This window comes from Aptenodytes patagonicus, chromosome 3 (genome assembly GCF_965638725.1).
Source record: "Aptenodytes patagonicus chromosome 3, bAptPat1.pri.cur, whole genome shotgun sequence".
Taxonomy (NCBI): Eukaryota; Metazoa; Chordata; class Aves; order Sphenisciformes; family Spheniscidae; genus Aptenodytes; species Aptenodytes patagonicus.
In genome coordinates, this window is record NC_134951.1 from 108,906,506 (window position 1) to 108,978,594 (window position 72,089).

Below are 72,089 nucleotides of genomic sequence, written 5' to 3' on the forward strand. Positions count from 1 at the left end.
TTACATTACAGGAGTGAAAAAAAATGGCATAGGTGCTTTCAAAACACAGGAAAAGAGAGTGCTGCAGAGAATATATTGTCCAAGAAACGAACAGAACCGTGAGAGGAAAGGGTGTAACATGGAAACAGAGTGGCAAGAGTAAGCACATGCCTTATAAGTTAGAATATTGTTTGTTGTTAATTAAAGAGATGTCACTAAGCTCCTTTCCTGTTACAGAACAAGCTTTAAGGTTCTGGTGACTATGTATGGAAAAGAGATTGGAAAGGTGGTCTTGCAATAATTTACTCAGCACTACTGTCACCAAAAGAGCAGAAGTCAGAAAGCAGAAATCAGAAAGCCAAACAAAAGAGCCAGACAATTTCATTTAAGCCATTAGCTAGTTAGATTTTTATTTAGGAAAAAAAAGGAAAAAATAAATTATGAAAAAATGTTTTAAAACAGAATTTTGAATAACAGCACCTAACTATATTGGGCAATTAGATGTCAGAAACTTGAATGTCATGGTGGAAGACAGTTTCTGTCACAAAATTTAACAATTAAACTAATAAGCAAACAAAAAGGACAGTTGCACCGCAGGTGTAGGGCTTGCTCAGAAAAATATAGCAGGTCTTACCAGACCGGGAACCGACACACCTGCCGTTTGTGGACCTGCCTACCAAATTTTAATATGGGTGATGGAGAACTCCAATCACTACATCAATGCAGAGTTAAAATCAGGATGAACTCTCCTGACTTTTGACCCATTGCCCTTTCTGCATTTGCTTTGATGACTCTTGAGTGCTAGCTCCCTTTCTTGATTTTCATACTACAGCAAATGTACCTCAACTTTCGGACAAGTTTTTACCAGCAGTACAGAAAGCTATTCTCCTAAGAAAGTACTGGAAAACTGTCTCACAGAAGAAAATTTCTAATATACATTCAGTGTACAGAATTAATCTTTTGTCATTCATTGTTAGCACTGTATTATATTAAGCTTTTAAGAAAGTGCTAAACTCTACTCATAATGTGCTTAATTAGGGTGCTATCTAATGTGTCCTTATTTTTAGACATATTCAGATACAGAAAGCTTCAAGAAAGTTTAATGTGTATACATGTCTCCAAATACTCTCTGCAACCGTACATGATGCCTTCATAAACTTCACTTCAAAGTAAAATGTACTTTGAGTATAAGTGATTCTCTCCTTCTGTTTTTTCATTAGTCAACACAAAGTTCCCCAGAAAGTTAATAGATGGTGATATTTGTGAAATCAGTGTTAAAATTTTATCATGCCAATATTTACTCCTGTCAACTTGAAGAGTTAATGCAATCTCTTGAAAATCATTTAAGAAAAACGTGATAAAACTTGGGAATGTCTGACAGTAGAAATGTGAGATTTGCTCATATACAAATCAAAATGTATCAGAAAACAGCCACTGAAACATTTTTCCAATTGTCTGTAAGAGGAGAACTCTAAAGACCTACAGCAGGAATATAGATGCATGCTCTGGGGACATTTCTGGCTTTCAGATTCTTGCTTTTCTGCTGCCAAAGACCAAAGCCAAACATACTGCTAAGGCTCTAAGATGCATTTTCATCAGTAAAATATCTTATAAAATAGAACCCAAAAACATTGAATGACTGCCAAAATGTCAATTTATTTTTTTATGTCCTCATTGAACAATGAAATATTTATGTTAATAAAGGCTTGTTATCATAAATTAGTATTATGGAAATCACCATTCACAGTTTTTAATTAGCAGTAAGCATTGCAATTAAAAATGAGGGTATTCCATGCTCTTCCTTTAAGTTCTCTTGTCACATAACAATGCTCTGCACAACAAAACTTTTGCAGAGATATATTGTAGCAGGAATGTATGACACTCATTCTGATTTTGTTTTTTCCAAAGTTATTTATGAGTAATCGATGTTATCCTGTTGCGTGATCAGAGTCCAATCTGGTGCCATAACACTGTAATTGCAACTAATCCCAGTTTAGGAAAGATGCTGGTCCTCTGTAGAATTTTCACTTCCAGACTTTGGAAGTATATGTTATTGCATTAACTTAAGCAGTTCTTTCACACCCAAAAGCATTGTTGGTTCATAGAAATGGTTTAACGTCTAAATGCTAGTGTTGTTAAATTTCCTTGCATGCAAAAGCTGCAAGTTATTGCTCTAACATTAACAAATGCTCATTTCCAGCATCGGTAGGTTAAACAGTAAAAGTTTAACACATGGAGAAGCTTTTATTCTGTAGCACGGAGACCTAAATGATATTGCGTTACCACTCCTGACCTGGCAATTGGAGTTGAGGCAAGGCCTGGCACTGAAGCTTGCTTTGAGAGCAAGAAGTGTTCCAGATTACTATTTCCTATTTTGCACTTAAATTTGAGCCACTTGCAGCTGATGTTGAATGTGGCAGATAATATCCTGGATATCTAATTTATATTTGATTATTTAAGGTGAAATTTTCCAAATGGGCTCAGTGCTGGAATAACCCCTCTCCCACTGAAGTCGCTGCCAAAACTAGAAGGGGTTGAAAAAATCCCACCCTTACTAGCCATTGAAATATCTGGTGAAGAAACAGGGAGCCAGATGTAATGTTTACGCTGCTACCTGGAAAATGCACTGACTTTTAAAATTTTCTTTATGAGCTTGGACTCCTCACCTGGCTCCCTGTCGAAACCAGCATGCAATAGCAGGTGCAAAATACACATTTTCAACTGAAGACTCCTGAGACGGTTGTTATTTCCCTCTTCCTCCTCTAGATACCGAGTATCTGGAACTGTGTCAGGCATCCTATAAACAAGGAAGGCCTCTACTGCAAAAAGAAATAGAGTCTGAATTTGACGTAAGTTGACGGGCAAGTAGAAGGGACGGTGACAGAAGAAAGAAGCAGGGAAAGAGCGAAGAGGAAGATCGTGCAGTAATTTGCCTAAGCACACCTCTGAACTGCTACATACTTTTCCTGAAAGTTATTTTATTTTAGTCTAGCCTCCCTTTCATCCATTTTTCTCTCATGAGGTATCAGTAGCAAAACTTTTTGGATCTTTAAATGCTGTGATTTCAGTAAGGCTATTCCAAAAAATAAGGGCCTCCTTGGAAAAGGACGGAGAGAAATGTGTGCTGTAAAGACAAGAGCCAGATGTCACTTGTTAAGCTTATGGGTTGAGAACAGTGAAATGAAGATCTGGATGCTTAGAGAAGTATCAGGGTATTTACTCCTCCAGCACAACACACTCAGTCTTGTAAATAATTGCTACGTGTCCTCACACTCATGCAGCCCATGGATTCCACAAGGGTGAGAGCATAAGGCAGCCTTGCAGACACACTTTTGAGGTAACTCTGATTTGAACTAGGAAGCTATCCAGTTCTGATGTCAGGAATTTTTAGTAATACCCACAGCACTTGGATAAGTGTTTCCCATGGTGAGTTGGCCTCACCAAGCAAAATAAGTGCCCTATATTGAGTCAAATGAGGCCAGCACAGAACATCGGTATGGGAACGTATTAGCCTTTCTTTGCCAAGCTGAAGACCTTGATACAATCAGGTCTATGGGGCACTGGATCTCTCCTGTCACCTTCCAATAGCAAGAGACAGGTGAAATCAGGATTGGGCATTGGACCCATCTCCTTAGGAACAGATAGTAAAGGGCTTATTTCTCACAATATCAGAGTACATCCAACAGCAGGACTTCATGAACTAGGTGCCCTGCCCCTTCCATGCCCCACTGCTCCGCAGCGGAGAGCCGTGCCAGTGGATGAGTTACCGGAGAGGAGCTCTGCTCGCTGATGCCAGCCCTGGCCCTGGCCTTTCCCCGACTCTGCAGAGGGCTTGGGAAGCAGCTGTGATGTATCTGCCAGTTTTCTGGAAGTGTAGAGCTTTCCTGGCAGGGGACATGTCCTACGAGCCATTTCTGGGCAGATCACATTCGCGTTGTGCTGCGCGAGTGATGCAAGGTAACCTGGCCAGTTAGAGGATCCGTTCCAGTGCATTTTACCAGCAGCACATCAAAAGTCACACTATTACAATAAAAACACGCCAGTCGGCTCCTCAGTGGGTAGAGCTGCAGTGATTCACACTGGGTTGAGAGTCTGGTCCATTGAGTCAACGTATTTAACCGGCATAGCTGTGGGAACAGCAATGTTATGTGTGGACTCATATGCCTATAAATGCTCATGAATTTGCAAGATTCAGGCCTGCTTGTGAACTAAGTGCTGTTCCTTGCAACGTTATATGCATCAGATACTCAAACATGATAATGATGGGAACAGATGTGGAAATATATAGATAGAACTGGAACCTGGTCAGAGGGCTGCCTCTCATAGTGCCATGCCGGAAAAGAGAAAAAAAAATAATCAAAAGAAACAGAAAAGATCCTTCTCATTTAAAAGAAACCACAATTTGTTCTAAATTTATTCTTAATATTCTCATTCTCTACACAGGCCTTAAAAATGAACAAACGCTTTAGGAACACAAAGCTCTCACTGTCTGCTGAAATGGCAAAATTAGTTGCAGCCAAAGTAAAATTTCAAGATTTCCACTTTGAAGAGGAACTTGGAGTTAATGGGCTGGGCATGCCCCGATACATAACACACAGTAACATACCTTCGTTGAATCATAGAAGCTAGAGATGGAAAAGACCTATTAGGTCATCTTTTCCATCTCCCTGCCAATGTAGGATTATTCTCTGCCAATTCAGGATTATTCTCGAATGTTTTCTAGTCTAGCTTTAAATGACTCAGGCTGTGGAGCTTCCACCGCTTCCCTTGGGAGGCTATTCTACAGGCTAATAGACTTTGCTGTTAGGAAAATTTTCCTGATATGCAGCCTGAATTTTACTTTGTTCCATTGCATCCTAGTTCGCCTTGTTATAAGTGTATTACACTACCCTAGGTAATTTGTCTCCCTGCATGGTGTTTATGACCTTCAAATACTTTGAGATGGCTTCAAAATCCACCTTAGGATGGATTTTAAGTAGCATTATACACTACTGCTGTCATACATAATATACATGTAGCATCAATTCTATGATCATACTTAAAACATATTCATATTTTTGCCATCGTGCTGTGAGATCCTCCAACGAGGAACACATATTGCACCGCTTAGTAAACCCAAACTTGCCTCCTGCTGTTTGACAGCAGTTGTTCCCTAAATGATTGAAAAGCACCTACAGCTTGAAAAGTGCCTGAAGCTACTTGATCACATAATGCTGACTTCCACCTGTGAAATCGCAATACATGATGGGTTAAATTAACGCAAGTACTTCCAGTATTGCCTTTTCCATTCATTTTCCACATGGACATTTCAGAGTGAGCAGCTGATGGGGAGGCGGGGGAGCTCGCTGGGGATGGGAAAAGAGGGGGCAAAGGAAAATCACTCTGCCTGTGTGGTCCCTGAAAGGGTGAAGATACCCCAGTTTAGATGAGTTTGGATTAAAAAAACATCATGCATGATTAAAGCTGTCAGGGCACAGTGTGGGCCAGTGGCTCCCTGGGACTGGGGCACGGGGACTGGGGGGGCTTCCCATGGGGCAGGGTCTTGCAGCCAGGTCCATCCCACCACCCCCAGCTGGGGAGCAGGGCAGGACGGGGTTGGAATGGTAAGCTTCATTTACCAGTGCCTACTGGGAAATGTGTCAAGACATTGCTCTTTCATTATACAGCTGAGTATATTTTAAAGACCTCCCTGGCTGTGCTGATACCCACAGAGGGATGTGAATGACCTGCTGATCCTTAAAAACCAGAGCTCTTTAGCACCCGCTGCAGTGTGTACTTTAGTCCTAGAGATTCTCTCTGCACTTCTCTGTGTGCTGGCTGAAGGGTGGCTGCATTACCTAGAGTTGACCTCTTCCACTGATTTTTTTCTATTGTGATGTGACCATGAAGGGAATTATGAGAAAATCTTGATCTTCACTGAAGGAGATACAGAGATTTCTTATCCCAAGCAAAATTTCCAAAGTTTTTTTATGAGAAAATCCTGTCTTTTAATCTTTTTTGCTATGGGGATCACTAGCATTCGTAGGGCCAACATGCTGAGACCCCAGACACCATCCATTTATACTTTAAACATAACCCCATTTTAAATTCACTGCTTGATTCAGAGTCAGATGTTTTGAGCAGAAGAACTTATTTAGTCGCAAATTAATGACAACATTTTAAAATATGCAAAAGTCAACAGAATTAGGAGGCATATTTAATGGGGCACCTTCATAAGACTGACTGTGCTACCGCAGCCTTTCAGCTTTGCTACACACACTCACATTCATGAGCGTGAAGAGTTTTGAAAATTAACAGCTTTTTAGCTCAAAATTTTATTAACAACAAGAAGTGGAAAACCAAAGGAAAGACATTTCTTTAGATGCCGAGCAGAAAAATTTCCATAAGATATTGTTGCAGGAGCAGTAAAAAAACCCCACAAAACTAATCAGAGAATTTGAGAAGTGTCATAGTTCAGCCTACAAACTCACATGCATGGAACATCTGCTTTTGCTGTGTGATTGCTCCTAGCTGCTCCACGGAGGTCAATAACTCACTGACACCATCTCTTTACATTTAGTTGTATGTGTGCTCAGGGTCCATAAAACACATGTACAGACCTTTTACATGCTTCCAGCACTTTTGGACCATCTATCCCAAGACCATCTGTCTCATCAAGAACATTTGATGTACAGCACAGTCACTTTGAAAACCACATTGCCTTTCCCTTAGGTTTATATTGCAGCTTGTTAAGGACCAGGCGAGCAACAAAAAATAGTTCCCTCTGAAGTCACGATGGTCTTGGGTAAAATAATCTTCTGCTGGTTTTTGAGTCCTGCTCCAGCTGTTTCCCCTTACCCCGCCCCCAAATCCTAGTAGAGGGCATTTGCTGTATTGGATTGAAGGGCAGGTAAGGAGAAGAGCCAGATCAACGTCACACAGTTACCCCTGAGCTGCAACTGGCAGCGGTCAAACAGCTGCTATAAGCTTTGACAAGATCAGCTCATGGCAGGCGCCAGGGCGAGGGCACCCTCACCAGCTTCCACATGGAGGAGAAATGGAAAGCCTCCAGTGAAAAAACCCACAAATGTAATTTTCAACTTCCTAAAAAATGTCATCGCTGTTTCTATTCATACCCGTTTTTGCTGAATTCAGCCTGAGCATGCACATCAGACTGGTTAATTAGCAAACGAATTGTCTGGCAGATGCACTGTCTAGAAACTCACTGGTGTGGCAGTCATACGTATGACAGCTGGTGGAGTCCAGTGGGGTGCAAGAACACTGGTCAGCTGCTTTCTCTGTACTCCATCTTCATTTTACTTTATCATTTCTCTTCCACCGTACAATTTCTAGCCTCTTCAGGGGGCTGTAGAGTTGACACAATATCATTCCTGTTATTTTTAACAGCAATAGTAAAAAATACCTCAAGCAGGGCATTGTTGGATTAGACACTCATACTCCTGAAGTCAATACCTTTTGGAAGATGGTATAATCTGAACAGACAATACCTTTGGGAAACATAGCCATTTTAACACTGAAGGATTGACCTAGACAGCAGTTACCTTCACTTTGCAAACACTTTTAGGCGTACACTGAAAAACATATTACTAAGGGATGAATTAATTGGCTAGACACTGATGGTTCATGGGAATGCAAAAGAATCACAGCTGTTTTGTGAGAGTCAAATTAAAAATGGGAGACATTCTTTTCTGGCCTTTTATTAGTATATAAATGCACTTAATTATTTTATTCCTTAAGCCAAACAATATGTACAGCATTGTTTTGAAATACAGAATGAAGGAAGTAGCACAAATTATTTCAAGATATTATGTGTGTGTGATATGGATAACAGCTAAGTTAAAGTTGCTTTGTGGACATAAACCCTTCTGGTTCTTTCTTCATCTCTTTGACAAAACTTTAAAGCACGTCAAGTTTTTATAAAGAGACTAGTACAGCTACAAAGATTTTGGAGGACCCTATTTTTCAATCAGACTAAATGCTTTAAGTATACCAGCCACATAGTCTTAATGTTTAATGCACATATGGCAATGCAGCCAGACCACACAAAGCTGTGGAATTATAAGGGGAAACATCTGGCCCTTCTTTTCCCTGTGCCATCTCCCCCTATGCAGGGGGTGACACAGCTTCTGCAGAGCTGCATCACCCCTTACATGTGGCAGGTGGGCAAAAGGGACAGGGAAGATGGAGTGCCAGGTTGTGCTGTGGCAGCAGTTGTCGCTTGGGGCAAGCGTACACTGAGACGAGGCTAGTCTTAGCCCAGCAAAGCTTTTTCCGAGCACACTGGGTGGACCATGACTGACTCAGGGGTGCTTCTGTCTTTAAGGACGCTCCAGAGGCAGTAGAGAAACTCACTTTCCCTAGCACTGCAAAAGCCACGGCTGAGCCAAATGCTGCAGGTATAGGAAGAGAGCAGCACAAGTCATAGATGAGAAAGTGGCCCAAACAGCATAATGCCAGATACTAATACCCTTACTCATAGTCAGTAGCATTCTGCTTCATAAACTGTCCCTTGTGGCACTTCTAATTCGGTTCTCAGAGGAAGGCTTTATTAAGTCAGAGTATCAGAGGATGATCTTAGTGTTGAAGACTTAAATTAGGCAATCACTGAAAATCCAAGGACCATTAAGGGGGAGAGGGCCAGATCTTGTGTTTCTGTTTTCTTCAATGAAATGTGGTTTAAGGCCTTTAGGGACAGTTCATGCATTTTTACTGATCGGTGTGTGCAGCCAGCTGAACTGAGTCCCTCCCACCCGTGCAGCAGTAGAGTTGAAGAAGGAGAGCTGGGAAGACCTTGCAATTTCTTGTTTATTGAAAAGAACAGATATTAAAAGGTACAATTAAAAGGAAAATACCTAATGTCAAACCAATTAAACTCATAGGCATCCCTAATGACTGCATTAAAGGTGTTACTAGTCAGTGCAAAACCAAATGGTACTAGATCAAGTGCTGGGCACTCACATTTCAAATGATGCTAGTAATCTGGATTTCTCATTATAGAATTTATGCCAGAATAAGACTCCTGCCAAGGATGATTTAACTATTCACAGTGTCAAACTGACCTTGTGGCTCATAGAAAGAGAGCATTAATTGCAATTTCATTGTGTTTCATGATTAAAAACTGGGCAGTGTTTCAAACTATAAGCTCAAACTATAGTGAAAATCTTCTCTATTGGCAGCTGTATTTAAGTACTATGTCCTATCTAACATAAACTAAATCAGCAGTTTTTTCTTCCGTTGAAATCAAAGGTATTTCTCCGATGATAAGGTAGGACTTGCTCAGAGAAAGGATGCCATTATCTTCCCACTGCTTTCTGCGGTTCTGCTTTACCAGCATCCAATTACAATGTAAACATTTGCTTTTATTATCAGTTCTGTGCTGGAGCAAACAAGGTCTTAACAAGACTTTCAAAGTGACAGAAGGGTATAAGGAGAAAAGAACAATGATGGCATAGTTGAAAGAGGAGGATAGTAGAGGAGGATAGGAAGACGTAACTGTTCTATTATTATTATTGTATTTCATTATACCGTACACAAGAATAAAACAAAGCAGTGTTTCACTCATCCAACGAGATAACCGAGTGCAATAGACACAGGTAAATATGTGCCTTAGACCCATAGGTGTTTAGAAATACCAAATACTTAAAAAAATCCTTCTTTACCACAATATTAATTTATGTCAAATCTACATCTTTAAAAACTGGCCTAAAACCATTTATAAAAAATATTCTAGAGACAGTAGTAGAAAAGCCTTGTATAATCTCATGAAGTGATGAAAAAAGTACATAGCAAATGTTACTGCAACTTCTTGTTTGTAGTTTCCCTCCTATAGGCTGCTAGGCTGTGCGCTGTGATTATTCCTAAAAAGTTTGCAAAATGCTATGGAAACAATTTGATATTTATAGCTTATGATTAATGTTTTATTTGCTAGTAAAGTTTATTTGGTGCCAAGTCTCCATCGTTGGATTTAGCTCACATTGCTTACATAGAGTTTAAACAACAAGGTATACCAACAACTGTTTTTAAGCTTAACATCTAGTTGAATATGAATGTAGAGTGAGTCCTGTGATTAATGAAGCACATTGCATGCTGCTATTTTCCTTTGCAGGCATCAGCAGCTCCTATTGCAGGACACGTTAGTGCAATATATCTTTTTGATATGCAAATGTAGTTTCTGCTCCAGATTCTGTACAGATACGATCCTACGCAAACCAATGATTTCAACAGTAGAGAATATAGTTAGAAAATCTGAGGGGTAAAACCTGTGACCCTTGAAAAGCAAGAGAGATTTCTGGCTACTTTCTATGCAGGTAGCTCAAGTGCAAACAGTGAAAGTATTACAGAAGGGTGAAGAAACCATAAAAGTTGTTAACAGAAAACCCTCTCAGGTCACCCACTATATCCATTCAGGATTCTCCTTTACAGGAATAATAACATTACTGTAACAACAAGAAGAACAACTTTATTATTTCTAGAATGCTAAGAATAAAAAAGTGCTTTGCAAGTAAATCATGGCTGAGCCATGAGAGAGTGCAATATGTGTCCTTGACATGTTCTTTCACGATTCTGTGCCAGTCAAGATGACACAAGTTTTTCTCCACAGGGGGTGCCTACCCTTTGCCAAATGTCGCTGTCCTCACTGCAAAGTATAGAGAACAAAGAGTTGGGAGAGAACGGCACAGTGTGTGAACTCCAGCTACTCTCTGTGGTCTAGAGACATACCCTGCTTTCCGTCAGAGGCTCCTACACCCAGAACAGAGGCCTGAGAGAACAACAAAAAGCGCTACAAATTTGTGCTACGGGCACAAATTACTAATGGATACACTTGCTGCCCTTTGTCAGCCCCTGCTCTAGGCAGCTGCCTCTGCAATCTGTATAGTAGCACTGGTCCTGCCCGTAAGTAAAGGAAAGGAGCCACACTGCAATAATGCATGGATTTGCAGTGAACTTATTCCACCACTTACCATTTTTGATTAATTGTTGCTTTCTCCTCTACTCCAAATGTCATTTAGTATGCGACGAAAGCCAAGATTTTGATGGCCAAATGCAGCCCAGTGCATTTTTGGGGAAAGTGTGAATAAAGAGAAGGCAAAGTGTAATACGTGGGGTGTGAAACAGAGAGCGAGAGGTGAAGGACTAGCAGATCCCAGAGTGTTGAGTTATCAGTTACTGGATGGTTGACACTGCCCTATTCTGAATTTGTTTCTGGCTTAAATAGCCTCAGAATATGTCAAGGTGTACATATTAATGATGTTAGATTTTTCTTATTCTCACTGCATAGCACCTTATTTCATAGCTGTTTCCATCAGCGTGCCTTTAAGCACGATGGTGTTCAGAACAGCATCTTCATCCCATGCTGGTGGCAGATTCTGCACCTGTAAAATTTCTATTGTTTCTCTTCTAAACACACCAAAGAGGGTAAGACAGATGTGGAAAAGATAATATCTGACGCAGGAGGACCTGCAGTAAGTAAATTGTATTCCACTGCAAGTGTAAGGAATTGTATTACAGTCCACGCTGGTGTCTCCGCAAGAGATGTGACCCAGAAAAACTCTGAACTGACTGCAAAAACCTGCCTCCAGAAGCCTTTTCCCCATCCTTTGCTGCTCCTCAGATGCACTTTCTGCAGTTCTTGACTCTGTGGGATGCTACTTCCTCTCCCCTTGTTTGCTTAGAGTCAAACTCCGCTGTATTCACCGGTGTGAAGGGGTTTCAGTCTGCCTGGTCACTGGTGGGTCACTGGACTCACCTCCTCATTTGCTGACTTGTACCTCTGGCACTATTATTTCTTTGGCAACACATTCGTGAAACCAGACAGTGTCAGGGATCAGGCAGTGATTTATAGTAGTGTATGTACAGGTGTTGGACAAGGCAAATACAGGGACAGTAGAAGTGTTACTTCTCACTTTATGAGTTCATCTGAGAATAGAGGCTGACCATTCTTCAATCACCCATTCAAGAAGGTCTCCACATGGCACTGCTATCTATTAGTTTTATTCTTTCTTGCCTGGTTTGTTTTAATGGTGGTGAGTAAAGAGGAGGCTAATTTACAGCTGTATTATTTTTAGCAAAGAAATTGGGATGGGAAGAGGGGTGGACAATTGACTCAAGAGGCTTCCAGAGCTGGTACTCTTCAATCAAACCTACTAAATGGTGCAAATTGCCCAATTTGTTTCATTTATATTCTCCACTTTTCAATGACAGTGTGAAATATGTTCTCTGTTGCTATCCCTACCAGAAAGACGGAGGTACTCTAGTAAGTCAAGGGGAGGGCCATCAAGATGACCAGGGGTCTGGAACACATGATATATGAGAAAAGGCTGAGAACTGTGTTCATTCAGTCTTATTAGGAAAAGGGTGACTGAATATGTTACTGTGCTCTTCAACTACAAAATGGGAGGGTACAGATAAGGTAGAGGTCAACTCTTCTCAGAGGAGCACAGCAACAGCTTGAGAGTCAATGGTCACAAGCGGCAACAAGGGAAATTCTGACCAGATAGCTGTAGTGGTCATTGATAGTTACAATAATGCTCGGTGCAATTCATGGATAAATAGATATGACTAGCTATTAAAATTATTTCATATTCTGATAGTTAAACATTGTTGAAAGCCAGTTTGGCCACAAAGAACTTAAAGTTACACTTAAACACTGATTTTCATATTTGTTTTCTTGACACCACTGTAGATGTGGTCTAGGAATCCAGTGGAGAGTAAGAAAAATAACAACTGTTTTTTATTAAGAGCAAGAGATTAAATCAATTCATTGGACCTGAAACTGCATGAGTAGGTGAGGCAACATTCCAGTTCATCTTAGTTCCAAAATACGCCTTCTCACACTGAAGCTCCACAGCAGGATATGAAATCACAAACATCACATCATCAGAACAAATGCTCATTGCAAGATCGTGAAGGCAGGACACCATAAATCAATGGCTCCTGAAAGCTGCTGGGTTTGGACTTTTCTAAAGACAAATGAAATTTTTTATGGTTTGTCATTGTAAAACGAACCCAAAATAAAGAAAACAAAAATATGGCCTTGCAGAAACTGTAATTTAATAAGTAGAGTTGGCTAAAAAGCAAAAAGTCCCCCCCAAAATGCTCCTGCAAATGGGCCTTGATTCAGTAAAATACTGAATCAAGGGCTTAGTTCTAAGTGTAATTCCACCTCAATTCTACAAAGAATTTAAGCACTTGATTAAACTTAAATAACGACGTATGTGTTTTGTTGTGCTGGACATATTCATCTGCATTTTTAATTAATCCACTTCAGCCTCAGTCACATCCCTTTGTGTGCTTGCTTGCAATGCACATGCACATGCACAGAAATGAATCTCTAGCCGTGCAAGTTGACTAAAAAGGCTTCTGAACTTATACAAGTGGATATTTGCATCAACTAGTTTTTTAACATGTTAATGACAGTGGATATGTTTATGCAGCACACTTTGGGAATTGAAAAATGCAATGTCTCCCATTAGCCTAATAGCAACAGAGCTCTAATTTCAATTAAAACTGATTAATATAGAAAGAGTAACAAAAATACATTCAAACAGAAAAACGTGTTTGAGAAACCTGTGATGTGCTGTTGGATATCCCTCTGGCACACAAAAACAAGAGCCCAATGTAAGCAGAAGGTGTTCTGCTGTGAAATGATTCACTCAGCTCTTGCCATCAATTATTTTGGCCAAGATGACTGGTTGCTTGGCATCGTTGCATGTTGTATAGATTCTCAGTGGAAGGTGCCAACCTCTTCTTATTTTAGCATTATTAGTGTTATTACTGCTCTTCTTTTGTTGTGCAGAGCTTTGTTGTTGGTTTCAAAACACTTGATGCTGGGTGTGGTAAGCAGAAGCCCTCACCCTGGGAAAGAGAGCTCTCCGCGTCCCTGCAGTTTCCAGAAGTGGTTGTTATTTTTTTTTCCTCTGGTTGCATGAGGACCGTTCTGCTGCCTGAGTGCTCAAGATCGCTATGCGCAGCATCAGGAGAGTATCCTGGACAACCCAACTCCTGCCTGGCTCCGCTTCATCGGTTGTTGTTGTTTGTGTTGCTTAGGGTACCAAGTCATTTCTGCTGTGGCTTCTCCTTTCCTGTGCTTCTCTAAATTCTGCTACTACCCCCTGCTGTAATCTTGTACATATAAACTAAATGAATTGCTGCTAGATGAGCCAAATGAGCCTGCTGGCGAGCGTACAGGGCACTATTTCCCTAGAAACACCCTCTGTAAACTGAAACCACCTAAACAGCACCAACAAAATCTTTGCACCTATTCTGACACGTAGACTCAATTTTTAGCAGAGATGCAAGCAAAGAAAAAATTTCCAATGGATTTTGGATTAAATAGATCATTCTTCGGGGTGACAGTTTTTCTGAGCTGGTAATGAATCCTCAAATCCCAAAGAGTTTATTTGAAAATGTACAGATGGAAAGGCGAACAGATGAGAACATATGCAAGTTTGCATAGTTGTTTATTTCTAATTTACACAAACATTTTCATACGGGTAGGTGCCCCTGAAACTTAACACTGAATTTCAAATTCCCCGTTTAAACGTAAACATTCTGCAGCAAAAAAATAAATCATAGGCGAAAAATTGGCACTGATTTCAATAGAATCTGTCAATTTATACCAGGTGAAGGTCAGGTTTTAAATTTCTTAGCCTCCACTGTTTCTTATAACCACAACTCTGAGTAGATGGTAGAGCAGCACAGCTCCCCAGGAACCTAGGGATGATGGATGGTGTTTCTGTGGGATATACTCCCTCTCTGAGCTATAAAGCACAGAAAAGGAGTGCTGCACCACTTTTTTAGGAACCTGGAGGGCTTCACTTCTTCCTGCTGTTATGCATACGGAGGAGGCATTAAATCAAATGTCTGTCATTCCTAATGGAAAAATTCTCACTTACTTCAGTATTCAGTAGGTCACCTTTAAGACATCTGTGTAGTTTCACAAGACCACTCCAAAAATCAAGGATGAATTGGTCCTCATTTTTTCCCATTTGAAAAGTGACAGTAAAGCATCTTTTTGCAATAAGTTCACATTAAGCTAGAGTTAAATAAATAAACTACAGCATTACAAAGCAGTCTGTACAAATTATACTCTAACTGACTTTTGGGGATTTGGGCTATTTTAGCTCAAAAGATACCTACAGCAGCACTCTAGGGAAAGTCCTAAGAAAGACATTTTTCTTGGCCATAATCAGAGAGAAAAGCTATCAGCTAGAATGAGAACATTTCAATTACTCTATTCTTCTCCTCATAACACGTTTCATTATTTCTTATTTTAGCTTTTTCAAGTGTGCTCTCCATTGCTGCGAAGAAAGGAGCACTAGAAAATCATTAGCTTCACATGCTTGTAGATAACATGCCTCACTCCAGTTTTACAAGATATTCATGACTGAAAACAGATCGTGATTTCTGAATGCTCCTCTGTTCTCTGCAAGCTCAAAAAACCTACAGTTTTGTTTGCACATTCCTTCTTCTGGGTCCATTTTCTCTCCATCAGAGTATTATATTTTCCTGTAAAGCTCTGCTTTAGGACTTCTCAGGTTGATGTTTCAGATAAAGATTAGGTGATCTTGCCAGAATTTAAAGAAAATGGCTACAAAACCAGCACATGGCTTCATCTTTTTTATGCAATTCCTTTTTTTGCATAAGCCTGTATAAAATGTGTGCACAACTTCTATGTGAATCTATGAGAGGAATCTGAATTGAGCTGGAGCTACCTGGTTTAGGGGAAAAATGTTCATCTAAAATGAAATGTGAGTACATCACACCAAAAGTAAAATATGTTCTTTTCTTGTGTGAGTTTCAACATTTTTTTGGCTTTTACATAAATGAATGCTTAGAAAAAAATTATAAGCGAAATCAGTTTTCAGATGCATGTAACTGTCCAGGAGTTGCTTTCTGAGTAAACAAGAGTAGTGTGTTTTGGTTTTGCCTAGTGTGACATCCTTGAGACTAGCTGCCAAACAGCACGTATGAAACTAAACCTACTGTGCCTTAAAGTCAGTGTAACCTTACCAAGTGGAAGGGGCAGGGAAATCTGTTAGATGAAAATCGTACAGAGCAGCTAGAAGAGGAAGAGAGAGACACTTAAAGGAGACTGACTATTTTTTTTTGCTTTTATAAAGTCATGTGGACATTTGACAACACGCACTGAAGTACAATATGGCATAGTTGTACAATGCCTTTTAGCTGCATGTTTCTATCTATACATTATACCTCGTGCCATCCTGTTGCATAGTCAGTCAACTGGATGAGCTGGAAGAAGAGTACTGCAAGCTTCCAGCTGGCAAGGTAACAGCCCTTGCAAAAAACCCAAAACAACTTCCCCCCATTGTGCCTAAGTGTAGTCCATTCTCAGGCAGTACTATTTCAGCAAAATTAATTTCTTCCTGTGTCACTAATCATTCAAAGAGATTTATATGAAATCGGGTTTACAAAAGCTATTTTCTCAAAGAATAGAAGAAATGGTTCTGAAATATAAAAGGCTCTGTCATACTACCATAGGATCATAGGATAATTCAGGTTGGAGGGACATCAGAAGATCATTTAGTTCGACCATCCGCAGGCAGCAGGGTCATTGATAAGGCCAAATTGAGTTACTCAGGGCTTTATCCAGTAGGATCTTCAAAACCTACAGAGATGGAGACTGCACAACCTTTCTGGGCAGCCTGTTTCACTGCTTGACTGACCTCGTAGTGAAAAAATTTTCTTTACAACCAGGCTGAACTCTCCTGTTTCAACATACGTGTGTCTCATCTTCCCATCCTGGACAACTGTCAAAAGAATCACCCTCTCTTCTTGAGAACCTCCCGATAGGTAATGGGGAACTACTATCAAGTCCATCAAAACAGTCCCTTCTCCAAGCTAAACAAGCCCACCTTCTCAGCCTCTCCTCACAGGGCCTGTGCTCTAGCACCCTGATCATGTTGGCACCCCTCTGTTAAATTCACTTCTGTTTATCAGTGTCTTTCTTGTAACGGGGGCACCCAAACTGGATGCAATGTTCTAGATGGTGTCTAACCATGCTCAGTAGGAGGGGATGATTGCTTCCTTCAAAGTGTCTGGAACTGTGAGGTCACCGGGTTGCTGCATGGGAACCATCTACGTGTCTGAGTATGGCCTCTGGAGGTTAGCTTTTGGGGTCTTGCTTTTGAAAGTCTTGATCAGTTACGACATTTATGAATGCATGCACATTTTTAATGATATGGCACTCCTAATGGGGAACTGAATGTATAGTTTATTTGTAGACTTTATCAGTAAACAGTAAAGCCCAGATTTCTTTTCCCCAAGGCTAGATAGTGAAAATACTTAGTCATGGTACACCACTTTTTCTTATGGTGCATGCTACCCCAGGATGGATGGCCAATTCCCCTACAGAAGTGATGGGCTGACCTTTATATAGCTGAATCTAATGACAGTAACCTGTTAACCTAGCAAAGAAACTTGATATATTCAGGCCTGCCAGACTCTCCTCCATCAAGATGATTGCCCCTTTCACCCACTTTTCTCCCATTTCACAATTTCACCTGAAACTTTACAACTCCATTTTGAAAAATATTTGAATGCAGAGATGTTCGTTTCTACTGCTGCCACTCCATCATAGGGACCAAGACACAGAGGACCCATTACATGGGATAGCAAAAAGTAGCCAAGGCATAACGTTATTTCTGGAATAGCACATCATGTCCTGCCAGTCCTGATCTGGTTTTGGAAAAGACAGACCTTTACTAACTGCCACCCAAAAGAGAACTACACCAAGTAGCACCAAACTCTAGTACTGACTTTGATTTTAGCATTGTGGGGAAGGCTCAGTGCTGGTTTGGGTTTCCTGGCTGGGATGCATCTGAATGAGCCAGAGTGAATGGGCTCTCTTGCAATTAAGGTTTCCAGATGGGTTGAGCAGGGTTCAAACGCACAGCGTAAAAGAGGTACTCTGAAACAGTGGCTGGATGAACTAAACTGGAAGGTCAATCTGTAGCTAGGCAAGAGATGTCCCTGGTGCCTTACATATCTCATTAGAGATGGCTACAGATTTAGACAAGGAGCATATCTAGTCTGAGGAAAAAATGGGTTGGATGAATAGGAAAACCCTGTTCAGGTAACTACATTTGAAAACTGTATGTATTCTTAGTACTTCAAGAGAGAAAGGATGGATCATTCCTTCCACTTCACAAACTGGGATGCTGGTCTCCAATGAGCCAAGAATAAAATACAGTTCTGGAGAACTTGGAGATCTATTGTCTGTCTACTGGAGTAAATGAAAAGATAAGCTGTGCTCTAGATTTTGTACCATTTTAGGAGCTGTTTTATTTTTAAAGATCCATAACTGGGAAGTTTTTTGAGAGGTTATTAGAAAGGCTAACATACTTTTAATGGAAAATCTTAAAAATATTTATGACTCATGACAATTTAACAGATATGACAGAAAATTCTCAAGGAACACATTCAGTACTCAGAGCAAGTGATGTAATTTAGGGGAGGATATGCTGCACTTTAATGCTCCTTGAGAAGATTTAGTTCCTGCTATGACTGCAAATCTCAGTTCAACCTTAACTGTGAAGCCTCTATTCACTGCCATAATAAAGATCAGCCTTGAACTGCTTTCACTCCTTGAAGACTTGAGAACCGGTGAAATTACATTGTCTTTTAATTTATGGAGTGATCACACTGAAATGTTTAAACAAGGAATATCATTACCACAAAAGACAAGACCATTCCTGCTGTAACTATGTTGATTTCTATAGATTCTTTTCTCCTTAGTATTGCTAAACAACAGAAGATTCAAAGAATGTAGAATTTTTCCCTGTGTGTATTGACATTATCCCACTTAATTCCATCAAACTACCTTCAAAACTCAGTTTAGCTCCAAAGAAACATATCTTTTCGTCCACTTTGGATTTTACTGTTTTCAGATGCACATTAGTCTTGCTGTGCAATACAAAACACAGAAACATACAGTGGCCTTTAATTTTGCTCATCATCTATCTCTTTAAATGTCATCATGAGAACACAGTTGTTTAACAGAAGGCAAAATGTTTAAATGTAGATGCCGGAGAGTGCATAACTTCTTTAAGGTGAACCACCAGTGGAAATCAAATGGAAAAATGAATGTGAAGGACAGCAGGAGTTGATAGATGGCAGGGGTATATGACAAAGTGAGTATGAAATTAAAAGCTTTAGAGTCACAGGGAAGAGTTAATTAAAGGTGTGCACTGGATTGCTGTAGTACAAATTGTTACAGATGCAGCGCAGTACTACACAAAATATAGTCTATGTCACTGTGATTTGTCCATTTATATAATTCCATGCCTCACTTCTTTTTTTTCAAAAAGAGGCATGGCCAATGGCCACAAGGAAACGTAACTTCAGCAGGTGACTCTGGCCTGTGATGATAAACTAGACAGGATTTGCCTCTCCCCACTCCTTCACTCTGCTGATAGCCCTCACCTCCTTCCTCTCCCAGTGCAAGCCCAGATTCGCTCTGTTCAGAGCACCCGCAGTACCCCAGGGTCCGCAGAGCCGGGTGGGCTCTGCAGCACGCCCTGCAGACTGGACCTTCAGGCTACTCTGAAAGGACTGAAGAGTCACGGAACATCAGCAGCTGCTTCACAGTTAGCCAGGAGGATAGCACTTCCACTGCTTACCGCTCAGGACCAAAATCATGTGTGCCTTTCCTCAGGAAAAACCCTCGGCAACTGGATTTTAGGAAGGAGTCTTCAAAAAGGCTCGCTGTTTTCCCAGTCTGCCTGTGTCAAGCATCCTTTCACAGGAAAAAGGAGACAGGTACAAATTCTTCTTTTCCACATAGATTTACCATAGATGGAGGTATAGGCATAGACATACATAGATACAGATAGATAGATAGAAGTAGATTAGAAATAGATATAGATACCTAGATACAGAAAGGGGAGGAGAAAAGTTAAGGCAAGGATTTGCATCAGCTACATCCTTTTCAGCCCCCAGGCAGGACTAGCTGTGAATGAGATAGCACTCAGGAGGAATGAGAGCATGATTCAACCCCAAATTGTTATTAGAGTGTTATTATTGCTGCAAATGTTAATACGTAATCTAAAGGGATTTCTTTAATCAGCTAGATCTAAAGAAAAAGATATTTTTGTTCAGAATCTTTCTAGATAACTGAAATGCAGCTTTATACCTTACTGAGCTAACTGTGTTCCTACTCTCCTCATTACAGGATACATCTGGTTTGCTCATTACTGCACAAAGAGGAACTGTGTTATTGTACCAGACAGTAACCTGAGGCTATCTGCAATCATCATTTCCATTTTTCTTTTGCTTTAATGAATGCTTCTCCATTACTTCTTCTACTACAACAAGAACGGTAGCTTTCCTCACCACTGAATTATATCAGTTGCAATTGCATAAGGAACATGGCTTAGAACTTTGAGAAAGCTGGATGAAAATTTTTCAGTAGAAATGATTTCTGATGGAAAATACAAGTCGTTGGGTTTTTTTTAATTTGAAGTTTTTCAAGGAAACACGCAGTATCAGCAATATTTGTTGAGGAATCTGGGAATGTATAATTTTGAACATCATATGGAAATGTTTCATTTACATAAGGAACAATACTTTGATTTTGTTCTCACTTTTAAATTATATTAGGATTGTAATTTTAATATTAAAGCTACACAGTGTGTTCAGTGAATTATATACTATTACTTACAATACCCGAGTTATTAAAATGTAATATACTATAGTGTTTCAACATGGTCAATTTAAAATGTATTAACAAGGGAATTAATGTCACATGAAGTTGATGCTATCAAAATGAAACACTTCAGTGATTTTGAAGCAAACTTTTGTTCATTGGGAAACATGAATATTTTAGGTTTTATTTCTGATTCAAATGAAAACCAGCTTTGAAATACTGAAATTTCCACTGGGGATAGAAATTCTGTTTTCTGACCAGTTCTTGCTGTCAAATAGATTAGCCCTTTGAGAATCACTGTTACAGATGTTCACACCTCTATGAATCTATGGATACAGAAAAGAGATACTATGATTCAATGTATTACTAATAGGTATAGAAATCCTGAATACCACGATTGTAATTCTGCTTTCCTATTGATTTACCATGCAGCTCTCTATAAACTTATTAATTGTTCTGTTTCATTTCCCCCAAATATAGTTGGGATAATATATTTTTACTCGCTGGATATTGTGAAGGTTAAAAAGCTACTTTTTGCAGTGCCCTTTGAAGGAGTGAAGTATTACAGGTTGGAAAGGTTCGCTATGATCATTTAATCTGATCTCCTGTAAAACACTGAGTTAGGTTGAACTGAAATACTTTTTTTATTTTTTTGAAATCTGTGTTAAAGACATAAGGATTCACAGTTCTTATTAAGTTGTGATAAGTATTATACTGAATGTAAACAAGGGCTTATGTCTTACCTCATGTCTGCTAGAGGAAATGACCCCTGTATCAGCACATGCAGTTTCCATATCTTCGTCCACTAATGCAATGCATTTAGAGGAGTGTTACGCAAAGCAATAGAAAATCATACAATTGTTTATTTTAGTCCAATGTCTTCTCTAATACCAGACATGTCACATTAATATGCAATAAAAGAGCAATTATTAAAAGGCATGTAATAACACAATTTTTTTCCTCATGCCATTCACTTAGGATCTGGCTTATACCATGAGACAGATGAGTTTATATCCCTTGCAAATATTTTAATTTAACTGTATCCAAAGTGACAGTGAATATTTTTATTATCCGTATAAATGACCCATCACTTCTTAAATCCTGTTAAGCCTTTGGCCTCAGTGATATCCTGTGGCCATGTGCTACAGAAGTTAAGTATAAGCTATGTGAAAAAATGTTTACTTCTATTCATTTTAATTATGCTATCTTTCAATTCCATCAAATATCTCTGGGGTTGTTTAAATACAAAAAGGGAGATGGCTTGATTCACCCCTTTATGCAGTAGCACATTCAGTTCCTCTTCTGTGTTCTCTCTTCTGTAGAACAGGTTTGGAAAAAAATCTGAAAGCTTCTGAACCCTAAATTTTTCTAGAATGAAACTCAAGCAGCAGATTTCCAAAGTTCGGCGATGTCTCATGTATTTCCACCCCCCCTCCACTTCTGGTTTCCATTTAGAAGAAGAATTGTTGAAATACCACGAGGACGGCTGTTTTCACTGCCATGACAGGAAGCAGGAGTGTTGGAAACGTCACGAGAAAGCCTGTTCTTACAAGATTTCCAGCCCAACAGAGCGGTCTCAAGAAGCTATTTTGCATAGTTCAGATGTGGTTCAGATAAACATCTAAACTTTTGAATACTTACACAAGCCGAGTCTGAACTCTGAAACTTCTCAGGTTTATCTGTCACAGACACTGACATGGTGTAAAATCTAAACAAAACAAACCAATGTGCCAACTGGCATAGAAGCATTGCTCCTTCTGCCCTCTACTCCTGCATTTATTCTTCCTTTATACCATTCTTCATCAGAAATAAGTCCAAAGAGACCACAGGTGTTGTTCTGATATACAGAGGGTGTCTAGTGAGACTCAGGCTCTCCATCTTGCACTATCTAGTCTTGGGGAAGAGTGGCTGGAAAGCTGCCTGGCGGAAAAGGACCTGGGGGTGCTGGTTGACAGCCGGCTGAATATGAGCCGGCAGTGTGCCCAGGCGGCCAAGAAGGCCAATGGCATCCTGGCCTGTATCAGAAATAGTGTGGCCAGCAGGAGTAGGGAAGTGATCGTCCCCCTGTACTGGGCACTGGTGAGGCCGCACCTCGAATACTGTGTTCAGTTTTGGGCCCCTCACTACAAGAAGGACGTTGAGGTGCTGGAGCGTGTCCAGAGAAGGGCAGCGAAGCTGGTGAAGGGTCTAGAGCACGTGTCTTATGAGGAGCGGCTGAGGGAACTGGGGTTGTTTAGCCTGGAGAAAAGGAGGCTCAGGGGAGACCTTACCGCTCTCTACAACTACCTGAAAAGAGGTTGTAGCAAGGTGGAAGTTGGTCTCTTCTCCCAAATAACAAGTGATAGGACAAGAGGAAATGGCCTCAAGTTGCACCAGGGGAGGTTTAGATTGGATATTAGGAAAAAATTCTTCACTGAAAGGGTTGTCAAGCGCTAGAACAGGCTGCCCAGGGAAGTGGCTGAGTCACCATCCCTGGAGGTATTTAATAGACATGTAGATGTGGTGCTTAGGGACATGGTTTAGTGGTGGACTTGGCAGTGTTAGGTTAACGGTTGGACTTGATGATCTGAAAGGTCTTTTCCAACCTAAATGGTTCTATGATTCTATGATTCTATCAGTGCCCTGAGTGGTCTCATGTGGGAAACCAGATTTCCTCAGGAAGCTCTGTTTCCATATCCCCGTCTGCTCCCTCCTTCCTGAGCCCACCAAGTTGTTGTTCCTGGGGAGCATGCAGGAACCATTTGCCAGAGTCCCTCTGGTCCTGACAAATGTGAGAAGGGTGGGGGAGGAAAGAAGTGAGGAATGAGAGTACCCTTGCTGGTCACAACAGCTGGCAAAAGGGGAGAAGCACAATAACTTGGTCTTTCTCAGCAGGAAGACACAGGAGTGGAAGGTGCTAAAATTTTTCATTCTTTGGCAGCTGTGCAGCGACAGGTTGTCCCTTATCTGGGACCCAACAGGAGGTGATAATTTCCAGAGCATTATGCACACCTCCATTACTCCTTTCCCTAGTGCTTCGGTGTCAATGGTGGGCTATCACCACCAGAAGAAAATGTCCATTCAGTATACACCCAACAGAAAGTGATGCATTAGCTCTTAATAAACACTCTTGTTTTTCTGTATACTGACTGGACATTTTCTCCTGGTGGTGGTAGCCCACCGCTGATGCAGAAGCTCCAGGAGAAGGAATAATGGGGGAGTGCATAAAGAAATTCTGGCAGTTACGCATAACTATCAAGAAAAGAACTAAGCCATGAGAATCTCTTCAGCTGGGGACGTTGCCAAGCCAAAATGGAGTGTTAAAACTCCAGAACAGCTGCTGTGCAGGCAAGGAAAGGCACACTGAGCGCTTGCTTTGTTTGTGCAAGAGGGAACCTGGAGGGAGGTCCTCTCCTTTCTCTCCACTCTCAATGCTGCTTTAAGCTAAGGACACTGGGGCAAAGCCTCATTGTCAGGGGCCTGGTCCTTATGCAGTGGCAAATTTCCAGTGGCTTCACTGGGCCCCTGGTATAAACGGTATATCTGCATAGAAGAATCTGTGTTTGAAGGGCTCTGTGGTTTCTCCAGATGTGTCTTGACATTTGTATTTCCCATAGATCTATGGCCAGACATCTGACTTTAAGCATATATATCCTTGGGATTCAAACTCGAATAATGATGGACAAGAAGGTTTATAAAAAAGAAGAATCAGCACAGGCACTAGCATAAAACTTGAACTGAACTGTGTTTGGGGTTAAAAAAAGTTCTCACCGTATTTTCTCTTTTAAGTTGTTTACATGCATGTGTCCTCTGCTGTTCTTCATCCCAGCTTAGACAAAATACGGATATACTGATTTACCATGAGAAAGACTGTTCTTATGCCATTTCTAGCACAGATGGAATTAGGAAGTACTAGAGATCTCAGAAGTGAAGAACTTCTCAGGAGCTCCTAAATTACTTATGATTTACTTAAGAGTTCAGGTTTTCCTGAACTCCACTAAAGTCAGTGGAACTGCAGCAGAGGCAGAATCAATTTGTAAACCTTTTCCAGTTGGTCAGGGCTACCAAGTGTTTATCACTCATAATATATTTCTGACCTCAGAAAAAAAGGCTCTAATTCACTTTGATGAGACTAGGCATGGTGAGTCAGACCTGCACAGAGCTAAAGGTTGAACGCGTGTGTGTTTGTGTGTATACATGTAAAGGTGCCTTAGAGCTTAGCAAGACAATCCCACAGATCCATGTTATGACCCACAGACAGTCACGGAGGGCTAAAAATGTAGCTGAAGACACGGTAGGTTGAGGATATCTTTACTGCTTTTCTTCTGTCTTCCTCTGGCCATCTGGTAGGAGGGAAAGAAAGTGATATAAGCTAATTTTTCAAGCCAGGGTACTTTTTTGATTTTATACAAAGAAGTCGCACTTTTGCAGAGCCTGTACATTTCAATTCTTATGAAAAGCTAGCAGTTAAATGGCTGTTAAAATGGCTTTGTTTCTTGAGAGTTAAAAATAGTCTGAACTGTAAAAACGCATCCTATTCAACTACTAAGCCTGATTTCATTTTTTGTTTTGTTTCATTGCATTAGAAGAATCAAGATGATGCAGTCCACATGGAATGCAAACCATGCCACTGAATGGCAAATTATATGGAAATATGCCTTTCATCTTAATTATAGGCTGGACAGGGGAATGTACTATATTCTCTCATACATATGAGCCGAAGGAAACTTTCCCAGGGTATTTTTCTTTTACATTTCTGAATCTTATTTGGTTGAAAACTTATCAACCCATGTGATCCCGAGCTGTCTGACTTTCCATGATAAGGCTGAAAGTATGTAGGAAATGTTTTCGCAGCACTGCCAGAAAAGGTCTAACGTGGAACTGGGATATTAAAGTCACAGATTGCTATTTCTTCATAACCTTTTAAAACACGGTCACTTGACTGAAACGGTGGCTTTATTTTCAGATAGCTGGGTAATTCTGGCAAAAAACCTTGCCCTTCTAACTGAATGTTTCATATCTCCAGTCTTGATGTTTCTTCCCTCATACTTTAGACATTTTGATAGTCTTATGCTGGGTTGTTTTGTTTTGTTGTGAAGTAAAAACAAAGCAGGGGCTTTTAGCTTTTGAGCAAGGGCCAAATCCCACTCCAAAGGAGCGTACATGTATCCTGAAATCAGCTGCCTCACTTCAAGGTGCCCTAGGGAATAGGGATCACTACTCTTTTATCTGAGAGGACTTCTGGTTTGACCCACTGTCATTCTCTTTACAGACGCAACCTGATAAGATCTGATTTCACTGTAAACTGTTACAAGAAGCAGTAGGCACCTTCAAAATGCATTCCACTGGCATGCAAAAACATTTAAGTGATGCTATAGTTTTCAGAGTACTTAAAGGGACTAATATAATTCCAAAATACATTTGCACATTAGAAGTGAAGTGTACACCAATTGTCTTTATGTATCAACACTTCCAGAATCATTTAGTCCCAATGACTTGGACAAAGTGGATTGCCATTGAGGCCGCTAAGCATCATGCTCTCAGCAGTTCTTCACAGTTGCTCTCACTCATCTTGTCTGGGTTTAAGCCCTTTTGAAAATTGTGCCATCTCCATTTTTAATTTTTCAAAGGGGAGAACCTGTGTATGGCCTGCTCCATGTTCACACTTTTACCTTGTCATGGTTATATACCATTCAGAACAAACGTACAGAGGCCTTCAGTTTGTCCCTGGTGTCAAAAGCTGTTGGAAATGAGGAAATGTTAAGGGAACTAACATGTGTAAACAATTTGGCAGAGGTGTCCTAAAAATAAACCTTTGGAGCGGAATATAATACTAGCATTAGAAGTGGACAGAATACAAGAAACAGTGGAACTGAAGTCAAGAGTCTTTGGATCATTTGAGATGATCTGAGCCAGCAGGTGGTAAATGTAGTTCAATATTAGCACACATCAAGTAATTTGTCTGCAAGCAAGAAACTGATGCAAGTATTGTATGCGCTGAATTAAATAGTCATCCAGCACCGTTCTCTGGAAAAAGACCTGGGAGTTATTGTGGAAAAACAATTGAAGCCAGCAGCCAGCCACACAGCTGTGCTAAAAAAAAGATGACAAAAAAAAAGAAAGGTGAAAAATGCAAACAAAATGCCAGTTTGTAGTAGCCAAAGGATAGGCGGGCAAAGACAGGCAATGCATTTTCTGTGTTAGCCATTTGCAAAAGCCTGTACAGAGTGCCGGCGATTGTACTGCGGGAAAGATACTATTGCCAAGGAACAGGGGGATGATGAGAGCAGCTCAGGAGAATGCACGGAAGAGTTACAGCTAGAAAGTCTTAGTGAAAGGAACTACCAAGTGGCTTAATGAAAGCGATGTGTCTTAAGAAAGAAATTGACTGAATAGTCAGAAACATAAAATGCCTTCTTGTAAGGAGCTCCAAAACTACACATATAAACTTAAAATTACAATGCAAGAGTTAAATAATGAAATCAAGCATAGCCATAACAGAAAAGAAGCTTCACACTTCAAAGATCAGGTCCTCAGCTCAGCTGAAATCAATGAGATGAGACAGAATTACACCAGCTGAAGATAGGGTTTATCCAATCAGTTGCAGAGGAAGAGCATAAATCAGTGATGAAGGGAGCTTATGTTTCACATTAACCACCCAGAAAAGCTCTGAGGGAAAAAACAACTGACTCACCTCCATTAGTGTGGTGGGTGGAAAGTTGTTCCCTGCCTGCCTGTTTGCCCTCAGATAAAGTCTCTGGTGGCCGTTCCTGCTCTGCTTAGGAAGGGGAAGCCTTCTGAGCCTTTTGAGTTGCTTGTGAACCAGCATTATTCCCACAGAACGTAATTTCCCTGAGATATTCTTGTTTCTATATGTCTTACCATCATCCTGTTCACCCTGCCCCTCTAAACTGTGCTTTCCTTGAGGAGACGGCATTGCAGAGAGACAGTACTAATCTGGGATGCTTCTGAGGGATACCTGTATGTTGCATGAAACCATCAGCTGAGTCAATATTTGACGCTCTTCCCTCTGAAGCACAAACTTACTGCAGTGCTTTTAAGTGCAGTTTAAAATTATTTAGAGGCTAGTTGCTCTGTAAGGGAGAACCCATGTAGCAACACTGCACAAACAAGTGACATTTTCAAGCTTTTCTAGATCATCGTATTTTCATATCAAGTCATCAGCTGAGCTGAATATGCAGGACTCTCATGCTCAAAGTTCAAGGAAATGGAGCAGACCTATTACAGAAAATAAATGAGTCTGAAACCAAGCAATAATAATAAAAAATCCATGTTATTAAAAGAAAAGCCATAGGAAATGGGAAGGAAGTAATTAGAAAGTGTTTTAATATTTTACCTTAAGTATTAGGATTATATTAACAGGGTTGGGGTTTTCTGTTTGAAAGCAAGCTCAGCTAGGAGAGTAAAAACTCTCAGCTGTGTGATTGCAAATCATCTGAGAAGACGTTCCTCAGCTCAGCAATGAATAGTGGCTAGTGATGCAATCAGCGAGCGTGGCTGGAATTTCTAGGTGTAATAACGCATGGTGAACCCACAGGGTCAACCCATCTGTGGAAAGGAAGGAAAACATATTGTTGATTCAGGGATGTGGTTAGCACTTAAGGTAAAGACTGACCGACAGTGATTTATAGCTTCAAATTCCTTTTCACACTTGTGTGAGAACCTGAACCAAACAAAATACAGACGTTTAATATTGTACAGGATATAGAGTTTTTCAGGGAGTGCTTGCATATTAGGTATCAGAGTTATATCCTAAGTGTATGACGCTACAACATAAATATTTAACATAAAATAACAGCCTCTGTAGGGAAAGTAGGATAGCAGTGTGGGAACAAAACGTGACTACAAGTTAAAAAGTTCATTCCCAGATCCACCACAAACTTTCTTCACGCAACTGGGAAGTCACTCGCACATTGAATCAGGAAGATATTTGCACACAGGTGTGATCTTAACTTCATGAGTATCCCTAATGCCTTTGGTAGATCGTTCATATAGTTAAAGTCATATAGTTAGATGTCATATAAGAGCAAAAATGCCAAATAAATTCATCAAAATTGGATGAAGTACATGATTCTTGAGCTGAGTCCTGACATATTACATTTGGGTTCAAGTGACTATTGGTAGACAGGTAAAACAGCTATGTCAGGGCTGGTTAAGTTTTCTGTCAACGGATTTCATTAGCTTGAAAGAATGCAAAAATTCTTGAAAACAGATATTTTGAAAATTTTGCTCAGGGTTGCCAAAAACATTAAAGCAGCAACATAAGCAAAACAAAAAAATCTGAAGCAATTTAAAGATCACACATCTGAGCATGACTTTTCTAGAAACAATACTTAAAATCCATAATTAATTTTGAAGATTTTTTTTTTTTTAACTATGGTGTAAACTTAGATAGAAACAAAAGAGAATGTGATGGGCTTAAGACTGAAAATTACTTTTAATGAGTATTAATGAAAACTTTAAGTATTTAAGAATCAGCAGCTCATTTCAGTTGTTTGATTTTAAGTGTTTTCCAGTTATGTCACAGTTCCGTGGCATCCAAATACATAATTTTATTGCTGATGCTCATATATCTAGGCTCCAGGTATCTAAAAGATCTCCTAAACACACAGGCCATTGTCAATTATTTCTTCTGCTGTACTCTCCAGATAAAATTAATTTGTGCATACGCTTTGTATTAGATACCAAATCTATTTCTTTGCCCTTTTCTTCTCTGAAACAAATACAGGGAAGCAGGTATATTAAAAAGAAAGAAATACCTTTTTCCCCTGCCTCCTCCTTAAAGTTCTCAAACTAAACTTCTGCCAAAACTACATTACTCTAAGTATCTCTTCCCTCAAAGAGAAGATTAAAGTAGAAAACAATGACAGGACAAATATTCATCACATTATAGATGCGCTGCTGAAAGCCACACAGATACTTCAATGGCAAGTAACGTAGTAAAATGAATGCGGACAAGAACAGAATATTCTCCATTTAACTCATGCTTGGTTCCATCCTGTGCCATTACACTAGATGAACAGCTTGGGTTTCTTTCACTTCTATCAGGTGTTTGGGCTTCACTGGAGTACTTTAAAGGAATGGCAAGAATTTGGTTCTGCTTTCAGTTTCAGAGAACTTGTCCAACTCAGAACAACCTTGAACAGTGCCTAGCATTTATTTCCCAAGAATAGACATAAAAGAGGATTCCCTTTTCAAGTATAATCCACTCTGTAAATCCCTCAAGAGCCATTTGACTCAGCCAACATTATCCTCTGGCCTTCCGTGGCTCAGAGTGCTGGCAGAGGCTCCACAGCCAGGCTGTGGCTGTGCTTTCAAGAGTGATCAGTGTTGTCATTTATAAATCGTGTGGCAGCTATGCCTTTGAGGCCCGGGCATGGAGGAAAACCCCTCGGTACAAAAATAAAAGAATCTGCTTGCCACAAAGACCTTACGAAGTAGCAGCTGCCTCCTCAGTAAAGCATCCTTGCTGGAGACAGCTTGGATTAGTCCATATATTCCCACACCTCTGTGTCTGGGTCAGTAGCACCATTCACTCTCCATGGAAAGTTTTGCTTTGCTCTGAGCCAAGACTTAGTCCTGCCAAAGGAGGTATGATAAACGTCTGTTGCCTCCAAGCAAAATATGGAAAACAGCTTCTTTTCTCTGACTTCTTGTTTGTTTGTTTGTTTTCTCATGGTGAAAGTCTCTCACTATTCTGCTGGGGATATAAGATATATATCTAGCTTATAAGCTAGCCTGACGCTACAGTTTAAGCTATTTCTAAGCAACCCTCTCAGTCCAGTTTGGGGCTCCACCTTTGATAACCAGAGGAATGTAGACATGTCTAACCTTTCAGAATAAAGCCCTGCAAGTCACCAGAGCCTCTCCATCAGCTTTCTCCTGGCTCTGGCTGAACTGGCTGTTCACATCACCAGGAGGAAGAAGCAGCAGCAAAATGGGGTGGGGGAAGCCCTGTTGCCAGTGGCCCTGTCCCCACTCCCCTGCCGTCCCAGCCCCCAGGGCAGAGTGCTCCTGGGCAGCCACCACCAGCTCCTTGCACCCCTCCTGGGAGCACGGGGCACTGACATGGGTGCTGTTCTCCGTGTCCCTCCTCTGCTTCCATATTCACCCATTTCTGATCCTGTAACTCCCCACAGCCCTTGACTTTTGTATTCATTGTGCTCCACAGTCTGTTGTTTTTCTCTAAAGGTTTGTTTTCCCCCCCGTCTCTTTCCCTTCCTGGGAGGGCCAAAAGGTCTTGCTAGGGTTGAACTAGTGCCTGGTCCTGAAAGAATTACAAAAGGAGTAACTGATTTTTCAGTTTCTGACTTTTCTGTCTGAGCTGGTCACTATCAGTTAAGCAGATGGTATCTGAAAAAGGGGAAATTATTTCCTCCTCATTCCCTCCCTCGCTTTGTGTGAAAGCAGAAAGGGCTTACCCTTGTGCTTTAATACGGGTGGTGAATGGGTGACTGGTGGGATGAGAAGAGACATTTCCACAACTTTGCCTAGATTCTTGTTTTTGTGATGCTAAAGATTTCAGAAACCTTTTTAACCAATAAGCTCATAGCCTAAAATTCATCTGAGGAAGAGCCGTAAATTATTAATGCCACCCTTCCCCCCCTCAAAAAAAACCAACACCCTCACCCCCAAAAAACAATCCCTGAATGAACAACTGCTGCAACAGGAAGAGGAATATAAAATATGATTTAATGAGAACCTTGACCATTTCAAAAAATATATGGCCTGGGCAAAGAGGCATTCTCCTAGAGGTGGACATTTACAGATCACCAGCTAGGAAAGAGTAAAACACAGTTATGGGACTTTTTTAGTCCAGTTACAAATAAACATTTGGTATTCTTCAAACAAACGCGTATTTGTGCCAAAGTGCTGCCATTGAAAGATGCATCAATGTTACTCACATCTGTTGTTTCGGTAATTGTCCCATTCTGCAGAAATGAGATTTCCTCTACTTAGTCTGAATCAGTTCTACTATTCTTTTATAAAATGAGTACTTATGTGGGCTTATCTGAAACTTCAGTATGGGAATGTCCCCAGTATTGCAAGGGAATAATAAAGCAGGACCATAAGCTTATATATATGGAGAATTATGCTGCTGCTAGCCACAATATCGTGACAGTACTTGCCATATGCCACAACAGGTGTTTATCATAAATTTAGCACTAAACCAATGGATTTCTTCACTCAGAAAATTATCATTCTGCTGTTTTGTGAAATGCTTACAAGAAATTCCTTTCTCTTCAAATCTACCTTTCCTCCTGCCTATTCTTAAGTCACTATTTCTCCCACGTGTTCTCCCATATGTTTTATAATGACTCCATTGTACTGTCACTATGTTATTGTGTCCCTCTCCTTTTGCTCACCCCACATTTAAAAAAGGTAGAGACCATTTAAACCTGAAAAATTTGGCCAATTTAAAGAAAGAATAACCTGAACAATGTTCTCAGCAGAGGTTTGCTAGCAGATGGTGTTACAAGGTCTTTTGTCTCTAAGATGTAATGTTTTTTAGAGACTGAACCTACAGTGTTTTTGTTCTTTGTTGTTGATGTTTATTTGCAGAATCACTAATGATCGTTACAAAGAGATCTCAGCCAGGATTAGAGCACCATTGTGCTACACACTGGCTAATACCTGTTGTCAGAAATTAGGACCAACTCCACTGCTATGTGGAAACCTGAAAACACTATCATTCCCCTTGTAAGTATGGAAAACAGTAGCACTGGGAAAGCTAGCCCACCTCAGAGAAAGCTGACCTAGTCTAGGCTTTGAGAAGAGAAGCCTACCCACAGTCATGAAGGCAGTCTGGGGCAGAGACAGGAGTGAATCCAGTTTGCCTGAGCTCCAAGGCCTTTAAGAAACCTACAAAGGATCTTCTATGCACTGGTACCAGTTAATGAGCTTTTGTCATACAACTACCCAGTGTGAAACTGAATTGGAACTGTTAGTATCTAAGGTTAATTACTAAGAAATTAAATGCAGATGTAATAAGAAAATAAGACAATTCTCTACCATTGGGAAATAAAATTAGATTTGCTTAGTTTTAAAATTACTGGCCTAGAAGTGAGAGGATAATGGTCTGCAGGACTTCTTTGAAAATGAAGGGGCTCAACACACTGCAGTCAGAGCCGTCCAGAACAAAGTGATATCTATTGTTTCTGGAGATAATTGACTTTAGTTTTGTTACAGGTAGATGAAAAGGGTGATGATAATCAGTAAACATTTAGAGAACAAACAAAATGGTTAGGAGCATTTCTATATGTATGAAGACGTCAGTTTCACAAAACAAATCATCTCTTTTCAGGATCTGACAAAATGAACACTTTGTAAGAACCCAATTCACCATTTAACAATCATACAAGACATTCTTCTTTCAAATAAGATGGCAGTGTGTACTTTTCCCTGATATATGCTAATTTCATTGATGGGCATCTGAAAATCCCTGCAGGACTCTTCTCTGATGGACACCCTGGGAAAATACACCTCTTCTTTATTGTTCTACTGATGCCAGACATGACAAAGGAATTGTGCGGTTTGCTTCCTTATACTTGTCTAATGTGCTTTTTTTAGACTGATTACCAGAATCTCCTTAAATGCAGTTGAGCTCATTCAAGGAAGGCCTTGAGTTCCTAGGCTTTGATGTCAGTGTGCAAGCACTGAGGACGCTGCGCTGGCCCATGAGTCATTTTCATGCTGTACTCTCTCACAGAATACTCGGGCCTGCCACTGAGCTGTAGGAATGGTCTCCGCTGTTATCAGATTTTTCCAAGAATGTGGATGCAGTAATTGCTCCACTCTTTAAGCCTCTTGTGGTTTCTGCAAATGGCATTCTTTCAAACTGCAGCCAGAACGAATTAACCCAGAGACACAGAGCTCACAATTAAAATAAAAAAAATTTTTAAAAAAATCTTCGTTTTCTCCGATAGCAGAAGATGCTGAAAACATTCAGGTGTTGGCGGTCGAATGTATTTTTTAGTGAGAAAATCATCAAGTGGTCTGTTTGTATAGCCTTAAAAGCTAAAAGTATGTCCAAGTGCTGTGTACTTGGGAAGGTAGAGGCACGATTTTGGCTGGTCCTGGATAACGGGCTAACTGAGGGAGAGGAGCAAGGCAGGGCCAGTGGAACCGCCTTCACCCCTTAGCTGGGCACAGCTGCATTCCCCATGCCCCCCTACAAGTCATACACTGGGACTGGGCACAGCCCGATCCCCTTCAGAGCAAGCAAATGCTGAGCTCAGTGCTTCCATGGGCAGCTGAGGCAAAACCTATAGCTTTCTGGCTGTGAAAGGCAGTGTGAGCATTTCACCCACAGATGTGTTTTCTCTGGCCCTCCTGTGCCACCCTCTGCAGTACAGGACTGCAAAGTTCTTTTTCTTCAGTAAATTCCAGCATCTCTTACATGTTTACATTGGGGAATGCAGGAAAAGTGAGCGTATGTTTTAAATGAAATGTAACTACTGTCAGAAGCTACTGGGAAAAATGGAGCTACCACCCAGCTAGATCTGTGGGTTGTTTTTTTTATAATTCAATAGAAAAATGAGACAGCAACTCACACATGCTACATCCATCACACTTCAAAGAAGAGTGCGTATAATAACATATTTGTGGTGGTGTTCAGCATGCTGAACAAGCTTCATGCAACAACCTGTATCTTCCATCTGTCTGTAATTTCCAGTGGCTCCACTAACAACTTGCTGCATGAAAAAAGCATCAACATTAATAGGAGTTTATATCAGCAGTACTTGTCAGAAAATGTTCCCCTACCTTCCCGTGCCATGCACCATCTCATAGAAACACACAGGGCATTTTATTGCAAATGCTTTGGGTTTTCAGCCAGAAGAAGGAATTTACCATGGAAAGCAGACAATCCATGAAAAAAAAAAAATGTTTAGCTGAAACCCTAATTTTCCTTCCAAAACAGATTATACAGCAGCATTTCAGCCAGCTGTGCCTGGAATACTGCTCACACAGAGGTCCACAGAGATACGCACAGTGGCACCAAACCAACAGACGGACTTAGAGGTTCTGCAAGCTCCGAGCCCACAGGATAATTTCATTTTATAATGGGATAATATCACCACTTTTAGAAACATGAAGAAAAAGGTGTCGTTCACGGTACAGTAAATGAATGAGAGATCACGGGGTGACCGAAGTATAGCTCAACCACTGAAAATCTCCCAGCTCAAGAAGCCTTTGATAAGAATAAGGTAAGCCTGCTTGTGTGGAGCTCCATGTTTCCGTCTAGCCTGCTGGCGCCCAGGCGAACCCATTATGCAGGTCTCTCTATGCAACACCACAGTCATTTCAAATACCTAAAGATCTCAGCATCCTTCCATGGGTAATTATTTGGTATGTTGCAGAAACAGTTGCTCCTGTGAAGTTTCATTCACATCTTCATAGAGGCTCCTGCTTTCCAGAATCAGGGATGAGAGAGCTGTAAAGACAGAAATCTCATGTATTCTACAGGGTCATTTGAAACAAATTTGGAGTTTTATTTTTAATTTTTTTCCTAGTTGTCCAGTGAAGCAATGAAGCACAATGGGTCTGTGCTTCGCTTCATACCTGGCTGAGTATTCAGGTCTTCAGCCAGAACTCTCCCAATAATGCCCATCTTTGTTTTGCACTCTCAAGGCACTGATTTGAAGCAGTTAAAACATGAAATAATTTAATTAAAAATGCAAGAAGAAAAGTGAAGAGAACATACTAAAAAGATCAAATTTGTTAATAAAAAAGCTGTAAAATTTCATAAAAATGTGTGTCAATATCTATTTGAGGAGACACTTTTCCCCCAGACTTTGTTTCCCTTGCCCTAGAACTATCAGACATGCAAAGCAATTAAAAACTCACCATTTCAATTTCTAAAACTTGATTCTCTTCATACTTACTTGTACATAGATTTAGGAAGGTTATTTCCACCCTGACATGGCCTTACCTTAAAAAGTCTGAACTAACTCTCCTGAAATTTAAAAGTATAGAAATTTTGGGTAAAATCCTTGCTTTGGTGAGTTAATGATAAAAATGTTAGCTGGCTAAATTAGAACCAGGAGTTCCCTGTTTTGTGCTTTGTGGCCATGCACAAGAGGTGCCTCACCTCTAAGGACACATTTCTGTATTAAGGGCTTGATCCAGAGCACACTCGAGTGAATCTGAATCTTTCCATTAACTTCAGGCCCCCAACACCAACACAAATTTCCTGTAGGATTTTGGAATGACTCCCACCCAAATGCTTGCTGTTCCTTCCTTGTTTTCATCCCGCATGCATCCACAACACAGCAATTAAACCAGCAAAGCTGTGGGGCATTTTTGTTGTTTTTTTTCCTCCTCTTTCTCCTTCTCCAAATGAAAGGCTCAAGAGAATTGCTGCGCTGGTCTCCCTGGGGTTTAGTCTCTGCTTGGTGGGAAAGTTTTATTTCCAGTAATGACATTTGTAGTCACATGTCCATCCAGGGAGGAGATGAGACCCCTGTTGTGCCTAGCGGAAGGGATGAAAGAAGGCTCTTGTAAATATATCTTGCACCTCGTGCATGACTAAGAAGGTTCCATATAAATAGCACCATAACTTTTGCACTTGATGGCACTTGAGCACATTATAAGCAGCAACAGGTGGGAGGCATGTTTGAACAATTGAGCGGGCTGTAATAACCGTGGTTAGTAGGTCTATTATGTTTCTAATGCAAATTCCACATGCATATTTGGTTATTTCAAACAGGTTGGGCTTTCTGACTGGATTAGGGGGCTGTTAGACAGGCTAGACAATGCGAGTCTATGGTTTTAGAAAGAACGAGTAAGATGGATTTTGTTTAAGCAATTTCAGGGAGGAGAAGTAAGGTGGAAGAAGTGCCAGCCACAAAGCCATTTTGTTCAGCTGAGTGATGATGGGCGGCTAAAATGTTCACACTTTGTATTTCACACAGGGTTAATGCTACCCTGAATAACTATTTCCCCCCAGGATTGCACAGTACTGCAGGATGTAAAAGGAAAACTAAGTTTAGAATTAGGATATACAAGGGAAAAAATGCAGATAGGTTTTTGGCACTGGTCTGTGTATGAAATCCAAGCCAAGAACGCTTTGCATTTTCTAAAGATATTTGGAAGTGAGTCGAAATTACAGAAATGCCTACCTCTGGGAACCGGAGAACAGGGCATAGGAATCTGGAGAACTGGAAAAAAAATAATAGAGCACAGCCAAAAACTTCATGTGGCTCAGCACTTGGTGGTATAATGTTGCTCAGCAGGACAAGAATCACAGTCCCTGCACCACAGACCTCATTGTGAGTCAGGGAGGAAGGTTATTGTCTGTAGAGGCTTTGCATGAAAATCAGGAAGGCAATGAAGGGAAGTGGGTTTGCTTTTTGAGATTAACAGTAATTCATTAATTGCAATGTTTGATTTCTGAATTAGAAATGTATTTTAAGGAAAGACCTCATGAACTAGAGGCTGTAACGTTCTCATTCCTTCAATCTCAATCAACATCACATCCTAAGTAAAATGAAATTCCATATTCTGGAAGATCTGCATGGAGGAAAGGAAATGACATATTGTTAAAATACTGATCCTAATTATCCCCAAAAGCTCAGCTCTGCTGAACTATACAGACCCAGATTTTAAAGGGGCACAGAGAAACACATTGCCCCTTATGCTTTTTGCCCTTGGACAAAACCGATGTTAGTATGTGCTGTATTTTTGCTCTGAACATCTCGATATGCTCCAACTGGAATTTGCAGTTAGTTTCCAGGCAGACAGAACAGGTCAAAAAAACAACACTAAAAACAGGAAAATCTCAATGATGTTTTTATTTTTCAAAATTTAAAACAGACTTATCTGATTGATTAAGTGTAACTTCAGGTGATATTTTATGACCTTTTCCCCAAAATGATGAGATTATTATGCTTATTCTTCAGTTATCCAAAGCAAGTTTTTTGTAAATCAGCCATTTTTTTATAAAATAAGATTTTATTTTACTCAGAAGATAAGACTGAATTTTTCGGTTTATTTAAAACCTAAAATAAAATAGGCTATTCCTATTTCAATAGCTATGTTGATTTAGAAAAGATATTTTGAAAAAAGAAAACCCTCCAGAATTATAGAGAATCAATCACTTTTTGTGACGGATTTCAATAGAGGCAATTCTTCAAACATAAATGTTTATATTTGAATACTTTCTGCCTGGCTTTACTCCTGGGTAAGTAGTAGTTCATTTGTAGGTATTGAATATACAGGCTTCAGACCTACACAGTAGAAGCCAGTGGGAGTCTTGGTACTGACTTAGTGGGAGAAGGATTAAGCTCTCAGACATTATATTGATGACTGTCTTGGAAATAGACTGTCAGTATAAACTCACCAGATGCAAGGCAGCGGTTTGATCTCATATGCATAAGTATGTGAACCACATCTCTTCGGTCATTCTCAGTTATGTTCCTGTAGAGTACCTTTCATCAAGAAAGGTACCCCTTTCATTCAAGGGATACTGAAGAGGAGTAAAAAAATCCAGTGAGCTCTTTTCTTCTTTGCATTCTTGTTCAGGAAAGGGAATCTGTGGGAGTTTTTCTGATATCCATGAAAAATTGACATGTAAATTGGCCTGTATCCAGTAACATTTCCTTGTATTAATTTATTTTAAGAAACATAGTTATTAGTTTTGGGTGACACAGTTCCTGGAAGTGAAGTTCTCTTAACATGCACAACACCCATAAAGGCGACATAAATTTCCACAACTTGCCCTACTTACTTTCCTTCCTGCCTCCTTCTTGTGGAGAGACTGCTTCTAAGGATGAGGGGTAAATTCCAGTTTCTTTTTCGCTTAAATCTTGGCTTTCAAGGAGTCTTAAGTCAGGCAACTCTGAAAATGGTTCTTACCTGTCTAAATCACTTAGGCCTTGCAAGACTGAACAGAATAATGCCTAAATACCTTTAAGAATCTGGAACCTTGTCAAGAAATGTGTGAGCACCAACTGTGATGGTGGGCTTTGATGGAAGACCAGTCCACTGAGAACTGGACTGAGATCACTAAGCAATGTCAGAAACACGTACGGTAGAAAAAAGATTGGTCTCATACCACCAATTATTTTACTCAAACCACTTACATGACAGTGTCATTTAATAAGTATCAGATCCAGCTAAATCCAAAGTGGAAAGGTTTACACAGCATTATTGGTCATCTGTACCCTGCAGTTCTATCTCCACTACAATTTACAGTAAAACTACTTAGAACTGTTTAAATAAATTCAATGGGATTAGTGAAGCTATGGTCCAATCTTGGTTTCACTAAGGATGTGAGACAGCGGACTCAATTTGGCACACAAGTAATTCTGGCTCAATATAAGGAAAAACTTAAGTCATAGTCAAGCACTGGAACAGGTTGCCCAGAGGGGTGATAGCATCTCCATCCTTGGACATACTCAAAACTGGCTGGGCAGGGCTTTGGGCAGCCTGCTCCCACTGCACCTGGTCCAAGCAGGAGATTGGGCTAGAAACCCTAGAGACCCCTGTCCACCCCAGGGATTCTGCAGCTCAAAGTCCTTCTCCCCAACAGTAGGGTAGGGTAAGAAATGGCATGTGTGTGTGTCTCTCATGTGTAACACTTCAAAAACCCCAATGCTTCCACATCACACAGCATTTTGTGCTCAAAAAGATATGCTTCACATTTTCACTAACAATAAACTGGTAGTTCTCCTTCAGTTTCTAGCTGGCTAAGGGTTAAGGCTGAGTGATTCTCAGGAGCCCAGTGCTGGGATTGTAGGGGATTCCATCTGGGTTTTATCTCTAAGAGCTGCCTTTTAGCCAGTCTGTGCTCCTCTTGCTTTCTCCTGGCATGGCTGTTTGCCTCCCTCTGCATCTGAGTACATTAGATATGGGGTGTGGAGGATTTACAGCACTGCTGGCAGTAAAAGACAGAGAATAGCTTTGTAACCGTATCCCTGTCTTCCAGCAGAGAAAATCTTTGATGGAGATCTTTACACACTAATGTACAAGTAAGAACATAACCCCTCAATGCATGCCTTTCATTAACGTTAGTGATAGTTATGCATGTGCTGTGAGGAGAATAGTGAAGCCTGTGTATGACGTGCGTGTGTCTCTGTATGCAGAGCCAGATCCTTCCTTGCTATAAATCTGTGTATCTTAAATATTACTTCATCATACCGTGCCCATTTATGTCAGCCAAGGAGAATCTGACCTATGGCATTCTCAAAAGTATATACTTCTGAAGGAATAATATCCATAGGTCATCAAAATCTATCTGTAGCTCACTGGCTCCTGCTATCTCAAAACTAAACCCAGTGGTCAAAAGTCAACATTTAAGGGCATGTGTCCTTGGAAAATTATTTCTGAATGACAAAGTTGAGCTTTAAAGTCATGAGGTTTATCTGCATTGCATCTCAGTAACTAGAAATGCGCTGAGCTCTTTGGATATTTGGCTAAATACATCAGCCAGATGGTTCCCCGGTGGGCAGAGTGGTGAGAAACATTTTGAAAGATTTGCACAACATCAAGTTACATGACATCATGTTGCCTTATTCAGGAAAGCCATAAAGAGGGTCTGAACCTCGCAGAAGCTATCTGTTCCAGGCACTTGGAGACTGCCTAGGAAATGAGTACATAGACAGTGTCTACAGCATTACAGCAGAAACAGGCTGGACATGAGTGGACGGCAAACAGAAGGAAATCCAAATATGCCTTTCTGATGACAGGTCTCTATAAATACTCTCCATTATTCTTTGAATGACTTTAAAAAATCATCTGCTAACAAAGGTGGGAAAACATCAGTTCCCGGTGCACAACCCAGCAGTGAAAAGAAAAAAACATCAGGCTTTTCAGGGGAGATCTTTTTTATTTATTTATAGCATGTTAAAGACTAAACATAATGCTTTTAGTCGAAACCTTTTCCCAAACATTCCTGCAGCATCCCAGCCTACAGTAGTTCCCTCAGAATTATATTCAGCAGTTGAATACTAAAGAAATGTTCTATTATTAACTAACATGTAATTAGTTCATTAAAAAATACCTCAGCTGAGTACTGTGTAACATAATACAGCCTACTACTAGAGTGAGGAGATTTCAGGCTCGACACAAATGGAAGTGAAATTACAGTGCAAAGAAGTGGAAAGGAGACAGTGCCAGCTGGCAGGGTACTAAGTGTTTCAAATTACTGTATGTTTATGACCTCTGTGTTCTTAAACAAAATTAATTAGATTATGCTATTTGAGAATCTTGGAACGCAATGGCCACATGCCAATCTTATCTGAACCACACATCTTAAGTTTAATTAAGATGTTTTAAATTTCTCCAGGTATTCCTTTTATACACACATATACACACGTGTGTGTTTAAAATGGTGCCTGTGGGAAGTGATAAACAACAGATTGCGATTCCTGAGGTGTGTTTAAGGTGGCTGCTTGCTTAATAGCACTTGGGGGCTAAATCCATGAAAGGGCTTGGATACGACTTCAATGCTCACCTGTTACTTTAAGTCCCCATTCTGACCCTCAGGACCCTTGTTCAGCTGCCTCCTAAGTGTGGGGCATTTATAGTTGTAGGCAACTAAGCTTTAAGTATTAAAGTTTTCTATGTGCTTGAAGTTCTGCTTCTTAGTGTAGCAAGTCCCTTTGCCTTATTAGTGCTGATAATTTAGCCCCTCTTCCATGCTGAGTTGGGTTAACCTTCACCAATCTCCCTGCAGGCTGGGAGGTGCTGTGGGGGTACCCACCAACAGATTGAGCGCCACTGAAAAAAGGAATGAAGAAGGTGATTGATGGTGCTCCTCCCTGATGCTGCTCCCGAGGTCAGAGTATCATCCACCTGCACTATGAAAGGGATGGGTCCACTTCCTTCTCCGACGGAGGAGATTTCAATCCTCACCTGCCACGTCGCAGAGAGCATCTTCACCATTAGAGGATGGTATTTCATGAGGGTGTAAGAGGTACTTCGGAGAGAGTAAGCCTGGTCAAGTGGGTCAGAGGTGTGAAAGAAAGGAGATGAGGAAATGCTTATGGCTCCATCAAGGGTGACGTGTTAATTGGAGCAAGGAACAAAGGCTCTGTCTCTTAATCATCCTAACAAATATCATTCCCGCTACTTTTCTCTGACACAGTGAACACTCCCCAGTTCTGAGGAAAGCAGAAAAAGCTTCAAGGAAAGGTGATAAAGTCCTTTGCCTGAAGAACCCCAGAGACTGGGCGGTAATGCATATTCCAGCAGAATGTGAAATGTGTGCTTAAATTTCATCAGGCTTACAACATCCTCATTGCTTACGCTAAATGTTGAGCGACAGTGGAGACAGACTATCACCGTATACTCCTCTGGGCATGCTTTGAAAGAAAGAACAATCTTTCTTTCTTCCATCAGTTTCAAAAGAATTCAGACACATATCTTTTACAAGACATTTCAGGACTTTGAATTCTCAGGAGAAACACTCAGGGCAAAAGAAAAAAAAAAGGGGGGCAAAAAAACCTCTAGAACTGAAGTGAAATTTAAACTACTCTTCATTGTTGATGTTTACCAGTGGCCAGTATTGTGGTTTCCCACTAAACGTGCTGGTCTTTTTGGAGCTTATGCTCTTAGGCATGTAAAACTCACCACATGCTTAAGTCCCTATGTCAGGGCTGCCGATTCTCCTGGGGGGCTGAGTGCCGATGCCTGCCTGTATGCCTGGATAGATCTGCCGAGCTAGTGCCAAAGTAGAGCTACAGGGAGTGTCCGTAGCTCACAGGCTTTCTGCTCATAACAATACTACTCAGCAGTTGTATATCATTTTACACGCTCAGTGCACCAATCGTATATGTAAACTCAGACAGAGAGATGTACTTGTATGAATAGCCCCTTTAAGGGCTTGCTTGCTAGTCCTTGCTGGACAGGCACTTTAATACAACTCTATCTCCTGCTATTCCTAATTAACAAATTGCAAAACTAAAATATTAATCATTGTCATACAAGAAATCGGTGTCAAAGCCTGTGTTAGAAGTCAAGACTGCCCCTGGCCTCCAATTTTCTTATTCCTCTGTGTACCACTGAATTGGCAAAGAAAGTGTAAAAAGAAATCTTTGTGACTGTTAAGTAGCTGCCATTTTGGCTAAGAAAAATAGATCTGGTTGCTCAACATTACCTGTTCAGACTGAAGGGACCTCTGTTCAATAAACACGGAACAAAGCAGTCACCTGTAGCAAAGACACATTAGTTATCGAATGTGATGGGAAAGTTTTTAGCGGCCACCGCTGTGAAAAATTAATCATCTTAAAACTTGATCATATATTCCCTGAAACAGCTGGCTACTTCTCCCCGGGATTTGGTTTCAATAACCTTTTGCTGAAAATGCCTCTTTAATACACCTTTTAGGTTAAAACAGTTTAATGCTCTGACCTGCAGAATTTCTTTCATTTTTGTTGTGAAGAATGCAACACAGGCAGCAGATTTAGTCAATTTCATTGTTTCTCTTAAATGTATTCTCAGATTCATTTATTTCCTCTTGACATGCCTCTTCCTCTCAAAATGTTACCATCCTCTGGTTGTGGCCTGCTAGTATAAAAAATTATTTACATTAGACTTTACAAAAGGAACCCCCAAAGCAACCCCTGTTCTATGTTGCAAATTATTTACTGTACTTTTTAAAATCACAGAATGACTTCTTTGCGGAGCCCACTTAAATGAAATTGGAAATCAGATGGAAACTTTGAAGTAATCTAAAAACTCTGAGAGAGAAAGGCATGCAGATCTTCATAGCAATTCTCAACATTCAAACTTTATGTTTTGTTGTAACATCAACTGGGTGCCACTATCCCTTTTCATGTGAGACATAATTTTCTTTATTTGCAAAGAAAAACTTTTCACCAGCTACTTTTTTCTTGAGTTTTTTGGTTTGGATGTTGGGTTGGTTTGTTGGGGGTTTTTTGCCTTTTTTTGGTGAAAAGCTAGCTAAGAAAGGTAAAGGCAGTCTTCTGCCCATAATGTCGAACATGCTTTTTGAACTCCCACGATCTTCCCCGTATCTATTCCTAATCACTCCTGGACCAGAGTTGGCTGCTTCACAGTCTGCGTGTCTGGGTCAGAATAATGGGAAGAATGCATTGTGTTGGACTGGTACAATCCTTTTACCTTTGTACAAGCGTGTTGCTTCACTAAAACGTTATTGTTATTTCCTCCTCCTTGACACGGACTTTTCAACTGATAGATCAGCAAATAAAATGCCTCTGGAACAGAAAGGAAATAAAAATGACTCTGGCAGAATGCTGTGCTGTTGACAGGTGATTTTTCTAAGAAAAGTACTTGCCTAGGGGTAATGGGCTTAATTGGATACTGTTTTACTCCAGCTTAATGCCAGGTTTTGCAGACTCAAACAAGGCCCTTTGAATTCAGCAAGCCATTATTTAACATAGAAAACAATTATCTAGTGTTCTGGCTAATGTCTGGTAAAAAGTAATTTGATTAACCAAATATGAGAATGAGAGGAAGTGTTGGTGTTGGCTCGTCCCAGCATTTTCCAAACAGTAGAGCACAGTAGTTATGCAACGCATTTCCATGCAATGAAAGACTTTTTTTCCAATGTTGTAAAATGGACGATACTTATATCATTGTGGTAAATGTACATGAGGGAGGTACTGGTTTCCATTGCTTTCATTTTTTATGCTGACATCTGGACAGTTTCAGTGTGGCCAGAATTAGTCCCACAAGCTTAACTTTTGTTCTTTCCCTCATGGCTCTCTTACTCCTGGAGAAGTCAGGTCCTTGTTGCTATGGCTAGCAGTAGTCTGATTTGGAAAATTTATATGAAATATGTTCAAAGTCAATGCATTAACAAAAGCCGTGGGAATTGGAATGTGCTCAGGATCCAAAAGGCACAAAAGCGAAGATGGGTCACGGGCCGATTATGCAGAAACAGAATCTCTGCCACAGATTTCAAGGCCATGCACCCTTCCACTCACACAGAAAAAGGAAAACAACATCAGAATGACCCCGACCCTTACTTAAAGTATAAAAGCTCCAAGCCCAAAAGACTAAGGAGTGAAAACCAGCATACTAAGGGTAAGTGTTTCAAATTTCTCTTATATCTTCTTCTGTTTCAGATCCAAAGAAGAACTTGTATACTTATTTGTCTGCTCAAGTAAAAGATTTTCTTTCCCTGCCAGCCTTGCTTTTTTTTCCTTCTCCACCCTGAAATTCCCGTTTGCTCATTTATTTACCCGCATTTATTCTTATAGAATCTATGGGGTTTTTTTTCTTCCTCAAGCTGCAGAAAATTATTTCTGTATGCTATTAAAAAGAAAGAAAAAAAATCTGTGATTCTCCCTAATTGCCTCCCAGGAAGAGGCAAGCAGTCACAATGCACTTTTCAAGGCCTGAGTCAAAGACATGTACAACTTCTTTTACAAGAATGCCTCTTATATAAAGGTCTTTTGAAGAGTCTGTTAACAAGGGAGCATGGCTCCTTGTCTCTCCCACCTTGCAACTGCAATAGCAGGGCCTTTCTGTAAAGCCTGTCTTCAGAGCTGAAAGATGAACTCAGATTATCTCCAGAACTGGCATCCATTGACATACGCACAGTTTTGGTCTGCTGTCAACTGTGCTTGTATACAATATTATTCAGAAAAACCCATTTGCACACATAAACAAGATGCACTTTAGGTCTCTTCGTTTTTATAAGAGCTGGGTTTTATATATACTACAGGTAGGTTGTGAAAATTAGCTCTGGGAGTGACTTGCAAAAGAAAACTTTTCTGATTTAGAGTATAATAGCTGAGTATCTTTTGACTGTTCAGCAAGTGGCTTTATCATAATACAATCTGTTTTGATCCATTTATACCTGGGACCATTTAAAAGCAGTGAGACTGAGGTATTCCTGCTGACCAACAAAGACCAACTTTGGAAAAGTAGTGCTGGACACTATCAAAACTTTCTGTATATTTCTCACCTCTTTCTTTTACTGAACGCACTGTAAGAAGACCAAGAGCTGAAAAATAAAACCCAACAGTTATTCCTAACTTCACAGCTGCTGGCACTGCTTGTTTGAGTTGTTTTCCAGCCAAAATAATTCCCTACTCTGAGCACAACTGTGAAAATTACATGAATTCAGTATGTAAAGCCATTGTTATCTAACGCAGCCCTATCAAAGTGTAATGCAGTCTTCTAATCAATACTATTTTCATTAATGACTGCATATTGGCCACTGTTGAGATCAAAGCCCTATGTATTTTTTGCAGTATAAACATACAATCCATTTACACTTTGGTTCTAAAGACTTACAACTTAAATAGACAAAATCATTATTCTTTTGCAGACAGGGAAAAGAAGCTGAGAGAGATTAAGTGACTCTCTTGAAACCATGCAGAAAGTCTAAGGAGGAACCATGAACCAAATCCAGTTCACTTGAGACCCTGTCCTGTATAATAACCTTAAGATACACCTTTCACCACTGATTCTTCAGTTACCACTCATTACAACAGCAAGTAGGCTATGAAAAATACTGTTGCAAATTAGATAAATTTTCTAAGTGATTGTAGTCTACAGTTACAATTACAATTATAGTCAGCGCGTAATTCTCTGCTGTCTCGTTTACCCTTATAAACTCTTTGTTGCTAGCACTTTAGGGCTTTTGGATGATTTTCTTAAAAGTAAAAGTCACCAATGTTTGAGACTGACTGTGCTGCAGTGGTAGGCTCACTGATTGCAGCGAGACTGCTATCTCCCCCCATCTATTCCCAGCAGGACAGTTCTTCCTCTGATCATACAGTCAGCAGTTGAGAGTACACACAAGAGCAGTTCAGAGTACACACAAGAGTGAATCAGCGAACAGCAGTGGCAGTTCAGACTACCATTATGGGTTCTCCTCTCCTGTCAGGAATAAATTATCGCCGTGCTCCCTTGAAGAGCAAACTGACTGCCTTGGGATGCACAAGATGCACTTCTGTAGCAGTTGCATCTCATAAAAATACTCACAAGAGAGACTACCCCTGAGTTCTGTCATAAGGACTTCATTCTCTCCTTTCAGTCCCAACCCCGTTCAGACACTGAGCACAGAGGCATTTATTAATACCAGACATTGTAGGTTTCCTATCATTTTATAAAGATGACATTCAAGCTGACTGTTAGTTTAAGCTTTAAAAGAGGAGAACAATAGGATTACTTTTCCAAAGCAAATATAACTACTCAATATTGTGATTATAGTTTCCATGCGTGAATCAATGAAAGGTCGCAGTTTCCTCAATGCTTGAAGAGGATACTAAGCCATGGAAAAAAATCTGGACTGATATATATTTGCTGAGAACAATATAGGATTGTTGGTAGACACTCCCTGAGCACAGCTAGCAGACACTGTGCAGATGTTCTGTGGGCTTGTTCGGAATGGGCATGAACAGTGTTTGAAAGCCACTAAATAATCTTAAACAGTTGTAGCTAAAAGATCTGCACAAAGCTTGCCAGAGTTCCCAACTGCAAAGAAGCCCCTTCCAAGAGCACTCCGTCCTGGACTTACTGCCTTTGCCATGATGGGCAGACAGCTGGCAGGGACTGCTGCTGATGCAGAGAAGGATTCACGCATGAGGATCAGTCAACCGTGATGATAAGACACACATGTACTAATATTTGTATCGGTCTCATTCATAAGGGCCCATGCTGAGATTGGTGACAGTGCATATGGGAAGAAATATCTTCTACTTCAAAGTTAACAAATATAAACTGAGTAATAGCTTTTTCACAACCCCAGCATAAGTAGCCACTCTTTGCTGTGCTGTCCAAGCCAACACCATTGGTGGAAGACCTTTAAATCAGTCATCTTCTTCTTTCTGATATTTGGCTAATCCCAGGTGAGGAGGAAGCCAAGGCCTTACACAGAATAATTATGCTTGCAGAGCTGGCAGACACAAATGGTCAAAATCAAACTATGAGAAGACTGACTTAAAAAAAAAAGGATTTTTATTTAAAAAAATACATGTGTGAATCTTTCTGTTTCCCTCTGACCTCTGAGTCTTCTGGGTTGTTTTTGCAAACTTCTGCCTGCAACCAGATATGTAAAGCAAAAACATTGTACTTATTGCAGCCTATCAGTACTTAAAGGGGGCTTATAAAAAAGATGGTGGCAAACTTTTTAGCAGGGCCTGTTGCAACAGGACAAGGGGGAATGGCTTTAAACTAAAGGGAGGTAGATTTAGACTGGATATAAGGAAGAAATTTTTTACGCTGAGGGTGGTGAAGCACTGGCACAGGTTGCCCAGAGAGGTGGTGGATGCCCCATCCCTGGAAACATTCAAGGTCAGGTTGGACGGGGCTCTGAGCAACCTGATCTAGTTGAAGATGTCCCTGCCCATGGCAGGGGGTTGGACCAGATGACCTTTAGAGGTCCCTTCCAACCCAAACTATTCTATGATTCTATGATTGTAAATCCCTGCATCTAACTGGACTAGAGCTTGTTAATGTCTTAAACTCACAAACTAACCAGCTGGACTATGCAGGGAGATTATATATCAGTTGTAGTCCATGTTTTGGATACAAATATTCACGAATTTAAAGAAATTCTCATTTCTAAAACTTTTCTGCTCCCACCAAATAAAGTTTCTGCTTGTGAAAAACAGATGTGACCAATACATCCATTCTGTAAGCAATAGATTACACACATATAGAAATAAACAGCCAGTTTGCAACAACTTCTACCTTCAATTTGGTGCTAGATAGTCTTGGTTTCCAGTTCATAACTTAAGCTGTGCCCTCTGTCTCTTCCTCTTGGCACTGTGATCTCTCTCTCAAGGTCATGTCAGCAACAGATTTAATCATCATACCACTAATGTTGGGCAGCTGAAAATGACAAAACCAGTGCATTACCAGTTTTTCCAGAAGAGAAAAAATAGAAGACAGCAGCTACCAAGGACCAGGAAGGTAATGGGCAGAAAAAGAAGTCCAGGCATACTTCCATCTACACAAACTAATAAACAGCTCTGCAAAGGAGGCTGGTGCAGTGACAAGAATCCCCACTAGAGCTGCTAGGGGAAAAAGAGGTGCATGACCAGAGACTGACCTATAGTAAATTCTGGCTTTGGGTAAGGAAGAAGGAGACAGCAGGTGCCATGAAGAAACATCATCAAGATCAACGATGATGAGTATCATCATCACGATAAGTTCCAATGCCCCATCAATACAAAGCTGAAAAAAGAGGGTTTTTTTCTGGAGGATTACTGACCTGTTCCTTGCTCATTCAAATTCCTGCTCTTTGTCTGCTAAGTTAGGATGAGGTTATTGTCAACCCTGAGTATGGACAGGCTTGTGCCCGCATCACCAGAGTAGCAGTACTAGGAAAGATCTGTAGCCCATACAAAGAAGATATATCTTGGGTACTTCTTGCTCTCTGAGCTAATTTGTCCTTCTGTTTGATCCGTACCCCAGACCAGCACACAAGATCAGGAAGAGAGTCCTGTTGTGACATGACTATACCCTTTTCCTATACCTTTCAGCAGAAACCACACATGCGTTGTTTGTGGCTGGGGAACGCCACACATCTCCTTTCAGTTCCTCAACCCAAGCCCCCAGAGCCCTGTGTCATCATACATGGCCAAGGGGATGAATGGGGACCCCATTCCCTTGTGAATCAGTGCAGAATGGGAACCAGCCTCGCTGCAGCTGTGCTCTCATACAAGCTTTCCTGGCATGTGAACAACACAGGCATTTCTTGTGGTTTCATTTTAGACCTTCTGCAGAGGAGGCAAAGTCACCGACTCCTTGAAAGGAGAAGGAAGAACACAGAGCCAAGCTTTTAGTGCAAATTAACAGTGCTGTATAAAGTCACTATATAATACTCTGTTATTCTGTATCCATGAGTCTGGCAAGAGCTGCCAAAATGTGGAGTGTGAAATAGGATTTTGCTTCTATTTCATATGAGACATGGCTAAATAAGCAGAGAAAAGGGCTGAGCACATATGGATGTGACATCTGGGTGGTCAAAGAGAAGCTGTCTGTAAACTGGATCTCCTTCAGGAGCAGCTGCCTGAGGACAAGGCTAAGCCTTAGCACCCTTCAGTTGTTTCAAATAGGAAGGCACAACATAATAAGATTTTGGACTTGCTTACCCTACGAGGAGTATTGACAAATTCATGTGGTCACTATCACACCCAAAGTACATTTTATTATGCTTAAGCATAAGGCCGGTGAACCCCTTAATTATTATTACATCCGTTTATACAGAAATCATGTCAGTCCAGCTAAATGTGTGGATATTTGGCCACTGTCTCTGCTTCCTTTCTGATGCAGAATTTCTGGCGTTGTTCCCAAAACTTCAGCAGAGCCATCAGAACAGCAGTAGAGGACAATTTGGCAGAGTGAGACCATGTGGCCGGGAGCCTGAAGACCTAGGTTCTGGTCTGGGCTTTATCACAGATTTCCTGTGGACATGGGATAAATCACTTAATCTCTCACTCCCTTACTTTCCTCTTTTGTAGAAGAAGGATGATAGTAATCACCCACTTATCAGGGGAATTGTGAGACTAAGGTAATTAACGTTTCTAAAGCCTGTCGTTGTCCATACGTGTAACCACTAAATAAGCAAAATATATTCCGAGTATTATTTATTTCACCATGTGAATATTGCCAAAGCCTGTAAATTCCCCTCAGAGTTTGTAGATGAATTAGCTGTTCTCCTACATACTCAAGTGAGAAAGAAACTATCGCCAAAGAAACTATCACATCATGCTTGAAGGAAGTAACTAATGAATGAACAGTTCACACTGGAAAGGTAGAATTTGGACTTGAAATCCAGCTATCTAATGTTAACAGGGCACTGCCTGTGAACAAGCTGGTGGTGTAGGAACCAACGATTATTTTGGAAGACTCCATGATCTACCGATGTGCACTTTACTAACTGGAAAAATAAATATTAGACTTTACTAACTAATCATAGGTGTTGATGGATTTCCCAAGTTCTGATAGCAACTTATGGCTGAAGTACTTAACTAAAAATCTAAATATTTATCCACTATGTTATTACTGTCTTCATGAAGCCATCCTTTTAAAATAAAGTACAAGCATGATCTGGCACATGTAAAAAAAAACAGTGTATTTTTTGTCTTCATTAGAATTCATATTTTTCATTTCTCATTGCTTCATTGTCATAACTTTTTCAGGATTTTATGCATAAACTCTGTTGATAACATTTTTAATTTAATATATTTCCAAAGTTTTTTGATAGAACCATTGAACAGAATGGAAATTTAAATACCTGCTGCTACAAATATTTTGTGAGATGTTAATTTCTGATAGCGCTAGTGGCATGAACCAGAGTATTTATATTACTCACATGTGCAAAACGCTCAGAACTTCACAGATCAGCTAATGTACTTGGACATCATAAACGGGAAAGCATTAACATCTGCTAAACACTCATATGAATATTAGAAGTTCCCAGTATTTCACAGACATTGAAGTTTCCTGCTTTACAATATCCAGGTACATCAATCTACTTATTATACGACCATAAAGCAAGGGATTTAGAATGTAAACATTCAAAAATATAGAGAAAGAACCTGTTCCAAATTCGAGAGGATGCTGGAGACCCCCCTCCCAGGGAGAAGATACAGAAGAGCACAGCCTAGCTCACAGGTCTCTCACACTGTTTCAAGCCTGTGTTTAATATGTTACAACCCCTATTTAATACCTCTTTCAGAGCTTTGTCTATTTTGCTTTTCCATTTTAAAATTTCTCTGAAACATATTTGTCTGTGTGATTGCCCTTAAAGAGCATAAGAAGCACAAAGCAAAACTGACCCTCTACCCTGTGCACCCCCTCATCTCACCCTGGATCAAAACTCTGCTCCAACTTTTTAAAAAAAAAATACAAAATCGAAGAGTTGTTCATCATAATATAAGCAATAGTAGACCAGATTTAATCATGATTACCAAACAGGCTAAGCCACATTGATATCACTACCATGTATGCAAACATAGAGGATTTATAATCAAGAATGAATTTTGCAAGAAAGAAATGCAAAGGTTTTAAAACAGCACAGAAAAAAAAGCCAATAAGAGAATGGGTCATGAATATGGAATTCCATATGTCATTTAATCTATGTCAGATTTTAATAACCTTGCAGAGACAATACTCTAAAGTACATGATTCAAATATTCATATATTCTTTACAGTATTGACTATCATGGGTCCAACTTAACGTCTGACTGGAAATGCAAAATACATTCTGACAGCCCTTACTTTCACGTAATGAAATAAATGGGTTCTTTTCCTTCCCTTCTTCCCCATCCAATTCCTACTACCTAACCTTAGTGTGGAATTCTGTGCTTGAAATGAGAGAAAAGTGGAAAGTGTCTCTGTCTTCCAAGGTGCAAACTTCCTGTACATGATATTTAGTATCCCTTATCCTAAATGAATGGATGAGTAAATGCAATGCTATCAGTGCAAAGTCAAAAGGGATGCCCCTTACATCCTTAAAATGAAGTACAGATGGAACACAAGTGACAGATAGTTATATGTACAGTCAGGGAAACAAATCGTATTCTATAAGAAACTTGTTTTCAGTTAGCAGCACGTCAAGAAGTAATCATGAGGAATTACATTGTAAATTACCTTAAGCTAATTTAAAATAAGACTTCTCACTTCATCCAAACTTCTGTACCTTGCATCGCATATATTGCCATTGCTATCTCGGCGGGACTCCAGAGAGCTACGTAGCTTCTGCAGCGTGGAGAAATTAATCGCAATCCCTGGTCTGATAGTTTATCATCCAGATTTACATATGCTTCAATCAATAAATCAGGCAAGCAAAACCCATTAACCTTATGTGATCAGATTCTGATCTAACAGGTGTTAAATATAATGGAAAGTCTGTACTTGATAGTTTGATTGCCTTTTTGTTGGCCATGCTATAATAAATTTAATGTATGGATACTGCTGTATTCCTTTTGCAAACATTTTCCCACCTTCCACTGATCACATAGGCATGATTTCACCATCACTCGGTGGCAACAGAAAGAATAAATTCTTCCTCAAGGACCCAGAACCAAAGAGATTTTTCAGTGGAAACTTCTCTTGAATCCTTTTTGCAGAGCCTCTGCATTAAATGAGAGAGCAATGAAAGATCTGCACTCGCTGCTCTCTGAGTATTTGGGAGCGGAATTATCCTGTACAAAGAGAGAGCGCCTGCAGCTGTCGGAGCACAGCTCAGAGAAATATGCCAACATTTTCACAGTGCAAGAGCAGATGTGGTTGAAATCATTGACATGAAGCAAGGGCACAAGGTCAAATGCAGATTTTCCATATCAGCTTTTTCAAATGTCTTTTCCGATTAAGGCAAGGATGGTACTTGGCCAGGGAATACAACACAAATCTTATGAAAGGCATAATTGGTCAGGGAACAGAAGCTAGTGTAACGTATTCCAGCTCGTAACAATGCTGCCTCATGTATAATGCTTTGTTTTATTTTTATTTCACTTTTTAAACATCATGAATATGTAGTACAGGGCCTACTCTCAGTCTTATGAATGCATGTAAACACCTATTAATGTTAATGGGAAACATGTATGATTTTCAAGGAAAATGTAGACCTTTCCTCCTCCCTCCACACCCTATTTTGCCAGGCAGAGTTGGAGGGGAAAACCCTATAGGCATCCTGCTTGAACCGGTGGTTTTGATCAGCACCATTTCCTTACAGAAGAAATTTCATCTCACGTTTCATACTGAAATATGAGATGTGACTGTTGGTCAACAGAGATATGTACCGGGCTGACCAGGAAGGCAGCATATTAGCAGTCCTGAACACTGCCAACCATAAATAGAAGGGGGCAGACCCCTAAAGAGGAGGAGACTAGGTTAAAAAGTCATGTTAAAAAAAAGCAACGGTAACCAGTGGGAAGTTTTATTCATCCCCTTCCCCTTTTTTAGGTCTCAGAGGTATACACGAGTCACAAATTTTTCAGTACAATGTGAAGGTTTTCTAGAAACCTAACTTTTTAAATGAAAACTGAGATTCTCTTTTAATCCTAAAGTTGAGAGAGATGGAACTATAAAGAAAGCATCAAATGTTGTGAGATTCATGATAAAATCTCAGGATTTGGCAAGGCTGCATCCCAGTTTATAGTTAAAAGAAGTCATATTCCAAGCAAGTGTTATTTGCTGCTGAGTACTACACTCTTGGGTCCTGGTGCCCCAGTACACTGCTCGAAGTCAACTGAGCTACGCTAGCGTGATACTGGATCAATGCAGTGGTGAACCAGACCCCACTTTTATTGACTTTTCAGGCAATCTGCCACTTGGCAGGAGAACTTAGATTTAAAACATAAAAGCTAGTTTTAAAGCATAAGGGATTCACTAGTAGCAGCAACTGAAAAGCTGAAATTGAAACCGAAAAGGCACAGTACCACACTACCAGTTCCCTGAGCCATCCTGTCCCTTTTACTGCTTTCTTAGTCTCTATGCACTGATCATTAATCATTTTTACTTGGACTTACAAATGAAATTAAATATTCCATAATTTATTTTCTTAAATCATTATTTTGTAAAAGCAGTATTTTAGTTCATGCAACCTTATTTTCTCACAGAACAGATTGGAGTTGCTTTTTACTTTTTCAGTACTCTAACTTATTTTGAATATTTTCAATATTTTTAACTTCTGGACAAGTGACAAATATTAGAAATATGAGCTGGATTGGGTAGCTTTTGCCAGACAGATTAAATCTCCTGAGAATTTTTTTGCTCCCTGCGTGGACAAGCAACCAACCATTATTTGCTGGAGTCTGTATGTGCACAGTTAAGTTTTGTTTTTGACAAATATTCGTGTTTGTGACTTGGACATTTTCCTTCTACAGAGATTTTTGTCAGTAAAATTTTGTTGCTCCAGAAAGCAAAATGGAAAGTGCAAAAACATTGTGGAAGCAAACAAAATTAGCATTTTGTATTGCAAATTATGTCTACTTTACTAGAAAAATAATCCCTTTCCCAAAAAGAAGAGTTTCTTTATTCTTGGTTTTTTAATAGTCTTTAAGTGTCTCGTCCCGACCCTATGTTTTGATCCTCTTCAGAAGCAGGTATATTACACACCCAAGCATATACCATAGTCTACAGTAGATTTTTAGATATTTTTGGAAAATATTTCACTTTAAATGCTTGATTCTAAAAGTAGGTTTTCCTTTGTGTGCAGCCAATTTCAGTGAATCCCAGGTTTTCACCAACTGGTATTTGTTTAGGTGTGGTGGCTCACTGTTCAGTAGCCCTATGAGATGAGTTTGGTGCTTTCCCTAAATTTTCCAGAGGATAAGCAGAATAAAACAACATGTTGCATTAGTGAGCGCAATTATTTGCTACTATAATAGAGAGACCAGGTTTTAAATAGTGACGAAGATTTAGTCAAGGGTGGTTAAGACAGGCCTGCAAAATAACATGGGAATTCCGAGCTGCTTGTGTTTTACCTTTTCAGAGGTAAAAAGAGAAGTCATAATAATACTGTCACTAATACTGTCAAATGGATACATTGTAGCGTTTCACCCTTTTCGCCAACCATTTGTGATAAGAAGCCAAGTGAGCCATTTTCTCTTGGCCCTGTAGTCTCTTATTTTTCATGTAAAAAGTGACCTAGTAGTTTAAGAAATAACCACCAGGCAGCATGCGCGGTCCAGAACATTGCTCTGGGTTGAAAAAAACTGTGGCTGGAGGATGGGTTCCTCATGGCGAGAGTAATTAGAGAGACAAATGTGGTAATCTAACCTAAGACTTGCAATACATTGAATGCCTGTAAGGAGAACAAGATAGGGATCAGTATCTGAACATCCCATCCTAAATTCTCACTGTGACAGCACCCTGAAATAAAACATGGAGACCAAAATATATATGTTTCAGATGGGGAGACAACTGATTCAGAGGGAACTGAAATAAGTCTCTAAGATTTTATAAAAGGAGAAAATATCAGAAGCTACTTGTTTATTAACAGCTGATTCCTCTCAGCCGAGCATAATGTCTAAATCCGTATTTGTGTAGCTGCAGACGGACAGGGCCACAACTTGCTGAAGGCTCAGGCAAAAACCTGCATTAATAGTGCTGAGTAGAAAAAGCAAAAGAGGTGCTTAAGCTTGAAAATCAGTAAGTAAAAATAACTTAAGAAAATAAATTTTAATTTCAAGGAGCTCCAGTCGGGGCTATGGTAAAGAGCCTGAGATCTGTTTGCTGGTCTTACTGTAAATTTTTGTGGGGGCTGGGAGAAGAAAGCAGATAATGTCTACGTGGTATACCTCCCCCTATACATGCCAGTCTCATTTTATTCAGTGGAACATTCCTTTCTTCTAGCCTTTGTCTTATCTGTTTAGATAGCAAACTCTTCAAAGTCATGACCATTTCTTGTGAAGTCTCTGTTTCTGCATTTGCAAGCATGCTGAGGGCCATAAGAGCTAATATATAATACGCTGTAACAAAAAAAATAGAAGGTCTCATGAAGTACAAAGGCCTTGAAGAGTATGGAGATGTAGTTGATGTCCTTTTTGGCTTTTAGTCCATAACCCTCCATATTTCACTGGCTGTATAATAGACAACTTAAGAAGCCAGTCATGATGGAAAACAGCAGAAAGAGCAGAAATTTATCAAAGTGACTTTTTCAGGCAACTCAGGAAAAGTATCCTTTTCACCCTCTACTTTGGGTACACTCTACTAACTTTTCATATAGTCATTTCATTATTTGCATCATACACTGCAAAATAATATGGAAAAGGAAAGACAAAGATTGTTTATGAGGCAGTGGTCTCCAAAATTAAGGAAGGACCTTATCTGTTTTCAGATGGGCATACCAGTTTGGCTGAGAGTTTCAGAAACATGGTAGGTGCCAGTTTTGTAACTGCTCATTGACTCTCATAGATGTTCCATCTCATTAATAGATCAAGACAATAGTTCTAAATTTAACTGATTGGGAAACAGGAAGAAAGTTGACTGAATACATTGTATGGAAGGGCTATAATCTGCAAAGGCTACAAAAGGGCATTTTCTAGCTGAACATTTGCAGTGCTGTTTTTAAGAACTCTGGCTCTTTAGAATACACAAAGAAGCAGATAACAAAGCCTCAAGGCTAAAAAATTCCCTGTTCCATTACTCTATCACTGGCCAACACATGATGAAATTCAATTTGTACCCTAGACAGAGGAAAACAAATCCATCAAGATGGTGATAGAACAACTGCCAAGATACAACAGTTCGTGATATCGATGCTTGTTGTTACACCAAATCCAGAACATCACAGCCTTTCAGTTCCCATTTCTGCCTATTAATCTAAATGATAAAGCCAATGGTAATTGAATGCAGTATTTGTAAGTGAAACGATTACCAAGGAAAGTCCAAGAAACAACTTATTTTTTTATGGGATTAAACTGTTGACTGGAACATAGAAAGGAAAAAGGAAAAGTAATGGTAAACCTAGCTGAAAGACTTGTTTACATCTCTGTAATTTCCTGTGTTTCATCCGGTTGTGAACTCCAGAGACTGAACTATTCCTTTGGGCTTCAGCATGTTTCTAAATTTTCTCTCTGTTGCCAAATATCCACATTTAATGGCCAGTGTAAGTTTTCTAAAGTGCTTTTAGATTTAAAAGCACAAGTTTCACCATTTTGCTGTTAAATTTAGCATCTTAATGAAGAAATTAAGACACCAAAGATTCCTGATTCCTTCCTGACTGCCTGTATCCCACTCATGTGGGTATCTGACATTCAGTGCTGCTGCAAATTTAATCCATGGCCGAGCAATAGATTGTTTCTTCATGTATAATTTATATTATATATTTTTTATGTTCCCCAACTCTTTCAGAGACCTAAGTCTCCATCTCCAGTTTCTGAGAAGGCTTGTCTTTCATACAAACATTCCTCTGGAGTTGGTAAACTATTCCTGTACTTTTTCACAAAGTATGAGGAAAAGTGGGTGGTATCCTATACTGAAGGGGAGACTGACTCAGTCTTGAGAACATTTAGATAGAAACTAAACATCTAAGCATCCAGTCAAGGTGAGCTTTCAGAAAATGAAGGATTAAATTATATACTCTGTGTAACAAAAAGAATAAGCGATAGGGCCTGTGTGCTCAGTCTGCTAGTCTTTCTTTCCTTCCTGCCTGCCTGCCTTCCTGCCTTCCTTCTTGCCTTCCTGCCTTCCTTCCTCCTTTCATTCTCTCTCTCTTTTTCTTTCTGAATCATGAATTCAAACATTTTTATCTAATATTTGCTTGGCAACTCATTCAGTACATTGGGCTGCTTTGGGAACTGGTTATTAATTAATGAAGGTTTTACGGCTCCGTAGTGAAGATACATATAATCTGACATTAATGAAAAACATTCAACATACAGGAAACCTGGCAATGGGCACTTTTACTTTTCTGTGTGTTATACTAGTTTCACACTCATTGAATACAGCTAACTATATTTGCCTACTTCTAACCTGCTACAAAGCAGTCTACAAAAGTAGAATGTTCTTTGTAAAAAGAACTGACAACACTCTCCCTTGATTTTGAGTATCTTTAAGCATTCTGTTGTTTTGGTACAACTAATTTTTGGGATTGCTACTCTTAAACATCCCTTTTAGTATGCCAGGTGTGATAGCACATATTGTAACCAGGTTCCTGAGGAGCAGCATGCAGGGGAATGTGTCTTAGTTGACCAAAGATTAGTGCCAAATCTTTCTCCCAGCTGAGTTCTCCCTGAGGCCCTTCTACCCAAATTTAATTTTTTTTTTTTTTTTTTTTTTTTTAACTTTCACAGCTGTTGAAGACTGGGAGATTCCACTGGCTCTGTGGGTGCTGAGCAGTTCAGGCCACTTACTTTTAAAAATGTGAAATGAATTTGTGAACCTAAATGTTAAGTATCAAGCTTCAAACCTTTTGTCTTTATATGGGGGAAATCGTAGACTACTTGTTGTTGTTAATAAAATGTGGGGCAACATTTGCATAAGGTTAAGCACTTAGTTAAGCCCTGGACAGGCAGTATGAAGTATAGTGTGTGCTTACAACATTGCCTGGAAAGCCATCCCATTACCAAGCTCAACCTGGAATTAAGGTCAGCTTGTGAACTAGGTATTACACAGAGAATGCAGATGCTCTAAATGGAAAGTTTACAGTTTTAGCAGACTGCACTCAAGATCCTGGAGATTTTTACTTCACCTGTTGACTTAAATATTATAAATCTCCACAGTCCCCACACCCCTTTTCAAAGAAGCATCTGTTTCTCATGGTTCATTGAGGTATTAACCATTTCAGGCACCAGGTGGTTTTTACGATTAGATTTAAGGCCTGACCCTACAGCCCTTACTTGAAGACTGTTATACTGTGCAAAGTATATTTAATAACAATGGGAGGGAGGGGAGGGAAATGGCTTGTTTATTGTCCATCCATGACTTTCATATCATATGTAGTCAATTAGACAAAACCTGTAGCTTGTTCATTTCCCCCCAATCAGCTTCACACATTCAGCTTGAGATGTGAAGGTCTAGCGGAGTTTTTCCCTGCCATGAAAACCTGCAGCAGCTATAAGACTGGGGTACACCTGTAGAGCCCAGCAGACGACGTTGGTTTGCCCAGATGTAACCAACTGGCAGCAAAAACACCAGTCCTGCTTGTGACACTCAGGGTGGCTGCAGTGAGTTATCATACCAACTGCACAAACTGCTGCTACACAGGAGGTAAACAGGGGTATGAGGTGCAGTGTGCCATCTACTCCTCTGCCTTCTAGCAGCTGGCTCTAGGTGTGCTCTTAACTTACGGTTTCTATGACCTACCTTAAAACTCTTCCACTCCTTTTTTCCTGTGGGTGTGAGCTTGCCCAGCTTGTGCAGCTTGCACTAGCCTGCCCCACGTCACTCAGTGTTTCAACCTTCCCAAGGGGGTATGACTTTGTAAAGCACTCAAAACACACTCACCTTTTCTCCGTAGGTGAGGAGCAGAGAATGGATCTTGCATACTAGATCCTGGTCATAATACCTGATACACCGCCATAAGACATTCATACGTGCAGTGTCAAGGCAATATATAATGCCCATAGAGGTTCGAAGAGAATGAAGTTTGGCTTATGCATTTTAAGTCATTTTCTTTGTCTTCTAAAGGTCCATTAGATTTGAATGGAAATGGTGGAGTCATATTTTCCATGGGTATCCTTTGAGATTTGTGTGGGTTTTTTTTTCTTTAAGACTCAGATATCCACTTCTAATTCATTTCTGTAGCCTCAGCAGGGACTGCAGTTTTTTATCAACATAGATTATCTTCCTAAAAAGAGGCAGGGCCTTGGTGAGACAAGCAGGGGAAGCCTGTCTCTGTTATGATTGTGCTCTGGATAATAAAGAGGAATTATATCCCAAATGATAGCTATCAGCCTGACAATATTCAAACCCACTGGAAATGAATGGACAAATTAGAACAAAACTGTTATTTTCCTTTTCAGCTTCTTAGTAACTTCAGAAATATTTTTTCAGTTATTTATCTAAAAGCTTTTCATGGCACATGATACAACAGTTCAGTGAAAGTCCAATTTTCCACCAACAGCATTTGCTGTACCTCTACAAAACTGAAGAGCTGAATAATATTTTTCTCCTGACAATATGCAGGGCCCAAGCATTGGCAGTCATCGGCATCCTTAATTTAGCTGTGCTCGTGCTCAAAGCAGGTGAAACACACTGGGATAATGAGGTAAGAAACTTGTGGAAGCCAAGAGTTTAAATCAAGGAGATGTGAGAAGGCAACACAGGGTAGCTGGGAAGAGGCCTGGGTGAGAAGGGGAAGGCTGCTCTTCAATCTATGTCTTAGAACTTACTCGCCTTATCTTTATGTTCCCTACCTTATTTTCTTTTTCAATTTGCAGTGCCTCTTTGATTTGGAAAACAGAAAACAGAGGGTGATTTACAAAAGTTATTGTTGTTGCTTAGAAAGAATATCAAGAGCTCAGTTGCTCTTATTACAAGAAAACTACTTGAAGTGGCCAACTGCTTTGTCATGTGAAAGTTTGTTCCACTCAGAAGGGGAAAAGTTGCATATTCTAGGAAAGAGATTGTATCCCAATGAAGTTTAGAGAAAGAAAGGAAACTGGCAAAAAGTAAAATATAGCCTAAGAGTAAATGGCAGGCCTTGTGGTTTTGTTACAGTAGTTCCTTGTTAAACTAAGTTCTTCCAGAAAATTATGTTTTGTTGGGGATTGTGAAATGTCTAACTTAATGAGAAACAAGCATGCTGCCAGGGGCCCTACACAGACACTAACTAATGAACAATGTCTTCTACCAACACCATCAACAGGAACTCAAATGCAGGCAGTTTTAGGAGGGCAAGGGAGTGCCTGTTGAAAACCAAAAAGTATAATGGAGCACTGGGGGAAAACTACAGGCAGTATAATTGTTTGGGTTTAGTTTTTTGGGTTTTGGGGTTTTTTTTAGTTCTGCTTTTTCATACCTGGTTCAGGGGATTGAAGCATCTATTAGTTTGGAGAAAAACAATAAGAATTGTTAAATAGGTATGGCATTTTCAGAAATTCTGGAGGCAATGTCTGAAAAAGAAGCTATCCCATATTAGAGTGTATAATTATTTGCTTCTATGAAGTAACCTAGGCTTCCTACTCCATTGGGTGCGGTCAACGGTTCTGGGCAATGCTGCGGCCTAATAGCTTGTAGCAGGTGGAAGTTATGCAGATACGCAGATGGTGTGCACTCCAAAGCACATCATAACTACACAGGAAGGAAAATAGCAAATAGGAAGGATCACTCTTATTCTATATATCAGGTGCAGAAGTCCAAGTCACTCAGAAGTCTAGAGCAGAATAAACAATTAATAACCATCACCAGAGTTGTTCTCTGCTATCTTTACTGCAGAACTGTCTGTCTTTCATCTTTAATAGAAATGATGCATGTTGCACCTTAACGGAGAACGGGAAAGTATATAATCTGAAATTGCAATTAGAAATTATGGTTAAATATTCAGTAGTACCTGAGTTTTACAAAAACTGTGGCAAGACATTTCCCCCAACCCTGTATCCTTTGTGCAGAAGAAGTATGCGTAGTAAAGAATCTTGTGTGTTAAATAGTTCATACTAAGGGTTAAGATCCAGACCAAACTGAACTTCAACTGTAGAGACAAAACCAGAAAGCAGTGAGAGAAAATGGTAAGGCAGATATAGGAAGCAAAAATGGGCAGCTGAAAGATCTTGAATGTCAGAGCCAGAAAAAACAGAACTCAACATCAGAAAGAAGCAAAAACTGTGAAGAGGAAGGGAATACGGCATGAGTATGTATGCAGTAGGTAGCAGAAGAGAAAAGAAAAAGCTTGGATTCAAAAAATGTTCATGTTAAAAAGTATCTGACAACCTGTCATGCATCTAGAATATAGTTATAGCCATAGAACATAGAATACAGGTGTAGGTATCACCAAACTGAGCTGTGACTAAAGATGCCAGCTAATTTTTCTTGCCACCAGCTATATAAAACCTGTTCATGAGGTGATATATTGTCTTTGCCAGCACGTGTGAACATCTGCATGTACATTTAAAAACTTCATTGGCATGAATTTGCCTCTGTCACAGGAATGAGAACTTCAGTGATTTCTTCATCTACAAAAATTCAATAGAGAGGAAAATCTTAACCAGTGTGCTGCCAATGGTATTTTGAATATAACAGTAATATAATAAACATAAGGGTATAAAACCACAACATAAAGAGAAAACATATTCTATATTAACATATAGTAACTCTCTATATATTAGTACCTATGAAATGTAATATTTAATAAGGATAATGATATTTTGAATGTAATAGAAGGTTGGGACACAGAATAGCAAAACCCTTACTAGATGCTAATTTATGTATGTGCCAATGGTGACAGCAATTACAAATCAAACTCTCACTTTTTGAGATGTGACAGACCTTGATCTGGGCTGCAAGTAGAAACATGTTTCCTGCAGATTAGGAAAATGCCACTGTATGTTAGCAGTCTCAGTCACTAGCGACCTGATCCCGGGCATGAGCTGTAAAATTACAGCTAATTTAGGCATTCAGGCTAAACCTGCAAAGGGGTCACTACCCAGCTGCACAATCCCAGCTAGAATTTGTGGGAGTGCAGGAGAAATGCTCAGTCTCTAACCCTGTACCTTGAAACGATACAGTGGGCTCATGGTGCATAGCAGGTTTTCATAGCTCAATTAAAAGACTATGTGGGAAAAGCATGTTTCCTCGTGACCTTTCTAATGTTATTGACCACTGGGATTTACCAGATGCTCTTTCCTCTCAGATTTGAGGGCTATGATTATGAGTGGCTGTAAAAGATGCACCAGGAGAGCAGCACAAGTTCAAATGGTGGTCTCGAGACCTGTCCCAGGAGAAGAGCACTGATTAGGGCAATACTGTACAATATTCTTGCTAATGCATGCTAGCATTAGTAGAAATGCTATGAAAAGGCTGACAAACCATATTAATTTTATAGGTTTAGGAGGTGTGGAGACTTCAACAAAGCTTCCAAATATTCCTTAGGCTTATCAAAACTCTTCTTCTGGCTCTTTGATGTTTATTATAAACACATGCTCATGATTCATAGCATCAAACAAACAAATCTTTCTCAGATCCTTAGTAAAAATGATTTTAAGAGTTCCTTCATTACATCTACTGTATATTTGTCCAAAAATGAACTTGTTTTGGTTTTATTGCTATTTGTGCTCACTGTGGCTTTCTGGGACTATAGAATTGCAATATAGAAGCATTGCTAGAAAAGGACAAAGGACCCTTGTGCAGAATCTGCCTTTATTTTGCTCACTTTAACTTTGGTAGTGTTCCCAATCAATACCTTACTTTCCTTGGCAGCAAAATTCATTGATTTACAGAAACTACAAACACAATCCCTTTCAATGCTTTCTTAAATCTGCAGTCATGACTAGGAATTAATGAGGCAGTCAGTTGTGGGTGTTTGTTTCAGACAATCTTTCTGACTACCATTATAGTTCCAGGTTATTATACCTCCTTAAATAGCTCAGGCTCAACCTCTATAAAATGTACAAAACTTTTCAACTCTTGTTGAATAAGATGTGTGTTTGTTAAGTGCTTGATGATTTTTTATATTTCTTGGGAACCTTGACTATTTTAATGAGCTACGAAGTGGTGAAGATTTGTGTGTTGCCCAAAGTCAAGCTGTTTAATTTAGGGGTTTTCCTATAGCATATGCACAGATTTGAAATATGTTCTGAGTTATTTGTTGTGGTGGTTTCGCTCCCCCCCCCTCCACTTCTGGCTCCACTCCTTTTAAAGCTTAGTGCTAAAGTTTCCCCAGGCAGCATTTTCCAAAACAGCTCAATTTGTTGGTGTCATAGGCTTGCTCAGCACACACAAGACACATTATTCCCTATTTATTCTGAGTTCCAGTATAAACACATTTGCAGCATTAAGACCAGCTCCCTTCTGCATGCCTGTGATTTCTGCTTGGTGGGTGCCAAGCTGCTTCTGTAAACCTAAGGGTGTAGCCAGAATCCACTTTGGGTGGCTTTAGAAACCCAGTCTGTCTTTCACCTCTTATGCCTAGCAATATTAGGTAATAAAATTCATGTCTGTAGCAGAAGATTCTGTGTATTCTTGTATACTTTCACTTCATCTGAAACAGGGAAAAGAAAAATGGCCCTGGATTCATTTACAGAAAGATGCTTATGACGCAAATGGCATGGGAGGTCATTAATTCTGTATTAACCCTGAGACACTCCACATGTGCGTGTATGTGTGTGTCAGCAGCCATTTTTCTTTAGCACATGTGCTCCACCCTCCCTACCAGCTTGTTATAGGTCCAGCAGCAAATATTATTCAACAACTATGCAAGCAACATTGTGTGTGTATTACTGTTAGGAGCAGTCATGAATCTGGGCAGAGTACAGGTAAAAAGAAACTACTGCATGTACCACAAGCACAGGCATTCTGCCTGCTGCCTTCTTGTATATGTCCAACTCTCTTCTCCATGCCTGGCCATACCACCACCAAAGCAGGCCAGTTCATTGCTGGTCTAACCATGCATAGCTCACTGATATTGCACACCAGTTTACAAGGGAAGCTGGCAGCTCTTCCAAGTTGGGATTTTGGGGTTTTTTTTGTGTATTGGAGGGGAAAAAGGTAGAGCAGATTGCTCATGTGATGCAGTGTCCATTGATGTAGAGGTTGGATGTTTGCTCATTCAAAATGTTTACCATCAGCACTGCATAATGTAGCCCACAGTTTGCCCTATGACTATTAAGCCACACAGTACAAAAAAAAGAGGTTTTCTAAGGTGATGAAATTGCTCAGTTCTGTATTTGACTTTGCAGGACACTGCCGGGTGCTTACAGGTTTCCTTCTTTTTATCTTTTCTGAGATAGAGGTCCAAGGAGGCACACAGGCTTTGGAATATTTCACCAGGTGTTTTCTACACTTAGGTAGTACAGTAATAGTGGATTAGAAAGACACTGAATATGTGTTAAGGCCAGAGTTTCAGCTGGCATGAAGAGGTATATTTCCATTGAAGTCAAGGATCTGGCCTTATACTATCTAAGCACTTGAAACCTTCAAGACTTGGCTGCAGACCTTGTGAGAACAAGCTTTGTTGCAAGACTTTCAGCATTGAATGCTTGCACTTGGACCACAAAAATATCCTTTCATACAGTATTTTGGCACTTCACCTTCTGGTTTGGGCCAGAATCGAGATGTACATGAACATGGAAAATAAATTTTAAAGCAATGGAAATGTTCAAATGGAAACTTCAGATGGGTCTGTGCTAATGTTTAGTTTGAGGGAAAACTTCTGATCATAGTTATTTTTATGTGTACCATTTCATTCATCCGTCATTCAGTAGTGGTCATTTTGAAATGCACTGAGTTTGAATCTCCCAGGAGGGGAAAGATAATCTTGCGGTTAATGCACAGAACTAGGAGTCAAGAGTTCTGGCTTCTCAGACATCTAGAGTGATTTTAGGCAGTTCACTTAAGCCCTGATTCAGCAAAGTATGTAAGCATGTGAGTAACTTTAAGTACATGAGTGGCCTTATTGAATCCAGTAGTGCATTTAACAGCACTATACAGCTATGGAATATTGTAAACAATTTTTGTTAATGATGAATAAACAACTGTTATTCCTCATGCTGTGTGCTGAAGCTTTGAAAAACAACAGAATGCACAGGGCAACCGAGCAGTTCCCAGCACAAAGAGGAATATTGATACGTATGCAACACTGGACAAGCTTTGAAAAGAGCTCTAACTCTTTCCTTGTTTTTGCCTGGACAAAAACCTCCTGTGTAAGGTCTTTAGGCATCCTTCTGAGTTTCTGGGGGGCTTTTTTGATTTTCTGATGGAGTAACTAAATAGCTACCTAAAAGCACAAAACCTAAATAAAGTCTATTCAGATGGAAAATGTCTACAAAAGAGTTGTAGGGAATGGCTCTAAAGAGGTGAAAGAGCTAAGGAAACAGTTCCTTCTGTGAGGAAGAACATTCGTGTCAGGGGACTCTTGGATAGGGTCTGGAGTTTCATAAACACCAGTGCTGATTGTCAGGACTTCCTTCTCAAAATACTGAAAATAGTTTTATGTAGAAATACATAATAAAGCACAGGGAGTGAGGGGGTGCATTATCCATCACTCTGCTTTATGACTCTGCTCAGGAACTGCAATGGCTAGTGTGAAATATGTTGTTTCTCCCAGCAGAATCTCTATAAATGGGAAAATCAAAACTTATTCTACCGCCAAATAAACACACTAAAGGTTAAATAATGTTGTGCTAGCTAGTGCTATTTGCACACAGCCCACACTAAGAACTGCTGAATGGAGAGTGCCCCCTGAGACTCTCTAGTTATGCTTGGGTGGGGGTTAATTTGAAATGTCTCTTTAAAATGGTGTTGCGTCCTTGCTTTCTACTGTGAAACAGACTGCAGGCTATGACTGAGCCAACTTCACATCCCTCAGAGCTCCTCACTACCCCTTTTGCACTAGGAGAAAGGGTCTTTTGCTCCTGTGCGTGATAGCGGGCACTTAAGACGGCTCTGCAATAGGAAGAGATCCTTTCTCCTCCCTTTCATAGCTCCAAAAGAGTAAAACTACTTTGTCTTTTGCAAGTACTTAGAGATCCTGGCTGCAGTCCTATGCAGGAAAAAGGGCTATGAAGACAAACCTTCTTACTTTTCATACCAGGCTACCTGTATTGCAGAGGAATCTGTTTTACTTGGGACCTCTACTCCTCCTGTACTTTTTGCCTTGGTCCCACTGTCTTCTGTCCTAGCTGATCTTACCTAGTTATGTATTTAATGGGGAGTTTGTTTCCTCCCATTGGGAACCCGACAACAATCCTGCATATCTCCATGTCATTGCTGGTTGCTGAGACAGTGCAACTTCATCTACAGGAAAAATAACCAGAGGGTAATGCTTTCCTTTGGATTCAGACTAGTGTGCAGTTCTCCACTTCACCACAGATCTCCCATATAATCTAGCACATCTCATTTAAATGGCTGAAAATTAGTGTAGGCAGCTCAAGAGCGTCATCACCAAGATACATATGTTTACACAAGTTATGTACCTTAAGCACCTGAAGCTTTACCTCTGCAAAGCCTTCCTGGGCTGAGAGAGGACATCTCAGCACCTCTCTCTCTCCTAAGCATTGTTGGGATTCACCAGGTAGGTCTCTTGACACCGAGGTGATAGGATTCACTTGTGGCAATTTTCCATCACCCAGGAGAATGACTCCCACCAGGTCTTATGCTAAGCTTGACTGAAAGGAATGCAAAGTCCAGATCCAGATCCCAACACTGCCTGTGTATTTAATCCCTTGAGAAGGGACCAGAGCCTAGGATCCTTCCAAAATTTGCATTTCTCACTCTTGCTTAATAAAGATCTCTTAGCAGACTGCAGGCTTTCCATCTTGCAAATAGAGATGACAACGATTCTCTACCTTTCTAACACTGGAGGGATTTTGCAAGGAAAAATCACTGAAATAGTGTGGGTCATTGAGATACTACCTTAACTGAGGCTTCACAATCTTAAGACCCTATTCTGAGCTTGCAAGAAAGTTATTGGTGAATATCCTCTAATCTACTTTCCCTGTTAATGAATGTCAATTAAGAGGATTTAGTCTTGTATATTAGCTAGTGTGATTCTAAAAAAGTCCTGAAAATTCATAATCATTTTTAAATAGCAAAATAATCCTAGAAACTGAATTAATTTGATATATACTTGTATTCAGTTGCCGAAATATATTTCTTTCTCCATGGCTGAAGCACAAAATCAGCACACAAAAATGTTTCCATGGGGGACTCAGTAGCTTTGTTGGTCCCCAGGATCATCATTCTCAGCATGACCAGTCTGAGGAGGTTCAAGGCTCTAATTTTGATGTTATTTTTGGAAATGGCTTGGGTTTCTGCAGTTTTGGCTTTAAGTGAGATCAGAGTCATGCTTCTCAGCCTCAGCTGCCAAGCTAAACTTTTCCCTTGGTGTGAAAGCACGTGTTTACCCACGTGCAATCTAAGCTACAATGTCTTGCTGTAATTGCATTTGTAAAACTTCTTCCCAAAAATACTACCTCTTAAGAGCATGCTCATTCTTTGTTTGTCTGCACCCAAAAGGGGAAAAGAGTTAAAAAATGCAAGTGGCACGTATTGTACAAGAGTTAGTTTATTTTAGAGTGAAAATAACCCATGGCATCAGAAGCTATTATTATTGTTAATTCATTGCCTCACAGTATCTGCCTCTGTATGACTTGATGAATTTCCACTATCCATTCATTATTGCAAATGCATTTCCAAACACTTCATATAAAGCAGGCTTTAGATAGCTCACCACATTCTTATGAAAAGCAACATTGTGAAGCACTGCCGGGGAACAGTCATTTAAAACAAATCCTCAGCACCCACTCCCCAGCAACACAAAGAGAATAATCAACTGACAAGAATAAGTTGTTTTGTACACGTAACCTTGAATTCCTGTGAAACCATGTTTCCTGCGCTAGTATATTAAATTTTGTTGAGTAGTTTGTAAAGGCTGCTCTAATTCTGCATACCCAAATTTGGTACCTAGTTACTCCATATCTTCTGATAGACTGTAAAATCAGATTGAACTGGGCAGCCTTATAGAAGGGCTACGCGCATGCCAGTTTGACCTATTTGAAATCTAAAGCTTCATTAAACTATTTGTGCCAAATAAAAACTAACCTGAGCCCTCCCAAAACTCAAACCACATTTCCATTGTGGTCCAAGAGCAATACAGTGTAATGCCCCTTTATGTTCCTAGTCCTGTCTGTCCTTGAGGACTGACTCCAAGGCAGCTCTAGCTTCTATTTGCAGCTACATAGAAATTCTTTTAATGAAGAGTAAAGGAAAGACTTGCTGAAACACTGCCTCATCCAGTCACTCCTGGATACTCTCTGGCCACCACTCCACACACTGCTTTGGCCACGCTGGCTGCCAAGAGATTTTCCAGTAAATGTTGAAGTTGTTGCCTTTTGCAGCACAACCTTTACCTCTTAGATTGCCCTTCAGTCAGGGACCTACAGCTTTGTTACTGACAGTAGAATCCCAAGAAACCAGAAATTAATCAAAACTGTTATTTTTTATTTCTTTAGCCATTTGCACACCTTTGTTCAGGCTAGCAGATGGCAGTGCTCAAATAACACATGAAAAAAATGTTTATCTTCTATTTTTGGCATAACCAGGAAGACACTGCCTGGTAAGTCTCATTAGAGAGGTTGTTCACTGAAGATTTCTACCTCCATTTTATAAATGCAAGAGGGCTAAATAAACAATGAAGGTTCAAAGTATTCATCTGGCCAAAACACTCTACTAGCTTTGATTTCCCTTTGCTACTATGTAATGCTGTTAAACTTCTGTCACTTTATTACTATCATCTAGTGCAAGTCCATCTGTCATCATTGCCCACTGTTTTCTCTTGTGGAGCAACATTTACAGGGTGTACCTTTACTAGAATTTCTAACAATTCTTGGGCAGACAAATCCATGCACCAGGGAGATAAATGTGTGTGTTATCCTTTTCTCAGAATGCTGGCAGACATCCACAGAAGCAAAAGCGCTGTACGATATCTGTACAAATTAGACCCCAAAACACCACCTTGCATTTCTTATCCCGTTCAAGACTCAAAAGCTGTATCTGCAGATAAGTTTTTCATAAGTACATTAGAACTTTCTCTTACCACATGTCACTCTGTTGTTGCATTTGATCACCTAAATCCATATAAAAAATTATGAACAGCCATCCTGGGGCAAGTCAAAGATTTCTCTAATTCACTAGCCTATCTTTGACAGTGGTGGTAGCAGACATAAACAGTGACTTTTTCTCCTATGTAGCTTCTCACCCTCTAGTAGCATGTGGTTTAGGGAACCACCTGAGTTGGAGACTGTATTGCTCTTAATAGCACTAGACCTATCTCTAATGAGTTAGCCTATCACTCAGAGAAACCCTTTAAACTTTTCCCTTCACAATATTAGGTGGTAATGAGTTCCAAAATTTAATTATATGCTACGCAAAAACATTACGTCCTTTGTGTATAAACTAAACGTATCCCCTTGACGATGATACTTCTCTAAGCATAGCATTTGACTTCGCTTGGACTCATTTTCAGATGTTGATTCTAACTGACATCAGGAGATCAGGAAGACATGTTGCATCTTTGGAAGAAATGCAATAAAAATAATGTGACCTTCTCCCCTCATTTTAAGGACACATTCATATTTGCTTATCTAGTCTGGTCTATTAGTGCTTGTGCTTTTCATACATCAGGAAATGTTCATAAGAGCTGTCAGGAAAGAACTATGTGGAATTCAGTTATTCATGAGAAATAATGATACATTGCCACAGGAAAGGTTAAAAACCACTTGTGAAAAATCCTTTAGCAGAAACAATCAAAAAGGTTGGTTGGTTGTATAAAGAAAAGAAAAAAAAAAGCTCTACTGGGCTTGATATTGAGTTGTCTGTTTATTCCCAGTGTATGATGAAGGTAAGTGCAATTTGCAAAGTTTAAGTTTGGATTATGTTTTGAAACACTTTGCATACCAGACGGATTCAATCTGGAGGTGAAAAGCAGGTGCCTCACTCTGATCAGTGTATGCAAAGTTTTTACCGTAAAATGATAATAATGGGAAATTGACCTGTTTTCATTTTAATTACAAAATAAAATCTTAGACTGTATATTTCAAGTGCTTGGCTTAAGTTCATAAATCTGTTGAATGAAAAAGGGAAGATTTATGATTTCTTATGGTTTGATATGAAGTAAGCTAACTAAGTGTGAGGTCTTTGCTAAGTTTTACTTTGAGACCTGGGTCTGCTTTACAGCATAATTTGTAGGTTGCAAATTGCAATGAATTGAACCTGATGATAGCCAAAACTGAACCTGTCCTATAAACTGGGACCTCAAAACCAATGCTATATTCTGTTTTGTTTGAATTTCCCACATTACACCCTAACAATCCTATCACAGAATTGCTGTGATCTGTGAAAGGGATGTGACAACATCCCTCCCCCCAAAAAACAAAATCAAGCAGAAAGTGAATGTATCGAGAGAAGCAGCATCACCATTGACTCAGAAGAAAGCTCATGTGGTATTGTTTTGGTCACACATGTTTAAAAGGGATTAATTTAAACTGGAATAGCTTTAGAAAGAAAGGCTTTTGGACTCAGAGGAATGAGGGAAGATGAGAATAACAATGATAATTTAGCTTAGGAGAACAAAAGCTGGAAGGAGATACTATTGCACTCTCAACGTTTTAGAGGGAGTAAAGCAGTTGATTCTATATGACACTATTGACAAAGAAGCTAATGGCTTTAAAGTGGGAATGAATAAACATAAGCTGAAAGTGAGAAGAGGTTATTAGCTCTCTGAACAGCGAGGTGTTGATCCAGCCTTCCAGGAGGACTAGTAGGAACAGAAAGAACTTGATTAGTTTCCTAAGCAGATTGTATACCATGGTTGCTTGCAATAGTAAAGGGCTGCATTCACTGACCTACGGTTCTCATAAGGTTTCATGTTCCTGTCTTCAGATACAGTACTTGGGTTTAATTCACTGAGCTGTTAACCCTGATCCAGATTTTCAGTCCAGATTTTTGGCTAGCGTGGTCTTTACTGAAACCAAAGAAAATATTTGTAAGAAAGAACTGCAGCAAAGTCAAATGCTTTGGGTTCTCAGGCACAAACAGAACTCACCAGATAGGGTCATAGGACAAGAAGAGCTAATATAAGGCGTATCTTCATCTCCATACAATTTTTGAACAGATGTTATTCTAATTGATAGCATATTTGGTTTTCTTCAGTTGAGGTTCCTGGTATATGACAGAACACTGATACTACACCTGGGCTCACAGAGAAAATAGTTTTCAGATGTTTTTCAGTACCTGAACTTCAGAGAAAGCAGATAAAATATTTGTGATTGGCCTCCAATTATATCCTTAATGAGCTGAAAAGAGCACTGAATGTCAGCCTTCCAAACTTCAGGGCGGCTTGGCTGTGGGTCCAACTTTTGCAGCTTGGCCCAATTTTTAGTATACATTCATATAT